We start from the raw sequence: 72,089 nt of genomic DNA, 5'->3' as shown, positions 1-72,089 counted from the left end.
AGACCAAGGTATTCACAGGATTCAATGGGGTCAGATTGGAATTGGTTGACCTTAATCTCGGACCGGTGAATGCACGCTATATCTCCCCCCACTTTCCTTGGTCTGTCTAACCTGACAATGTTATATTGAGGTGGTACTAGGAGATCAATGGTAGGAGATGATGATTCACTGAGCCATGTTTCCGTAAGGATGGCCAAGTCGATTTCCTTGTTGATGATGAGGGCGGCTATATCTGACGCATGTTTAGTTGCCGACCGACAGTTAAGAAGTAGGCATTTCAGGGCTTTCTGTGAGTTAACGGAGTTTTCAATTCCAGTGTCGATTGTAGTTACCTGAATATGTTGTAAGTTGTGGTGGATTGCTTTCCTGTCATTCTTTCTGGACGTTCTATTCGAATCAATAGGGATCAAGACACTTTTTGCCAACAAGTAACTGATTACGATCTAGCGTTTGTGTTTTGGATATAGCTTGTTCCACGGTTTTGGGAGAATAACCTCAGCTTAGGAAATGCTGCCTTCTCTCTTCTTGGGCCACTGCTAGTTCACTATTGGTGCTGCAGATGCACTTAAGCCACAGCATTTCGCCATATGGAATGCTATTTACCAAGTGGCATGGGTGGGACTCGTGGCATGTAATACAGAGTTGCCTGCCTTCTTTTTACGGTATAGTCTTGTTTCCAATTTGTTATTCTCTATGTAAAACCTGAGTTTACATGAAATTGACACTTGTATCGCTGATGGTAATTGTAAAGTGAAGGTTCAGGGAGTTTTGGTTAATTTGAATTATAAATTGTTCTGCGTCATCTTTAGTTCCTTGCCACACAATGAATAAATCATCTTTGATGCAGAGCCAAATTTTAACCTTATTTTTCATAGTTTCTGCATATTGCGCCTTGAGGACCAGCTCCTCCCGCCTGCCCATATGAAGGCAGGCATAGCTAGGGGAGAAGCTGGCCCCCATTGTAACTCCCTGAATATGTTGGAACAGCAAGTTATTAAACATAAATATGTTGTTGTGCAAACAAATATTAATCATTGCAATCAACATTTCACTATGCAATCGGTGTATTTTTGGTCTTTGGGCCGGATAAAACTGTATTGCTTTGATACCATCCTCGTGTAAAATACTTGCATAAAGTGATGATACGTCAAGTGCGATGAGTAACAAATCAGGACTCCATAATATTTCTTTGATTTTACCAATGAAGTCGCTTGTGTCGCGCACGTATGATGGCAAAGCTTTTACAAATCCCTATAAAAAGAAGTCAACATACACAGATGTATTTTCCAGAAGAATGTCATGGGCGGTGATGAAAGGACGACCTGGTGGTTTCTTAGGGTCTTTATGGATCTTGGGAATAAAATTAATTGATGGGATAGTTGGATTGTCTTTTCTCAGATATTTGTATTTCTCATCACTAATCAAATTCTTGTGACGCAACGTAGACAGTTTAGTATGGTAGGTCTGGTATGTTGCTTTCAACATTGTTATGTTTGTCCGTGTATAGCAGTTCCTGTCATTGAGCTGGTTAAATGTCTCTGTTTTGTAATCCTGCTGTGCCCACAAAACGATGTTGCCGCCTTTGTCACTGTTTCTTATTACAATGTCTTTATTAGTTTTCAATTTGGTCATCAATTGATGAAACTTCATATCTTGATTTCGGTAGTGTTTAATAGTCATGTTAGTGTTCTTATTACATTTTTTGATTCTGTTTGTTACCACATCATGGAATGTATCTATTGAATCGTGTATAGCAATGGGCGTGAATGTAGATTTAGGTTTGAAGTTCGTAAGCCCAACAGTTTTTAGATCCCCCTTGGTTGTCACTGCAGCGGGTGGTGGTGTTACACTCATGTGTAAGTCTGATGACCCATTGCACAAACCTTCTAATTCCATGAGGAGATTCAAGTCAGATATAACTTCAGATGACTGACTAGATTGTGCTGTCTCTTGTGTAGGGTTAATTTCGACATCCTGTTTTCTCCTTATTGTGTGGAATTTCATTAGTTTCAATTTACGCACCCCTTTGTAGATGTCCATCCGGACATTAGCATTGTCAAAATTGTGAGGTGGACAATATGAAAGGCCTAAATTAAGAGTTTTGGTGTCTTCTACAGTTAATTTGACCGGGGATAAGTTGACTACTGTTTGATTTACTTTTTCCTCCTGTAGCCACTTGTTTTCTTTTTGTAACTGCTTCCGTTGTTTTCGGTTTGCTTTACGTCTCTGGCCCCATTTGAAGTTTGCTCATATGCGGTTGTATTCCGTGGACCACGGGGTCTGAGAGTTGCCAATCTTTCTTCGCATAAAAAATTAACTTCCTCTCCAGGAGATGGTTTATTTTTAATTGCTCCTCCCCTGAGATCGCGCATTTCTGTTTCTGATTCACTGTTTGAAAAGCACTGGCCTGCTAAAGATGTATCACTGTTAACTTCATTTCTCTTCTGTGTACTAATTGTAGTGTTGGCTGATGCTGTTACTTTCTTTAGATGGGACTTGAGCATGGCGTCGAATTTCTTGGCGAACGTAAAGATTTGTCCAAGCTCATAATCATTCTTGTCTCTTTGACATTTTTGAGCCTTACATTCTCTTATTTTCTACTCCTGCTTTTTAAGCCGCCCCAACATGTCTTTACGGAGTTTAGTTATTTCGTCAGCTTGCCCTATTGCATCTAGCTCTTCATTAATTGCGTCAATCTCTATAGAGCGCGCCCTATCAATATCTGCATATTTTATCAATAGGAGCGGCAATTTTCGCAAAGAATCCAAAGTACATTCAGCCCACTCACGCATTAGGTCGGGATTCGGTTCCTCGTATGTGGGGGCTGTTAGTATTCTTAAGCCATGTGGAATGCGCCCTACTTCGATGTAACGCTGAAGTGAGTGAGATTCCCACCACTTGCTTATCTCCATTTTCATTTTCTTTTCAAATGTTTTCATTTTAAGCTGCAATGAGCTGATATTAGCATTGCTCCTAGGTTCTTTGTCCTTTGTGTTCTGTGTCGCCATAGGGGTATTGGAGAGCATCTCCCTAGCCGCCTCCTCCCTCTCTCGCAACAAGTTGGAGGACGTTTTTAGAGAAATTTTCACTAATAACGTCCGATCTCTGTACACGGCCCTTATCAAATATAGCCTGTTACTGCAGATCGGAGCACACTCCTCCACCCCAGAATACCGTAGTTTTCGTTACCTGGTCACCTTCGGATTCTCCACCTCGTCGGCCGACTCGGTAACAGTCCGCTGGCTACCAGGAGCTTTTTTTCAGGTTCTGGGGGGTTAGGCGTTTGATTCCGTCTTGGACAACAATGCTTCCAGGTTGCCCCGGAAGTACAGCTCCGCGATGAATGCCAACCAAGAAGGAGGAGGGGGTCTGTGTGTGACTGAACGGAGCTGCACAGTCATCAATATGAAAAAGATCCAAAATGCGCCTCACGCTGACAGGGTACTGAGCGCCACTCGCCGCAAACTGGACACAGACCAACAAGTTAGTGCTTCAGGATGATTTTATTTTCGGGTATGCCAAGACGCGTTTCGCAGCCAACAGCCACTTGCTCACTCAACAAATTTGAATTGCTCAGAGAGTGCTTTTAAAGTCACAGTGATTGGTAAAAAAAATAACCACGTGATCAGCTTTGTAATAGAGCTAAAAGACATACTAGGCAATGATTGTAATACTGGAAGGGATAATTGTAAAATACATAATCACATTTTAAAAGATAATGTTGAAGAACATGAAACAATCACAATAAAATAGTGGAATAATAAAGTTAAAAATAGTCTTCATGTTTTACAAACAATATCCTGGTGTAATCAGGTAGTACATGTACCATACAACAATCACTGGATTTTAACCGTTACAAAATGGGCACCATTGTAACCAGTTACACCATGGATGCCTCCAAGGTTGTCTGTTTTCTATTTCGCTTTGTATTATGATAAAGATGTGGTTGGAACTTTGACCAGTGTGTGAACAAGGAGACACGGTTCTCTGAAATGTAGTAATTAACTCTTTGCAGACAAACTATCCCCTGAGTGAACGTTTACTTCATTGCTGCAGTTAAAATGATGTCCGGTAGTCTTTGCCAGTATCACACTCCAACGGCCACAGGTGGGAGAAGGCGGTTGAAGCAAAACCTGGACTTTGATATATATATATATAGGTTTCAAGGATGTTATAGTTAGAAATTGATATCTAAAATACCATAGAAACTCACTGAAAAAATGTAGGTTTCAGGGATGTTATAGTTAGTTGAACATTTCACTCGTACAAAACCAGAAAAATTCGGCTGTTATAGTTAGTTGAGCTAACTATAACTCTCGCACCCGCAATGCACTGCTGATGACGTCATATATTACATTATTTGTGACATTGACAGTGACATCACTGATACATCTCAAATGACGTCACTAATGATATCACTGATGACATCATCCAGTGAATGCATGCTTCTGTAAAGTTTAAATATGTTTTATATATATATAGGAAGGTGTATTGAACAATGAGTGGGTGTTTAAGGGTCTGAATGGATGATTTAGTAGGTGCGTGACTGACTTTATAAGTGAGTGACTAATCATGTCTTACTGAATGCATGGGTTAGTGACTAAACTGTGTGAAGGTCTGTCTTAGTCTGTCAGTTGTTGTGTACTGTAAGTGGCTACATGGGAAGCAGAGTAACTACATGGGTGTCTATATGGGTTATTGATTGGTTGTCTGAGTATTTATATGGATGCCCAAATGTCTGTGTAGGTGGGGGGTATGTGACTCTGCATAGATGTGTGAATTGGTAATTCACTGGGTGTATAGGATCAAGAGTGTATCTGTGAAGGGCTGTAGTGGTAGGTGAGTGTGTGTATAGGTGTGTTGGTGAGTGAACGGTTGTCTCAGTAGTACACGTGTGAGTAACTATATATGTTAAAGGCAATATATGTGAGTTTTTGTGTTGGAGTATATACATGACTTTATGTGAGAGTGAGTGATTGTGAGAGTGACTATGGATGAGTGTGTGCTTCTATCAGTGATTGTATAAGAGAGTAAGTATGTGTTAGTATCTGTACAAATAAGTGAGTTGGTGTGTGTATAACTGTTTAGGTGAGTAAATGGGAGTGTGAATGATTCTTTGCACGATTGACTAGGTATGTGAGTAACTCTATAGATGAGTGCTGTATTGATAAGTGACTGCATGTATGAGTGACTGTATGGGTAAATGAGTGGATATGTGTGTAGACCTAGGATTCAGTGAGTGGGTATGTAATAATTGGTATTGGTGTGTCTATGGTTTCGAAAATTGGAGTTTGTCACTTAGAGTGGGTGTATCAAAGGTTATATTAGGGTGTGAGAAGGTGCATCAGATTATCACGTGGATGATGTCATCAGTGATGTCACCAGTGATGTCATTTGAGATGTCATCAGTGATGTCATCGGTGATGTCAATGACCATGTAATGAATGATGTAATATGTGATTTCATCAGCAGTGCATTGAGGGGGCACGAGTTATAGTTAGCTCAACTAACTATAACAGCCAAATGTTTCCGGTTCTGTACGAGTGAAATGTCCAACTAACTATAATGTCCCTAAAACCTATGTTTTTTTCAGTGAATTTCTATGTTTTTTAAATGGTAATTTCTAACTATAACATCCCTGAAACCTATGTTTTTTTCAGTGAATTTTAAAGGTTTTTTAATGCTAATTTCTAACTATTCCTACAGAGGCAGGACATGTGCAGAAAGAGTAAGAAATGCGCAGAAAGAAGCAAAAGAAATGCAGAAAGACGCAACAGAAGTCCAGAAAGAGGAAGAAAGGTGCCGAAAGAAGCAGAAGATATGCACAAAGAAACAACATAGGTGCAGAAAGCGGCCTTGTTGCAAAGTTATCCTGTTCCACAAAGTTCTGCTGACTGGGACTGGTGGTAACTGACTCTGACTGACCAGGCCCAGAGCCAGTGCTATGCTGAAAGACACTTACAATACAGCAAAAACAACTACATACACTAGGGTACACTATGGGTTGGGGTATCCCTGTTATTGGCATGACCACTCCTGTAAGGCCCTGTTACATAATAGCGGTACAAAAGGTACCGCTGTTACATAATAGGGCAGGGAGATTTAAACTACCTCTAAGTCAGAGGTGCAGAAAGAGGTAGGAGAAGTGCAGAAAGAAGCAACAGATGTGCTGAAAGAAGCAAGAGAGTTACATAAACAGGCAAGATTGGTACAGACAAAGGGTACAGGGGTTCTGAAAGAGGAAAGAGGGATACAGAAAGTTGCAACAGAGGTAGAGAAAGAAGGAAGAGCAGTGCAGAATGAAGCAAGAGACGTGCAGAAAGAAGCAAACGAGGTAGAGAAATAGGGAAGAAATTGCAGAAAGAGGCAAGAGGGATACAGAAATTTGCAAAAGAGGTGCAGAAACAAGCCTGGGAAGTGCAGATATAGGCAAGAGAATTTCTGAAAGAAGTAACAGAGGTATAGAAAGAAGCAAGAGAAGTGTAGAAAGTGGCAAGTGAGGTGCAGACAGAAGCAAGACCAGTGCAAAATAAACCAACAGAGGTGCAAAAAGAGGCAAGAAGGGTGCAAAAAGAAGGTAGAGAAGTGCTGAAAGAGGCAAGAGAATTGCTGAAAGAAGCAACAGAGGAGTAGAAAGAAGCAAAAGAAGTGCAGAAAGAGACAAGTGAGGTGCATAAAGAAGCAAGAGCAGTGCAGAAAGAACCAACAGATGTGCAAAGAGAGGCAAGAGATGTGCAGAAACAGACACGAAAGGGGTAGGAAGAGGGTACAGGGGTGCAGAAAGAGGCAAGACAATAGTTGAAAGAAGCAACAGAGTTGTAGAAAGAAGCAAGAGAAGTGCAGAAAGAGGCAAGTGAGGTGCGAAAAGAATAAAGAGCATTGCAGAAAGAACCAACAGATGTTCAAAAAGAGTCAAGAGAGGTGCAAAAAAGAAGCAAGATAAGTGCAGAAAGAGGCAAGAGAGTCGCTGAAAGAAGCAACAGAGGAGTAGATAGAAGCAAGAGAAGTGCGGAAAGAGACAAGTGAGGTGCCGAAAGAAGCAAGAGCAGTGCAGAAAGAACCAACAGAGTTACAAAAAGGTGCAGAAAGAGGCAAGATAATTGCTGAAAGAAGCAACAGAGGAGTAGAAAAAGAAGCTAGAGAAGTGAAGAAAGAGACAAGTGGGTGCAAAAAGAAGCAAGAGCAGTGCAGAAAAAACCAACAGAGGTGCAAAACGAGGCAAGAGGCGTGCTAAAAGAAGGAAGAGATGTGCACTAGAAGGAAGAGATGTGCTGAAAGAGGCAAGAGAATTGCTGGAAGAAGCAACAGAGGTGTAGGAAGAAACAAGAGAAGTGCAGAAAGAGGCAAGTGAGGTGCAGAAAGAGGCGACAGCAATGTAGAAGGAACCAACAGAGGTGCACGAAAGGTGCAACAAGAAGGAAGAGAAGTGCAGAAAGATGCAAGAGAATTGCAGAAAGAGGCAAGTGAGGAAAGAAGCAAGAGCAGTGTATAAAGAACTAACAGAGGTGTAAAAAGAGGCAAGATAGGTGCAATCGAAGGAACAGAGGTGCAGAAAGAGGCAATAAATTTGCTGAAAGAAGCAACAGAGGTGCAAGAAAGGTACACAAAGAAGGAAGAGAAGTGCAGAAAGAGGCAAGCGAATTGCAGAAAGAGGTAAGTGAGGAAAGAAGCAAGAGCAGTGCACCTAACAGAGGTGTAAAAAGAGGCAAGATAGGTGCCAAAAGAAGGAACAGAGGTGCAAAAATAAAAAAGAAATTTGCTGAAAGAAGCAACAGAGGAGCAGAAAGAAGCAAGAGAAGTGCAGAAAGAGTCAGGTGAGGTGCATAAAGAAGCATGAGCAGTGCAGACAGAACCAATAGAGGTGAAAAAGAGGCAAGAGTAGTGCAAAAAGAAGGAATAGAAGTGCAGAAAGAGGCAAGAGAATTGCTGAAAGAAGCAACAGAGGAGTAGAACGAAGCAAGAAAAGTTCAGAAAAGAGGCAAATGAGGTACAGAAATAAGCAAGAATAGCGTAGAAAGAACCAACTGAGATGCAAAAAGAGGCAAGAGCGGTGCAGAAACAGGCAAGAAAGGTGCAGAAAGAGGGTACAGGGTGCCAAAAAGAGGCAAGAGAATTGCTGAAAGAATCAACAGAGGTGTAGAAAGAAGCAAGAGAAGTGCATAAAGAAGCAAGTGAGGTGCAGAAAGAAGCTAGAGCAATGCAGAAGGAACCGACAGGTGCAAAAAGATGCAAGAGAGGTGCAAAAAGAAGGAAGAGAAGTGCAGAAAGAGGCAAGAGAATTGCAGAAAGAGGCAAGTGAGGAAAGAAGGAAGAGCAGTGCAGAAAGAACCAACATAGGTGCCAAAAGAGGCAAGATAGGTGCAAAAAGAAGGAACAGAAGTGCAGAAAGAAGCTAGAGAAATGCTGAAAAAAGCAGCTGAGGAGTAGAAAGGAGCAAGAGAAATGCAGAAAGAGACAAGTGTGGTGCATGAAGAAGCAAGAGCAGTGCAGAAAGAACCAACAGAGGTAATAAAAGAGGTAAGGGGGTGCAGAAACAGGAAAGAAAGGTGCAGAAAGAGGTTACAGGGGTGCCAAAAGAGGCAAGAAAATTGCTGATAGAAGCAACAGAGGTGTAGAAAGAAGCAAGAGAAGTGCATAAACACACAAGTGAGGTGCAGAAAGAAGCAAGCGTAGTGCAGAAAGAACCAACAGAGGTGCAAAAAGAGGCAAGAGGAGTGAAAAAAGAAGGAAGAGAAGTGCAGAAAGATGCAACAGAATTGCTGAAAGAAGCAACAGAGGAGTAGAAAGAAGCATGAGAAGTGCAGGAGACAAGTGAGCTGCAGAAAGAAGCAAGAGGAGTGTAGAAAGAATAAACAGAGGTGCAAAAAGAGGCAAGATATGTACATAGGCAGGCAAGAAAGGTGCAGAAAGAGGGTACATGGGTGCAGAACGAGGCAAGAGAATTGCTGAAAGAAGCAACAGAGGTATAGATAGAAGCAAGAGGAGTGCATAAAGACACAAGTGAGGTGTAGGAAGAAGCAAGAGCAGTGCAGAAAGAATGAACAAAAGTGCAAAAGAGGCAAGAGAGGTACAGAAACAGGCAAGAAAGGTTCAGAAAGTGGGTATAGGGGTGCAGGGAGAGGTGAGAGAATTGCTGAAACAAGCAACAGAGGTGTACAAAGAAACAAGAGAAGTGCAGAAAGATGCAAGTGAGGTGCAGAAAGAAGCAAGAGCAGTCCAGAAAGAACCAACAGAGGTGCAAAAAGAGGCAAAAGAGGTGCAAAGGAAAGGAAGAAAAGTACAGAAAGAGGCAAGAGAAATCCTGAAAGAAGCAACAGAGAAGTAGATAGAAGCAAGGGAAGTGCAGAAAGAGACAAGTGAGGTGCAGAAAGAAACAAGAGTAGTGCAAAAAGGACCAACAGTGGTGCAAAAAGAGGCAAGAGAGGTGCAGAAACAGGCAAGAAATGTATAGAAAGATGGTACAGGGCTACAGAAAGAGGCAGGAGAATTGCCGAAAGAAGCAACACAGGTCTAGAAAAAAGCAATAAAAGATCAGAAAGAGGCAAATGAGGTGCAGAAAGAAGCAAGAGCACTGCAGAAAGATCCAACAGTGGTGCAAAAAGAGGCAAGAGAGATACAAAAAGCTGAAAGAAGCAACACAGGTCTAGAAAAAAGCAAGAAAAGATCAGAAAGAGGCAACAGAGGAGTAGAAAGAAGCAAGAGAAGTGCAGAAAGAACCAACCGAGGTGCAGCAAGAGGCAAGTGGGGTGCAAAAAGATGGAAAGGAAGTGCAGAAAGAGGCAGGAGAACTGCTGAAAGAACCAACAGAGGAGTAGAAAGAAGCAAGAGAAGTGCAGAAACAGGCAAGAGAAGTACAGAAATAAGTGGGAGATGTGCAGAAACAGGCAAGAGAAATACAGAGAGAGTCAAGAGAATTGCTGAAACAAGCAACAGAGGTGTAGAAAGAAGCAAGAGAAGTGCAGAGAGAGGCTAGAGAGAGGCAGAAACAGGCAAGAAATGTACAGGAAGAGGGACGACAAATGCAGAAACAACAGGGGGGGCAGAAAAAGCAAGACAGGTGTAGAAAGAAGCATGGGAAGTGCAGAATGAAGCAACAGGGATGCAGAAAGAGGCAAGAGAACTGCTGAAAGAGATAAGAGAGTTGCGGAAACAGGCAACAGAGGAACAGAAAGATGTAACAGAGGTGCAGACAGAGGCAAGAGAGGTTCAAAACAAACAGGTAAAAGGAGTGTAGAAAGAGGTAAAAGGGGTGCAACAATTTGCAAGAGAGGTGCAGAAAGAAGCAAGAGCAGTGCAAAGGAATCAACAGTGGTGCAAAAAGTCAAGTGAGGTGCAGAAACAGGCAACATGGGTGCAGAAAGAGGAAACAGGTGGGCAGACTGAGGAAATATGGGTACAGAATGAGGCATGTTACGTACAGAAAGAAGCAGGATAAGTGCAGAAAAAAGCAGCAGAAGTGCAGAAAGAGGGGAGAGGGTGGAGAGAGAGGCAAGAGGGGTACGGAAAAAAGCAATTCAGGTGCAGAAAGAAAAGAAGTGCATAAAGAAGGGACAGAGATGCAGAAAGAGACATAAAAGGTACAGAAAGACATAGGAGGGGTACAGAAAAAGGCAAGAGAGGTGCAGAAACAGGGAAGAAATGTGCAGAAAGAGGCAAGAGGGTACAGAAACAAGCAAATGAGGTACAGAAAGAGGCAACAGATATGCAGAAAGAGGCAAAAGAGATGCTGAGAATAGAAGAGATTTGCAGAAAGAAGCAAGAGAAGTGCAGAAAAAGAAAGAAATGTGCAAAAACAAGCAAAATAAATGCAGAAAGAGGCAAGAGAGGGACAGAGAGAGGAGCAGATGGAAGCAACAGGTGATCATTCTATGCTTGCAAAGGGCCTTCCAACACGCTGTAACACTTGTCACTGCATTTTTTGTTACGTTTGAGCTGTTGGAGCTAGAAACAAGACTTTTTTTTGTTCAAATCTACAGATTAGGGAGCAGATGACGAATTATGTGGCTAGTGCGGAAGATATATATTTGTGTGAAGTTCATAGTTGAGCTTCTATAGAAACGAGGAAGACTAAACCTGGTATTACCACTCCACAACAGACTACTATACCACGTAATTACTGTCCATAACACATAATCGCTCTGTGCATAATTCCTATAAAACAAATACCATATACTTTCTATCCTCAGAATTTCACAGCAAACCTTACCACATAATTTCACTAAGCACAATGTACATCCAGTCCACTCCGAAAAACATTTAAAACCTTTTACATTTACATTGCCAATAGCTCTAACTCTCACAAATGTGAAACCTATAACATTGAAAACCCTTCTTTAACCAGTTGTTGTGATTGCAGAGTGGTGGAGAAAAGGTGCTGTGCCTCTCTCCAGCGCTCAGGAATTCTGCTGCGTAGGGCTTACAGGAGGTACCAGGAAGACTTCTTGGCCCCCAAAGTCCTTCAAATTGGACTGCATCCCCCATCTCGTAGTCTGCCAGGAGGCATGTTTGCAGAGTGGTGGAGGAAGGACGGCATAGCCTACTAAAGACGTCCTGGCAATCCTACTCTGCAGGACTTACTGGAGGTAACAAAAGGGGTAGTTGGACCCCAAGGACATCCTTGGGGGTTGACTACGTCTTCTGTAAACTCCAGTAAGTCCCACATAGCAGGATTGCTAAGTTCTCAGAGCAGGCCACGCCCCCTTTGCCCACCACTCTACAAACACACTCCCAGGTGCGCTCTTGGATGGGGATTGAAGTCCCCTTCACTGCTGGGGGTCCTTTAGGGGCAAACGAGCCTACCTCTTACCTCCAGTAAGCCTCACACAGTGGGATTGCTGAGAGGTAGAAAAAGGCCATGCCCCTTTTCTCCACCATTCTGCAAACGCGCCCCCTGGTGCATTCTGAGTTGGAGGATTAAGTCCCCTTCATTACTAAGGGTCCCTCGGGGCTAACTAACCCGCCAGTTACCTCCAGTAAGCTGAGAGTGGTCTGAGGCCATGCCCCCTTTTTACACCACTCTGCAAATCGGCTTCCGGTGCACTGCTGCTCCAGGGAGCTGCGTTGCAGAGAGGTGTTGAGAGGCCACGCCCCTATTTGCACCTTTCTGCAACGCAGCTCTGTGGAGCTTAATGGACGTAGCTGGTGGGCTACTTGGCCTCCAGGGACCCTCAGTACTCAGGGGGGATTTAATCCCCCAATGTACAACGCTCCAGGGGGTGCATTTGCACAGTAGTACAGGTAGGGGGCATGTCCTGATATGACAAGTGTGCAGGTGCATCCTGTGGCACGTTTAAAGTTGGGGGTTTAAGACCCCTTGAATACTGTTGTTCCCTGGGGACCAACTAGCCCACCAGGTACATCCAGAAAGTGCCACAGAGTTGCATTTCAGTGAGGTGTAAAAAGGGGCGTGGCCTCAGACCACCTCTCAGCAATCAGCTCTGTGGCGCGTACTGGAGGTACCTGGTGGGCTAGTTGGCACCCAGGGACCCTCAGGATTCAAGGGGAATTAATCCCCCAAATTAAAACCCACAAGGAGGCGTGTTTGCACAGTGGTGAAGAGAGGGGGTGGGACCTGATATGACATGTTTTTGCCTATGCCATCACTCCCCTAAAACCCAAACACTTATAAATTCACCATGCACTCTCTTTGCAGCACTCTAATCATCCAGTCACTACCCATGCACTCATGCAATGACTCATGCACTAAATCATGCACTGCTACAATACCCTGAGCAGTACCGATGCAGTCCAGCCACCACCCTGTCACTACCCATGCACTCCTCCAATCACCCAGCGAGCACCATGTACTTATCCAATCACTCTGCCAAAACCCAGGCACATATAAATTCACCATGCACTGTCCTTGCAGTACTCTTATCATCTAATCAGTACCCATGTAGTTATGCAATGACCCATGCTCTAGCACATGCACTGCTACAATCCTCTGAGCACTACCCATTCAGTCCAGCCATCGCCCTGTCAGTACCAATGCACTCTTTCAATCACCCAGCCAGCTCCAATCACTCCACCAAAACCCAAGCATTTATAAATTCACCATGCACTCTCCTTGCAGTACTCTAATCTTCCAGTCAGTACACATGTACTCAAGGAATGACCCAGGCACTAACCCATTCACTGCTACAATCCCCTGTGCACTACCCATGCAGACCTCTAACCACCTACACTGTAGTGATTCACTCCTCCAATTATCCAGATTGTACCCATGCACTCCAGAAATCCTCTGTCACTACCCATGCACTCCTCAAATCAGCCATCCAGCATCATGTACTTATCCAATTACTCCGCCAAAACCCAAGCAGTTATGAAATCTCCATGCACTGTCCTTGCAGCACTCTAATCATCCAGTCACTACCCATGTACTCATTCAATGACCCAGGCACTAACTCAGGGCAAATATAGAGGAGGTTATGCTAATTACAGGGATACCCCATTACATAGTGTTCCCTAGTGTTAGTAGGTGTTTTACTGTATTCTAAGTGTTTTTTAGCATAGCACTGTCTCCCGTCCTGGTTAGTCAGAGTCAGTTACCAGCAGTACCCGTCACTAAAAAGTAGGAGCACAGGAAGACTTTCTGCTCTTCTGTTGGTTCTTTCTGCACATCTCTTGCTTCTTACTGCAGTTTTCTTAGTCTGTCTGGCTTCTTTTGCCTCTTTCTGCTTTTGTCTTGCTTCTTTCTGGGCTTTTTTTCCTCTTTCTTCACATGTCCTAACTTTGTAGGTATAGTTAGAAATTAGCATTTAAAAAACCATTGAAAATCACAACAAAAAAAACATAGGTTTCGGGCACATTATAGTTAGAAATTAGCATTTAAAAAACCATTGAAATTCACTTAAAAAAAACATATGTTTCAGGCACGGTATAGTTAGTTGGACATTTCACTCACACGAAACCATAGAAATTCCCCCGTTATAGTTAGTTCAGCTAACTATAACTCACGCCCCCGCAATGCACTCCTGATGACGTCACATATTAAAATATTTTTATCTAATATTCTGCATGTCATTTTAATTGATATATATATATATTTGGTTACCTACATTTAGCTTCCACTATTTAACTTACATTTCCAAGTAGTTTTTATACGTTGATTTGGAAATTTCAGCGATAGGGCCATATTTTTTTGTTTGGCTTCTTTATAAAAGTTCTATCGATTTTTTGTGCTGGAGATTTAAAAAGGATAGAACAGCAATATTAAGTTCATTTTTATTTGGTAAATGGTTGCAAATGTTTAATTACTTAGCATTATTAGTTTTAAAAATACTTTAAAGTAGTCATACTTACTTTTTTTTAGTTGATTTGCTTTTATTTTTTACAATCTTTCAGGTAATTATCTTCTTTGATTAGAGTGTAGGCACAAAAATGGCTTGCATTTTTCTTGTATTTATGGTACTTTGCTATTTAATAGTTTGTTTTCACAGTTTTTACTTTATTTCTGATTGGATATCTCTTTATTTAGTTTATTTTGTTTTTCTTATATGTAAAATATAGGTGAATATATAATGTTGTTTTTCTTTTTATATACTCAATAATATTTTCTACAGATTAATAAAAAAAAAAATTATATTTATAGTGTCTTGTCCATATTTGTTTACTTGATGCCGGTGCCGCTCGTGAGAGGTTTTTCACTGCCATACCTTGGTTCCTGCTACTGGAGTAGCAAAAGAAGTCGCTCTTCCCTTTGGACTTGGGTGCAGGCTCCTGACACTTGGACGTGGCCGCAGAGGAGGTGCGAGGCGCGGCGAGCGGGACTGCGAGGACCTGCATTCCTGAAACACCCGCAGCTGGTTCCTCTTCCCGCCCGAGCCGCGCCCCCTCCCAGTGCCACGCCCCCTTCCAGCCAGCTATTTACCTCTCGCGGCCCCCGCTCCGCGGGAGCCGCTCGTGAGAGGTTTTTCACTGCCATACCTTGGTTCCTGCTACTGGAGTAGCAAAAGAAGTCGCTCTTCCCTTTGGACTTCGGTGCAGGCTCCTGACACTTGGACGTGGCCGCAGAGGAGGTGCGAGGTGCGGCGAGCGGGACTGCGAGTACCAGCATTCCTGAAACACCCGCAGCTGGTTCCTCTTCCCGCCCGAGCCGCGCCCCCTCCCAGTGCCACGCCCCCTTCCAGCCAGCTATTTACCTCTCGCGGCCCCCGCTCCACGGGAGCCGCTCGTGAGAGGTTTTTCACTGCCATACCTTGGTTCCTGCTACTGGAGTAGCAAAAGAAGTCGCTCTTCCCTTTGGACTTGGGTGCAGGCTCCTGACACTTGGACGTGGCCGCAGAGGAGGTGCGAGGCGCGGCGAGCAGGACTGCGAGGACCAGCATTCCTGAAACACCCGCAGCTGGTTCCTCTTCCCGCCCGAGATGCGCCCCCTCCCAGTGCCACGCCCCCTTCCAGCCAGCTATTTACCTCTCGCGGCCCCCGCTCCGCGGGAGCCGCTCGTGAGAGGTTTTTCACTGCCATACCTTGGTTCCTGCTACTGGAGTAGCAAAAGAAGTCGCTCTTCCCTTTGGACTTGGGTGCAGGCTCCTGACACTTGGACGTGGCCGCAGAGGAGGTGCGAGGCGCGGCGAGCGGGACTGCGAGGACCAGCATTCCTGAAACACCCGCAGCTGGTTCCTCTTCCCGCCCGAGCCGCGCCCCCTCCCAGTGCCACGCCTCCTTGCCAACCAAAAGTGGGCCTGCTAACGCGCATCGCGGGACGCGCGCGGGGCGGAGCTCGGGGCGAAGACCGGGCAAAGAGCGGGCCGTTTGAGGCCGTTTGAGTACGGGAGAGCCCGGTCCGGGCTATAAACCTTGGCCCCTCTTCCATCTTTTCTGCCTCACTTCACCCAGCGGCGCACGCAGCACCTAAAGTGCGATGTCTACACGCGAGCACAGACCCCGGGCAGCTAAGGGGAAACTGCAAAATGGAACACTTGATGACTTCATCACCAGAACCAATATTGCAATTGACAAAGAGATCAATAAGATGCAGCATAGGGTCTCCATTGAGCTAGATGCTGCAAGAAGGCTCTCCCAGGAGTTGGCCAATGCCAAGAAATCCTCTTTGGGTCACTTTGCTTTTGCCAAAACACCGGACCGTACAGTGGGTCCAGCACCAAACTTAACACAGGCACTTATCCACCATCAACCAGTCTCGCCTCCCGCAGTTCTCCTATTGGAGGCCGAATCTCACCAGGAAGCCCCGACATCACTACCCAGGGTGGGAGGGCCAGATGGGCCATCCATGGGTACCCTACCAAACACAGACCTAAAGAGCAGGTGCCCGAGTACCCCCCCTTTCACTAAAGGGCCCCAATCAAAAACGGAAGCGGAATACCACCACCGCCTATTCTAGGAAAAAGGCTAAGGTTGCAAAGGCCCAGCTGCCTTCCCAAGCATTAGCCCAGCCTTCCCATACATCCGCTCCCAAGGTAAATGGCTTTCCCCCAGCCCAAGATTCTAGTCCAGTGGGGTTGGTGGAGGAAAATAAGAATCTCGTAATTAAAAACGAAAATGGTGGGGTGCCACTTTGTATAATTGAAGGGAAGGATGTTGAATTCCTGACAATTGTGTAGGAAACGTTAAAAAAACTGCTGACCCCTCTAGAACTCAGACTTTCCCGTATAGAAACCCAGCTCCTCGAGACGGAAAAAAGCATCCTAATCCTCGCCTCCCTGACCATCCCTGCTAACAAACCATCTACCCAACCATCAGCGATCAATACTCTTCCAGTAGTGGCTGCCTACGGTAACCAAACCTGTTCCAAAGCCTCGGCACAAGGTTCTTGCAACCACCAATGGAAATAGGGCAGCGGGAAGGACAAATGAGGTGCCGCTTCCACCTGTATCAGCTACGGCAGCACCGGCTGCCCCCCGGAACAAAGATCACGATATGTATGCTCACAGACACAAATACTCGAAAAACCATCAAAGGGGTTATGTTGATCTTCCCCCAGAGGTTAGACCATACGTAGTAGTGCTCACAGGGGTGCCTGAAATTCAGTACCATCAACATGAGGATTTTGGATCCCTAAAAAACAAGGTCATCTACTGGCTCAATGTGAACAGACCACTTCCCAATCACCTGAGAAGTAAAATTCTCATGGTGCGGCGTGTTCCTTGGATAGGCCCATCGCACAAACCCATTACTGGTGATTGTGTCATGGTCTCATTTGAAGATCCTAAAACTGCATACTTCATACTCTCATGGAGTAACCAGGGAGCGAATTCTCCCATTGCAACCAGATCATTAACCTACTTCTACCCCCGCGTCCTCAAGCCCAGATGGGTGGAAACTGGAATTGGGACACGTTGCCGGCACGAAATGGTGCGCAGGGGGGGGTACCGAATTTTTGGCAAGGCGCTTCTGGAGGGTGGAATGGGGTCCCTACCTACAATAGATTTGGATGCCTCGAGGATGTGGGCTGACTTCCCTATAGAGCAAATGTCACCCTGCCAGCACTAGACACACATAGCTCTTTGTTTGATCCCCCTCCCTGTTTTGTTCCTGTATCACCATCAACATATAGGATTATTGAGAAATTGTCACCGGGACACCGTTCCTTGCCATGCTTAGCCACACCTTCAAATTCGTCCCTTTTAGGAGACCATAATCAAATCAAGGGTGACAATAAGTATAGGAAGGGGCAGCCCAATGATCATCGGGAGGGGGGCACATCCACTGAACTTAAGATGGATAAAGTCACTACCACTAACACATGCATAGCTGGCTATACTGAGAAGGACAAAGCCTCCTCTGAAGAGTGCAATGTAACTCCTCGCTCTGCACCAGAGGCTATGCCTTTCTCAAATCCTAGCCAGCCCAGGCTAAGTAGGTGCAGATACCCTCATAATCCTAGAGAGGAGCGGGGGGTACCGGGTACACTCTCGATACTTTCTTGGAATGTGGCTGGGTTGGCCAATAAGATGGATTCCGAGGAATGGGCAGAATTCATAGAGGGATATGATATCTGCCTGTTCCAGGAAACGTGGGCAAGAGAACAATACCCTCGCACAGGATATGCAACCTTCGAGTCTATGGCCAAATGGGGGGGGAAGGGCAGACCATCGGGTGGCCTAGCAACTTGGGTGGGTTCCCATCTTGGTTGCAGGGCAAGTAATATCGAAACTAACACACCGGACTTGCTGTGCGTTGTCCTAGAGTGGCCAGCTGGTGAAAGAGTAGCAATATTAAATGTTTACTCTAGACCAGTTGCCATCACTGCCACCTCCGGAACGATCGAGGACTTATCTGCATTTATTGACTCCACGACCCTTTGTCCATTACTCGTAATTGGGGGGATTTCAACATTCAGTTTGAGCCCCTCCCAGATCACATGGAAGTGGTAATTAATGACGAGGATGTTCTCTCGGAGATACCCACCGTGCCGGGTCCACCTGTAAAAGCATGGTCACCCTTAGTTACACAGATAATATCCTTTACCCTATCCCATTCGTTGAGGGCTTGCAACGGGCGGCTTAAGGGAGATATCCCACCCCAGAACACCTTCAACAGACCAGGATACGAATCACGGATAGATTACATCCTGGTGCCAATTAGGGATTGGGCTAAAGTGAGGGATTTCACAATACTTAGCAGGACCGACAGTGACCACAACGCATTGTCACTTAGACTAGCTATACAGGGTGTCCCGATAGTAAACACAGATTCAAATTCAACACCCACCGACAGTCTAGTTGCAGCTTGCAACAGACGCAGAATCAGATGGCCAACATTAGTGAAGTACCCCAAGACATCCAAAGGCTATATGAGGTAGTGGTGCCCGCACTTGAAAAGGTGAGGGACCTCCCTTTACAGCTTTCCACCACCGATAAGTATAGTGCACTGGAGGACATTCACGCCGAGCTCTGTACTAATTTGGCAAAAGTATTGAACCCGGAGGTCAGGGTGAAAAAGGCTAATGGGAAAAGAGCCTCTTGGTTCAATGCTGCTTGCAGAAGAGCAAAGGCTGCCCTTTTGGAGTCCCTTAAGACACGGGAAACTCCTTGTAAGATCAGGGATAAACGATTGGCCTACAAGTCCATCATTCGTCTAGCCAAAATAGAATGGGAACAGGATAATTGGGCGGAAATGACGGCTGCCCTAGCAGTCCATGACGCCCGTAAGTTTTGGTTGATCGTCAAACATGGATCAGCCGAACCACTAGCGGCAGTAAATGCAAACATATCTGCCGCAGTCTGGGAGGACCATTTTAAATCTTTGTATAGTTCCCCCGATCAGAGCCAAGTGGGAAACTTAGCTGAACCCGCTCTGGACGGAACCCCCGAAATCCTAGCCCAAATGGACGGGTTCACCCTAGATGAACTTAAAATGGCAATTCAGGGTCTCGCGCCTGAAAAGGCGCCAGGCCTGGACAAACTCCCAGGAGATCTTTACGAGCACGAAGTAATGATCTGGGCACCGTATTTAGGACATAGGCCTAGCGACACTCTGGTCTGATCCCTTGACTGTATCTCCATTAATTTCTAAGAAGAGGCTGGCAAAGGTCTATCGTGACAGTAAATTAGTGGCTTTCTGTCGCCAGCCAACATTGGGGACACTCACGGATGAATTTCTAAAGACTAAGGATCATTATACTTTTGAACCAGCTCTGGAAAAAATGTACCCTGTTTTACTCAGAAAACTCTACTTGCAGTGGAGGCATGGGACCCTCCCACTAAGAGCACTAACTAGCAAGTGGAGAGACCCAACTACCAGCATAAGTCCGGCCTGTAGAGTGGCCACTGAATCAGAGCTCCACATGATCTTTTTTTGTCCAGCTTACAAAGCTCCTAGAAAGACATGGATAGTCCCCATATGTAGGAACATGGGGTTCGCAGAGTGTTTGGCTGCGTTCAGAGTGTTAAAGACAGACATGACTGACCACATTGTTTATGCTGTAGCCAAATACTTAGGCGCAATGTGGACGCTGAGGATACAGAGTCTTAAGGCTGGTCACTAAGTGTACTCTGAGCTTGAACCTTTTAACTGTAAAATCTGACTAAAATGAACTGTGATGTTTTAAAGTTGTATTTGTTTTTATCAAATGATGAATGTATCTTGTATCTTTTATGGTAATAATATTACCGAGATAAAGATTTATGAAACTTACTTGATATTTAAAATTTTGACATTTATGTGTGTTTCTGTTATGTAGATAGAAGGCCGGTATTATGTTGGTCTATATTATGTAAGTGACTGTAATTTATATAGATCATATTCAAAGTCAATACAGCAGTATTTTTGAATAAATGTTGTTGATATTTTATAGTACAACTGGCTCTGCATATTGGTTCAAATTTATAAATGAATTGCAGTTAGATTTTCACCCCAATGAAAAAACTTCTCCTGTTAGAAGTAGATGTACGTGTTGTTCTGTGATTGGAAAGGGCAAACAAATTGTTTCTCTAGAAAGGAACGTGTGCACATCCTCATTTCTACATCATTTATGGCAGCTGTGAGGAATTCTGCACAAGTAAATGTTGTTCATTGGAGAAGACCAGAAATCTGTGATTTCCCCTATTGCTCTTGGAATTCTTTTTCATTCATATGAAAGCCATACATTGGTTTTGAATATGTCTTTTTTCTACATGCATTGATTTCCCACCTTGAAACCCTTGGTTTTGTGAATTGACCCTTTTTAAGGCCATCATAAATGCACTCTAGTTTTATTTCCATATGGTTTCTTCACTTTTTAGTACTCATCACCACTTTACTGCCATAGAATTGTTTGATTAAACATTGACTGCCACTGGATGTCTACTAATGGTTAAGCCAGCATAACACAATCTTAAACATTTCTGTGAGCTTACTCAACTATATAATTCATAGAGCAACAATATATGTACATTTAGGACTATAAGCCTGATTCATCATGCAGAATGGCACTCGCAAAGGGCCAGATTCTCAGAATCTGGCCCTTTGCGAGTGCGATTTTTGCATTTGGGATTCATCATCCCAAATGCAAAAATCGGTAATAGCGATGTCGCAATTTTGCGAAGAATTACATTTAAGGAATCTCTATTTGAGATTCCTTAAATGCAATTCATCATCCATTAAAAAATTGCGAATTCGCAATTTCGGCCCGCTATTTACCGCGAGGTCAAACCTCGTGGTAAATAGCGAAAACTTTGGACATGTGTGTGCGCAATACCTGTTTCAATTTTCATTTAAGGGGTGCTACAGGGTATCCTTTGGACACCCCTGGCACCCTTTAAATCGCTATCTTATTTGCTATTAGCTAATTGCTAATCGCAGATAAGGAATACTCCCCATTCATTCCTATGGGCCTTTTGGCCCATAGGAATGAATGGGGAGTTATTCCTTATTTGCGATTAACAATTTGCTAATCGCAAATAAGGATTGTGTAGGAATCGCAAATCTTTTTGCGATTCCTACATGAATCCCGTTTTACGAGTATGTAATAGCGATTCCTTATGAATCGCTATTAAAGACTCGCAAAACGGGTCTTTCATGAATCAGGCTGTATGACTATTCTTTTTCAATCCTTTTCAGAAAAAATATTTAACATCTACAAATATTACATTACAAGTACATTCTTCTGCTTCAAATTATTTCAAGCATTTATCAGGACTTTAAACTTGCCACAATGCGTAGACATATGATTACGCATGGTTAGGTGATACAAAATAAGAAAAGCAGGCACCAACACCTAAATGCAATTTAACAACTATTTGTGGATCTGTGAGATTGTATTGATTTGTGTTTTCCTTCTCATTCTCAATTATACTGACCATTAAATCTGGTTGCAAATTGTAGTGCAATGAATTTATGTAAAATGCCCTGGAATTTAATGTTGGATCATGATTTTTGTAAGTCAAAATAATATTTTTAAAAGTACCAGGAAATATAGTAATAGTTGACTAACTAAGTCTGCATCACCATATGTGATGTATAATTCTATATATCCAATGTTTAACATGGATTATCAAGGTTTTAGACAGAATGCAACATATGGCTGGAGATTAAAGCCTCTGGTGCTCTCCGATAAATCAATGATTTGGCAACTGCCCTTCTCTACCAAGATAATTTCTTATCTTTTTTTTTAATTGTTCTTGGCACAGCAAAAACTGCAAACAATATCTCAAATTAATATACAACAAGATCATCATCAATTAACAATGTCCACTGCACCCAGCACCCGGATAACCTGCTCGAGTGACGCCCTGAGATACGAGGAAACGCACCTGTCCGTGCAGCGGCCGGGCTTGGCTCTGCCATTCCGTTTGGACCGCCGACCGGCCGGGCTTGGCTCCGCCGGTTGGACTCCATCTCCCAGCAGCCTCCAGGGGGAGGCGGCGACGCCATCCACCAGCGCGCCAGGCGGCGCATAAAGCTCCGGCAGGGGCTGAGTCCCTTGTCTTCCACTGCACCCAGCACCCGGATAACCTGCTCAAGTGACGCCCTGAGATACGAGGAAACGCACCTGTCCGTGCAGCGGCCGGGCTTGGCTCCGCCATCCCATTTGGACAGCCGACCGGCCGGGCTTGGCTCCGCCGGTTGGACTCCATCTCCCAGCAGCCTCCAGGGGGAGGCGGCGACGACATCCACCAGCGCGCCAGGCGGCGCATAAAGCTCCGGCAGGGGCCGAGTCCCTTGTCTTCCACTGCACCCAGCACCCGGATACCCTGCTCGAGTGACGCCCTGAGATACGAGGAAACGCACCTGTCCGTGCAGCCGCCGGGCTTGGCTCCGCCATTCCGTTTGGACCGCCGACCGGCCGGGCTTGGCTCCGCCGGTTGGACTCCATCTCCCAGCAGCCTCCAGGGGGAGGCGGCGACGACATCCACCAGCGCGCCAGGCGGCGCATACAGCTCCTGCAGGGGCCGAGTCCCTTGTCTTCCACTGCACCCAGCACCCGGATAACCTGCTCGAGTGACGCCCTGAGATACGAGGAAACGCACCTGTCCGTGCAGCGGCCGGGCTTGGCTCCGCCATTCCGTTTGGACCGCCGACCGGCCGGGCTTGGCTCCGCCGTTTGGACTCCATCTCCCAGCAGCCTCCAGGGGGAGGCGGCGACGACATCCACCAGCGCGCCAGGCGGCGCATAAAGCTCCGGCAGGTCCCTCGTCCCGCGAGGACGTGCGCGTGTCGCGCCGGGCTAAGCCCGGGCAAAGGGCGGGCCCTCTGTGGCCCTCTGGGGCCTGAAGTGGCCGGGACGGGCCACCCCCTTAATTCTCTCTGTGAGGACACCCTGCAATAAGGTAATCCTTGTAATAAATATAAGGTGCATGGTTACACGTTCACTTTGAGGATGACTAAAGTACAGAAAACCCCGATGGCAACAAGATCAACAACGAGATTAAAAACTGTGAGTACACCACTACCCACTATAACTGCCATTGATATCATGCTACAAAAAACGATTAGCGTAGTGGCGGACGCCATCCAGGACACAGAGAGACGGCTCTCTCTGACCCCAGATATGTGTTTTCCAAATCTGTCCCTGTACACTACCAATAACACACATATTATGGACGATACAACTAACTCTCAGGAATCATTATTAATGCAATCATTTACTGATCTGCCAAGGTCGCATATTAAGGATAATACATCAAAACCCCTGTTCACATGCCCTACAGGGAACACAATGGAGAGTAGCCCTTTGGTTTTGACTAGTCATGGTAGCAACATAAACTGTCTGCACACATTACCATCAGATTCTGAGGTTCAATTAATCGAGAGCCACATATCTGCCACTCAATTGGCACAGATGATAACTCCTGAACAAATAAGTAAAACCCAGCGCCATAAGAAAAAACGAAAGACAAAACACCTCATGAAAAAAACCCACTGCCCATTAGGCAAACCGAAACGTTCAATTAAAGATATGTGGCAGAAACTTATACAGGGGAAACCCTCTGCAATCACTATAACAGGGCCCCTGTTGACACCCTCTCAAGACCCGGATACATCCCAAATCGAAAAGGACAACGTGGGGAGTACCTTGGTCAAAGAGCAGACAAGGCATACAGATCAGATATCTACAACAAAAACACCCTCCCTGAGTGAAATAGAAACTATGGTTAAATCTCTCTTACAGCCCATTAGTAAACGGATTGTCAATATTGAGAAGGCTTTAGGAAAATTTGAGAGAGCACAAAATGAAGTATCCTCTAGCATTCTTAAATTGCTAAAAATGCCTAATACAACTTCTACCTTTGTTCCAGCGAGTACAACCCTCAAAGTAAATAACTCAAAAACTGTAAAAAATATCAATGACCCAGCAAACAGTACTGCTAAACAGATAGCGTTACAGCAACAGGGATCTCCTGCCATAACTGACCCAGGATTAACTCCACAGGTAGCACCCAACCCAGTGAAGGTAATAGCAACACCCACAAACAACACACAAATTACACAGACACGTGAGGATACCGATGACAGTGAATGGGCCGCGGAGGGTCACTCCTTAGAAGCAGTCATAGCAAACGCTGAGACATTGAGACACCCTACCTTACCAACGATGAATATCCCCACTAAGTCAGCAGGGGCAAATCAGCTTAAATCTACGACGGTAAAAACACCTACCCATATAAATCTTCCACCTGAGTCTAATGCATATACAATAGTCATGATTGGGGTCCCTAAACTGACTGATAATAGGGGGGAAACCTATGTGGAACTAAAAAATAAGGTCATGCAATGGCTAACCACACACAGGCCACTTCCCTCCCATATAATAGGGACCATTTCTCACGTGAAGAGAGTAGATTGGGTGGGCTCAAGATTTAAATCAACAGAGGGAGACTGCATTGTAGTTAGCTTTAAAGATAGAGGAGCGGCGAAATTCATCGCAAATTGGAAGAGTTCCTCGACAAATAGCCTGATCCGCACAATGGGTTTAAGTTATTTTTACCCACATAACACCAACGGTCAAAGGAAAAATCTCAAACGCCATTATGGTCAAGAGGGGTCTTTGGTGCCTCAAGCCCATTTCCACCCATGGGCACCCCCTTCTGTTCCTAATCAGGGGATGTTCTTAGACCTAGAACTGCAAAGATATGTACATTCATGGGAAGGTAGAGCATACAATCACCCACCTCAAGCAATGTATGAGAGATTAGAACCTGTCCAACACACATATAAACGAGATTATATACATCCCTATCTGCTTCAAAACCATTATGAGATTCCAAAATCAAACAGATATGACGCCCTGTATACCTACGATTATTTGGATGAGGTGGATTGACTGTCATCTGTCCTGCCCCCTAGTATTTTATCTGATCGGTCAAACCTTCGAGAACAATTCAAACTAATAAGTACTGATACATCAGCAAGTACTTTCGACCTCCCAAGAGTGGTATCAGACATCAATATAACAGAGCCGGTAACACCTTGTCCTGAAAACCTCTCCTCACAAAGTGCACTTACCCTCCCCATTCTTGAAGCAGGCAGCTCTTCCTCTACTACAGTCCATAATCTGTTACACAGTATTAGAAATCAACCGGCAGTTATAACAAGTCACTCTAACCTAAACTTGCACTCACCACCTAACACGACCCAAGAGTTATTGAGTGATCGTAATGACCTTAACTCCATAAAAATCTTGTCGTGGAACATTGCAGGACTGGCCGCAAAAGTGAACGACCAGACGTGGGTAGCATTTGTTAGGAAATATACCATACTGTGCTTCCAGGAAACGTGGCTCACAGACAACAATGTTTTCATCGAGGGGTTCCAAAGTTTCTTTGTCCCAGCATCTCCATCGCCCAGTGGAAGATCAAAGGGGGGCCTGGCAACATTCATTAGCCTCTCTCTCATCTCCCAGATAAAAAACAAACAGCTGGACAACAGGAACATCCAGATCCTGGAGATTAGGAAGGGTAAAAAAGCACTAACCCTGGTTAATTTTTACAACTCTGTAACGTCATCAGGAGAGTGCAATATCATCAAGCTCCAAAATTACCTACGAGATAATTTGGCAAAATCACCACGGAATAAAATAATTGTTGGTGACTTTAACGCACATATCTGTGGAAACCCGACTACGACAACCTTGGACTCTCTGGGATGCGGAAACAGGTCAGGACTTAATTTTGCGCATTGTCCGCGAGGAACAAACATGAACAATTTAGTAGATGGCCTGAACCTGAGTGTTGCAATGTCTTTGAAAGTTGATTCCTATATTTTTGAAACACCAACCTACAAAGGCTCAGAGCACGGCTCTTTCATAGACCATATACTTCTCTCTGTTGATCTGGCAAATTCAGCTTTAAATTTCAAAATACATGAAAGCATCTTTAGCGACCACAACCCAATCTCAGTGGAATTAGAAGTGGGTCTTTTTGAACTACGGAAAAACCATAAAGACCCGGGCATTTTAAAACTGATCAGCAGAAACCGCCATCTGAAATGGACCATGATAAACAGTGATACTTTGCATGAGTCTGTTAAAACGAGCTGTGAACAGGAACTCAATCTTTGTGCCTCCGACTCCACACCACCTGAATCTATTTTATCTGCTTTTGCTGTGCTAACTCAAAGAATCGATCAACTGCTTTCTGTACCATCAAAAGGCCCAACTGACCATCAGCCAAGATGGTTTGATCACGCCTGCTCAGTAGCTAGTCGAAACCTGAAAACGGCTCTCAAGAATAAGCCAAGGGACTTTGCACATATTAAATTCTGCATTTTGAATATAAATCAGCCTTGGCATCCCGCAAAAAGGACATAAAAGCGAATATCTGGGAGTCTTTGCTCGACCCATCAACTCTGGGCAATAGCTCCAAGTTCTGGTGTATAGTCAACAAGCCGATGTTTGATGATCCTAACGCTGCCAGCCTTGGAACTATCATACCCGAGAATGAGTGGATTTCCCATTTTAGTTTAATTTTCAAGAGTGATGATCCTCAGATGATACAAGCAACCAAACTTCCTGAAGAAGCATCCTTGCTTTTCACAGTCAAAGAAGTCGAAAAGGGGATCCGTTGTCTAACCATTAACAAGGCCCCGGGCCCAGATGGCCTTCCCCCAGACTTATTTAAATCAAATATCCCACTCTGGGCCCCAATCCTCACGGCGGTTGTCAACGCTGGTGTTGTAATCGGGGTTCCAAAATCTTGAGGGGCCTCAACTATTGTACCTGTTTACAAGAAGGGTGACAGAAGCAACGCAGCATGTTACAGGCCAATCTCTTTGATAAACTCAGTCGCCAAAGTAGTGGGAGGGATTATTCTAAATAGGCTGACCACGTGGGCCAAAAACAACAATGTAATGTCACCCGTTCAATACGGCTTTAGACCAGGGCACTCAACAATAACTCAATGCCTGAACCTATATCTAATTAGTGGCAAGTACACTTTGGCTAGAAATGGAACCTTAAACATGGCCTTTATGGACCTTTCATCGGCCTTTGATTGCGTTGATAGAAATAAACTTTGGGATGTCCTATTAAAAATGGGGGTTGAAAAAAATCTGATTAACTTCTTAGCCGACCTCCATAGTGATACGCGAGCAAATGTTCGTTATACTAAAGATTTGAAAGTTACCAGAGACTTCAAAATAAATCGGGGGGTTAGGCAGGGCTGCATTTTAGCGCCATTTCTTTTTAATTTATATATAAACGGTCTTGAGGAGCATCTTTTAAAAACAAATACTGATTACCCATATATAGGGAGAAAGGGCGTACCTGTTCTGCTTTATGCAGACAATGCCGTCCTTATTTCCAGAACTGCACTTGGCCTTCAAATATTACTTGACTCTTTCTTCCAATTTATGAAATCACGGGGTCTGTGTATCAACAATACCAAGTCATTTGTTATGAAGGTAGGATCTGGTTCAAAAAAGTCCTACCCCTTCTCTGTTAACGGGGAAAAAATGCCAATAACAAATACTTTTTCATACCTTGGTGTATTGTTTGACCATAAACTCACATGGGGTCCCGCAATAAGAAAGAAGAAAGGAGAAATAACAAGGACCAACGCTGCAATAATTGATTTTGCGCGCAAAATGGGAAACACACCAGGTGTCGCTCTGATGAAAATATATCAAGCCAAAATCACCACTGTGGCCTGTTATGGGAGTGATCTTTGGGGCTTTGTCCCAGTGGGCGACCTTGTAATCACAGAAAACAATTTTTTAAAACAAGTTTTGTGTCTACCAAAGAGCACAGCTAATTTTTCCACTCATGACGAACTGGGCATGCCACACCTAGGGGACAAGATTGCTGTAAACCCCCTGTTGTGTTGTCTAAATTGCTGGCTGAACGATGAAATACCATTTACCCAAAACATCCTCCTCGAAGCACTCAACTGGGAAGGGAAATTCAAGATACCCTGGTTAAAATATATCAGAAACTGCCTTCAAGATCTGGGTCAGCTGGATCTTTTCTTGACACCACAGCAAGTATCCAAGCATGACGTAACATTTGTAAAGGACACTTTTCTGTTGACTCGACAGCTTGCTAGGGAAGAGTCAGAGCTGAAAAAGGGTAGTGTGATGAGACATGTTTTAACTAAATCATGTATACAAATTGAACCATACCTATCCTGGCCCATTTCCAGATATGAGCGCTTCCTGTTGACCAGATTTCGTTTTGATCTATTTCATTTGATGCTAGCTGTGCCCAGTGGGGCCCACAGGGGACAAGTGTTGCCAACTTGCGGCTGCGACAGTAAGTCTCCGCAAGATCTGGCACACTTTTTATTTGTATGCTCCTATTATACGATACCACGGAAAATGTTTTTAAAACCTCTTTTTAAACAACTGAACTTTGTGCAAATAAGGCCAGCACTACTTTATCTCCAAATGCTGCACTGTGAAAGCACTATGTTTATATGTAATTTTTTAAAAACAGCCCTGAAATTTAGAAAAAGCATGGAAGGTTAATCCCCATTTGAATCATCCTACCCCTGTAAATATGTTTTTGATAAATAGTATACTTATATTTGTCTGAGAAATTACATGCTATTTTGTGATCTCTTGCTCCTGATGAACTGTCTTTTTTAATTATTTGATCTGTATATACATGTATTTTATTGTACTTTTATGACTGTTTTGCACACAGTCGAATAAAGGAATTTTGAATTGAATAGTAATAGTTGACTAACTAAGTCTGCATCACCATATGTGATGTATAATTCTATATATCCAATTTTTAACATGGATTATCAAGGTTTTAGACAGAATGCAACATATGGCTGGAGATTAAAGCCTCTGGTGCTCTCCGATAAATCAATGATTTGGCAACTGCCCTTCTCTACCAAGATAATTTCTTATCTTTTTTTTATTGTTCTTGGCACAGCAAAAACTGCAAACAATATCTCAAATTAATATACAACAAGATCATCATCAATTAACAATGTCCAAATTATAATAGCTTTCAGAAGAAATAAGCTCATGATTCATAATAGTCTCGGAAGGCACTCCAAATTTTTATACCTAGTCTCTTTTTCCTTGCTCCTTTAATTGAAAACAGACTCCACTCCAAATTATATAGACTCAGCATGTTAGCACACCATTGATGGAAATCCGGTGGCTTTTCCTGTAGCCATTCCCTGGCGATACATAAGCGTGCTACTGTCATTGCAAAAAAAATAAAATGCCGGTGTTGAAAAAGTGAATCCGCAATATTGTCTTTTGGAATTTTTCCTAGCAGCATCATTGCTGGAGAGATAGCGACCGTTGTTTTAATCACTGAAGAAATACATTTTTCCAAATGTTCAATAAATCCCTTTAACTTAACACAGCTGTAAAAAAATATGTATCGCCCCAGCATCCTCCTCTCCACAACGAAAACATTTACCTTGATTTCCCGTTGCCCATTTTGCCATTCGCTTGGGCATGTAATATAGATCACATAATGACTTAAAAAACTGAGCTTTCAGGTTTGCCGACATGAGCCCTTCCTTTGACAAAATTAAAAGATCCGCTACGTCAATCTCCGGGTCTCCTAGAGATTCTCTCCATTTCAGCTGCATTTTTTCCAAATCATCTTTCTTAACTGAGATCAAGGATTGATAAATCACTCCAATTTTCACTGATCTACTGATTTCTTCAATGACTTGATGTCGATTTAAATTCCCACCCCTTCGATTTAAGTAATCCCGTATTTGTAAATATTTAAAAAAGTACCATCTGGGCAGTGAATATTCATCCTTGATCTCTTCAAAAGATTTACATGTCCCATTCTTATTAACGATATGTCCTAGTGTCTTGATACCTTTCTGCTGCCACTTATTAGACATAGCATCAGAAAAAATGCCTGGTAAAATCCTATATGCATTAAGCGGAGAATAATATGACACTGTTGGTAAATCCATATTTTTCATAAACCATTTCCAAACCTTAAAAGCCCCCATGGTTACCTTGAACCTTGTTCGCTTAAAATAACTCCCGTCAATTTCCTTGACCAAGATATGCTTTGCATTTGTCCCTAACTGTATATCAAATATATTTGAAATGGTTGGATCATCAGCTTCATTTACTCCTGTTATCAAAACTTTCATTTTCAACAAAAAGCAAGTAATATAATAGAGAAAAAAATCAGGTACCCCCATTCCTCCCCTTAGAATTGGCATTGTCATATATTTCATTGCCCTTCTAGGTCTCCCAGGGCTCCATATAAATTTCCCGCATTTCGATTGCAGGTCCTGTTTTTTATCTTTAGTTATTTCTAAAGGTATCAATCTAAACAAATACAAAACCTTTGGCAATATATTCATTTTTATCACATTTGATCTTCCAATGATGGTTAAATACAGCCTCTCCCATCTATCCAGAGACACCGTAATTTTTGCCATTAATGTATTCCAATTGACTTGCACTAGTTCCGTTATATTTGCCCTAATTAGAATTCCCAGATACGTCACTTCTTTAACCACCCTACTATCTTTCCAAACAATTGTTTCTGAGCAGAGGATTTGAGTTTTAGCCTCATTCAATTTATAGCCTGCTATACAACCAAATACCTGTGCTAATCGTTCAATTTCTTTGATTGCTGTTGCAGGATTGATTGTTGTCACTGCAATGTCGTCAGCGTAAGCAAAAACTGAAAAATAAAAATTCTGAGCCTTATAGGGAGGACTCAATATGTCTGACTCAGTAACTCAACAAAAGGGTTTATATAAAGAGCAAATAAAAGGGGGGAACAGGGGCAGCCTTGTCGCGTACCACGTGATATGATAACATTGTCAGAGAGTTGACCCATAACTGATATCTTTGCTACAGGCTCTAAATACAAAGATTGTATTGCTCTAATAAATTTCGCCCCAAATCCCATTTTCCTCATTAATTCCCAGAGATATTCCCAGTGTACACGGTCAAACGCTTTTTCCGCGTCCAATAAAATCAGCGCTAGATCATGCTTATGAACTGAAGCAGTGTCAAATAGAGAGATAACTTTATTGACATGTTCTACAGTCCCTCTTCTGGGAATAAAGCCATGTTGGTGCTGTGAAACTAAAGGGGTGGTACAGTCAGACAGCCGATTCGCTAAGATTTTAGAATAGATTTTATTATCAGAATTTAACAGCGAATTCGGTCTGTATGACCCAACGCAATCTGGTGGTTTGCCTTTTTTACAGAAGACTGCAATAGTAGCTTCTGCCCATGTTCTTGGGGGATTTCCCACCTGAGCTTCTCTCACTATCTTTAAAAGTTCTTTTTTAATGTCCTGATAAAACTGTATGTATATTTCGCTGGGTAGTCGATCGGGGCCAGCAGCCTTACCCTTGGCTAAACTTTTAACAGCCCTATCCAGCTCCTCCTCTGTAAATATGTCCTCTAGTCCCAAAGAATCAGTTGAGTCCACCATTTTTAATCCTTCTGCTAATGTTGTATTCCAGTTTGGTCCTGCAACAGATGGACCTTCATATAGCTCAGAATAAAATTGTTGGAAAATCTTAAGTATCTCCTGTGGTGTCGATTGCGTCACCCCTGTCGAGTCTCTCATTTGAACAATATTGCTAGCCGACTCTTTAATGAGTAATTGAATTGCTAATCTTCTCCCAATTGCTTCTCCATATTCATGTCTATCCATTTTTGAAGAAAGATATTTCCTAGCATTTTCCTCTGACCAGATACCTGATATTTTCGCCTTATCCCTAGCAACTTTATCCTCCAATGTAGTTATATCTGTCCTCTTGTAGATTATCCCCTGTGTTAACTGTATTTCAGAATGAATCAATTGCTCATATAATCTGTCTAACTCTTGTTTAGCTTTTTTTTAATCCTACACGAAAAACTTATACATTCTCCCTGGAATCCAGCTTGGGAGGCAAGATGGCGACCGCAACGGTCGCGTGAGCTAGCTGCTCTGCCGGACCTCGTGAACTTCGGCGTCTTCAGCTGGCAGCTGGGGCTCGAAAAAGCTGATGGAGGATTAAGGACAAAAACCCGCTATTGCTGCTGAATGGGGGTTCTATGTGGAGGCTGCTTCAGAGAACTCGGGAGCGGCAAAAGACAAGCGGACACTTTCTGATTTTGGCGTCGGCTTCGCTTGGAGCAGGACCAGAGCGATATTGATGAGACTGCAGCGGCTGTGCTGCGCGGATTGACAGGAGGGTGCGCCCAGTAAGACGGCACACCTGTGGTAGGAGCAGCGCGAGTGTCGGCGCTTGGAGAGCAGAACCGAGCTCGAGTTGGTGGAAAAAAACGGAGACACGGTTTCTGTTTTGAATTTAACAAATAATTGGCAGTCATAAAACTTAAGAGATGCCTCCTAAAGGGCGAAGGGGCCGGGGGCAGACTGCTCCCGGAGCAGAGATACAGGGAGAGTGCCTGAACTCCGGAGCGGATAATGCTGCATCAACACCCAGGAGGAACACCCTGAGCAAAGGCAACAACCGAGTGGAGGTACCGGCCAAGGAACTCGAAAGGGCTGGAAAGGGTAATCCACGGCAGCATGAGAAGGAGCTGGAGAGCACACTGCATGAGCCATCTAAGACTGTTAAAGTGACTAAAGGTATTCCTGAACTTTTTTATTCTATGAAAAATAAGGTGCTCTTGAAGGGGGCTAAGCATATACCATGTCAGAACTCTGATAAAGATACTGCACCTGTAGAATCTGTTGAGGCTTTGATACAGCGTATTGAGATCAGTCAGGGGCTACAAGGAGGCTCTGATAAGTTGCTGATTCAAGAGGCAGAGTTAAATGATGATGACGGTGAGGGCGCAGGTTTGCCCGAAGAGAATGTTCTGGTTCAAGAGGCTATAGAGTTAGCAGATAATGATGGTCTCCCTACTGGTAATACTTCCGTCAAGCACATTGAGAGTACAGACTCAGCAGATTTCTACTCCCCCTCAGAGCACTCCATATCATCCACGGAGGATCTTGCTCAACAGTATGCAGTACAGATGAGCATGGTTGAAGGAAGCCTTAATAGCAGTTTTGAGGTAGAAGATGGGGGCTGTGAGCAAATGAATGGACAGTCTGGACAGACTACGCTGATTGCGGCTATCACAGAACGGACATTATGAACATACAGGAGCTGCCTCACAGTCTGGAGAGGAACAAGATGAAGAGATATCACTTTAGTTAATTTATAAAACCATGATGTTACACAGAGAGGAGCATAGACAAGATAGTCTAAGAGTCCAGACCTCATGTAAAAAATTACAAAACTCTGTCAGGAGTTTGGCTAAATCTCATGCAGAGTTCTTGGGCAGAGTTACTGAGGCTGAGACGCGCATATCGACCTTAGAGGAAGCCTAATTGTGATTAAGTGCTGGTACGGAGTACTATGCTTTTTGTTCTATGTGACTGCTTAGAAATTACTTGGATCTCGAAAAGAATTGGGAAAAGTAGACCAAAAGGTCATCTACCTAGATTTTTTCAATGGCAATTAAAGGTTTAAAAATCTGTTCTCTAAATGTAGCAGGACTTAATAATGTGAATAAAAGACAGAAAGTTGCTGCTGAATTGAGGTATATCGGACCACATATTGTATGTATACAGGAGACTCACTTACATTGGTCTAAAAGAATGCTTTTAAGAGAATTGGGATATACATCTGCAGTTGCCACAGGTCAAACTAGTTTGATTAGGGGGGGTAGCTATTATGTATAAAGGCAACATGATTGTAGTAGGTAAAACTTTAGCGGACAAGAAGGGAAGATGAGCAATTGTGGAAATAAGTGTAGAAGGTAAGAAACTAATGCTTTGTAATATTTATGGTTCAAACTTAGATGACCCAGAGGTTTTGGTGGAAATGAATATTGAGTTAACTTCTTGGGCCCAACCTATAATTATTTGTGGAGACATGAATATAAATTTGACTAATACTGCTTTAAAGGGAGAGCTTGTTACGTATAAAGGCCGCAAACCAAAAGTATACAAGGCGTTGGTAAGCTTACTGCAGGACCACGGGTTGGTCGATGTGTGGGGGCAATTAAGATCACAAGAAAATGGGTATACGTTTTATTCTTACCCTCACAAAAAGTTAGTTAGACTCGATTATTTTTTTTCTCCTGTCTCAATTACCTCAGGTGCAACTATATCTGTATATCCTAGGATATCATCTGATCATTCTCCGTTATTATTAGAGATTGATATGTCACTAAATAAACCTAGACAAACTAGTTTCACATTTGATAGGAAATGAATTTTTAATGAGGAGTTTAGAGAACATATAAGGAAATGGATGAAACTATATTTTGAAGAGAACGAGGGATCTAGCTCACAGGGTATAATTTAAGATAATTTCTTATCAATGTGCCCCATGTTATTTCTTGCAATACATATTTGTATTTCATTTAGGGTACATTTGGGTCAGTCTTATAATGTGTATTTTCCCCTGAAGTAAATAATTGATGAAACAGGCCTTCTGGAGGTGCACATTAAAATAATAATTTAGATGAGCAATAAAACATGAGCACTAATACTGATTATTTGAATGCATAACATGATAGGTCATTGGTAACTGTTTTAATCTATTATAAAGGCAGATTTGTGGCTAATGACTTTTAAAAGATAGAGGAGTGTTGGAAAATCTATTCCTATTTTAATAATTAGACTGTAACACCCAGGAGAAAAGCCAGAGTCACAAACTCTGGGATTCAAAACATAACATGTATATTTGTAAAGCACACATTCACCCTGAACGAGGTATCTTGGTGCTGAATAACAGATGTTTATTTTTACCCAACTCAATGGTCCTCATTTTATCGACCTCAGATGGATGAAAGGCTGAGTGTAACTGCTGGGATTTGCACCTGTGACCATGAGATTGATCGCAGGCCCCTGCAGTGGATGCATTAGTCCACTGAGACACCAGACCCGGCCACCAAAAGAATCTCTTTGAGACAGCTGCTCTCATCCGCCTTAGCCACTCTGCAGCATTTTACAACATCTCACACCATATGTTTTCTGCCATACTCCACCACATCAGAATCCATAGAGAAGCACTCAAGTGGATCACCTCCTCCCTCACAGGAAGAACCCAAAGGGTACGCCTTCCGCCCTTCAACTCTTAACCAAGAGAAATCGCCTGTAGAGTCCCACAAGACTGTTCTCTTCACCCCAACATTTTTAATACTTACAGGATACCACTTGCCAACATCATCAGATCCCATGGATTACAGCATCTCTTATGCTAACGATATGCAATGTATCCTCTCCGTCTCAGGGCCAATTTACAACATCAGGATAGAAATAAGGTGTTGGTGCATGCTCCCTCATACTTCGCACAAAATGGTGACCAGCAGGTTCTGAAAAGGTATCAACAGCAGCTACTGGCGTGGAGGATGTCCCTCAATAATAAGGACAAGTACAAGTAGACCTAGGAACAACAGAGAGGATGCCCCACTACTACAATGATTTCAAAGTGCTGGCACTGAAGTGTAAGCAGCTCATGCAGAGAGTCGATCGGACCAGATCCCCTGCCTACAACACACCAATTGAAGTGGGGAAATTGAATGGCTGGAGATCAAGTCTATGTTCCTTTTACAACTCCTGCCCTAATATGGGTGCAGCAGAGGGAGATGGACTAAATCATTTTACTCTGTAAGAGGCAAATTCCAACAGAATAAGCAAGTGGAAAAGAGAGGAGCTCTCACAGTACACAATCAATGAAGTCTACCACCAGTGACTGAGCGCGGGTCACATATCGGACTGCCGGAGAAATAAGCAAATGCTACTGTGCATAATAAAATTAGACCTGGCAATGAACTTTGTGTGCGATACTGCCCATCATAATGGGGGTCACCAGATGAAAATTCCCAGGAGAATACACTCATTCCTAGCCACTGTCTTGCCATGAATAAAAAGTTTACCACTGAGCACAGAGTGCTTGAAGACAATGTGACACAGCTTAAGAGCTCTTGTAATTGGTAGGGTGTTTAAATATCGATTACAAAAATATAGTTGGCAAAAATATAGTTGTATAAATATTGTTTACAAAAATATCGACACCCTATACCTAAACAGGTAAGTACATGAATATCTACTAAAAAATATCGTTGTAATAAATATCGATGTAAAAAATATTTACTTTTTAAATTAATTAAAATTACATTTAATAATTATAAAATATAAGTACTATTAACAAAATACATTACATTACTTTTATATTTTAACTATTTATAACAAATTAACTAAACCTTTTCATTATAAACTTAATAAAAGTGTACATATACATATATTTAACACATAAAATTAAATAACAACAATAATACATACATTTATTTAATATATAAAAAATATTATTACTTAAAACATTTGATAGCGAAGGGGTGAAAATTACTATTCCCTCTCCTTAGGGTGAAACAGTAGGGAAAGCGTTGGACAGCGTAGGGGTAAAAATTACTATTCCCGCTCCAGAGGGTGCAACAGTAGGGAAAGCGTTGGATAGCATAGGGGTAAAAATTACTATTCCCACTCCAGAGGGTGCAACAGTAGGGAAAGCGCTGGATAGCATAGGGGTAAAAACTACTATTCCCACTCCAAAGGGTGCAACAGTAGGGAAAGCGCTGGATAGCGTAGGGGTAAAAATTACTATTCCAACTCCAGAGGGTGCAACAGTAGGGAAAGCATTGGATAGCGTAGGGGTAAAAATTACTATTCCCACTCCAAAGGGTGCAACAGTAGGGAAAGCGTTGGATAGCGTAGGGATAAAAATTACTATTCCCACTCCAGAGGGTGCAACGGTAGGGAAAGCGTTGGATAGTGTAGGGGTAAAAATTACTATTCCCACTCCAGAGGGTGCAACAGTAGGGAAAGCGTTGGATAGCGTAGGGGTAAAAATTACTATTCCCACTCCAAAGGGTGCAACAGTAGGGAAAGCGTTGGATAGCGTAGGAGTAAAAATTACTATTCCCACTCCAAAGGGTGCAACAGTAGGGAAAGAGCTGGATAGCGTAGGGGTAAAAATTACTATTCCCACTCCAGAGGGTGCAACAGTAGGGAAAGCATTGGATAGCGTAGGGGTAAACATTACTATTCCCACTCCAAAGGGTGCAACAGTAGGGAAAGTGTTGGATAGCGTAGGGGTAAAAATTGCTATTTCCACTCCAGCGGGTGCAACAGTAGGGAAAGCGCTGGATAGTGTAGGGGTAAAAAATACTATTCCCACTCCAGAGGGTGCAACAGTAGGGAAAGCGTTGGATAGCGTAGTGGTTAAAATTACTATTCCCACTCCAGTAAGTACAACAGTAGGGAAAGCGCAGAAACTCAAATAAAATAAACTATCTGTCAAATTTAGTATTAAATTTAATGTAGATTATAAATTTATTTAATATATACATTAAAATATATTATTATTAACAAACACCTACACACCTTAAATTGATTACTCAATTACATTTAATATTTACTAATTAATTATTGATTAGTATTGTATTTTCAAATTATTTACATAATTAATTAATTGACAGCTTTCACACCATATACACTTATAAACACCACAACACAAACTAAAATGTATTTACTCGCTTAAAAAAAATATTATTTAATTATAATTAATTAATCATTAATTATGTAATTATTCAATTAAAATGTAATTACTTCACTACTTTTTCACTTAAAAAATTCAGTACACACACCTACAATTAATTAAACAATTAACAATATTAATTAACATATTTAATTATCAATTAACTAATTGAAATTAATTAACTAATAATTATTAAACTATTTATATTAAATTAACACATTAATTAACAATTATTTATTATATTTAAATTACTTCCCACCCTATTCCCCTATAAACCCACAACCCGCTACGGAACTATTAACACTAAATTCAACATAAAACACATTATTAACAAATAATATGCTGCAAAATATATTATTTTCATAAACAATACTCATTAAAAACACTAAATTACTTATAATTATTAAAAAAACAATATTTTTGTAAACTATGTTTTTGTAAACAATATTTATTACAACTATATTACTGTTATCGATATTACTTACCTGTCTGTCGATATTCTGGTCAAACTATATTTTATTATTATTTTTTTTTTTAATATTTTTTATTTGCATCAAATGAGCACAAAGAAAAAAAGTCATAATAAACAAAAAGCACATTTAAGCAATACATTGATCACAAACAATAATGAGGTCATATAGAAATAAAAGGTAGAAAAGAAAAAGAAAAGATGCCGATATTAAGACATAAATGTTCCCCAGATTTGGTCAGTTTTTCGTTTAGCCCGAAGGCCCTTTGAGGTAGCAAGGGTGGTCTCCATAGCATAAATTTCTTTAACAAGGATCCACCATTCCATAACAGTTGGCGAGTTTTTCTGGATCCAAGCCATAGCAATAATAAGTCTTGCACATGTAATTAAAATGTTCAACAAGTCATTAAATGCATTAGGACCGCCACATGTACCAATCAATACATCAGTTGAAGAAAAAGAAATAGGTTGAGTAAGTCTATCCGAGACCACCTTAAGTATACCATTCCAGTAATCATTAAGCATAGGACAAGATAGAAACATGTGAGCAATATCAGCCCCGCTTAGGTCGCATTTAGGGCATTTCGTGCGTTCACTAAAGTTATTATTCCTTGCCCATTTGAGAATTCTCTCTGGGGTGTGATATAGTTGGCATATAGTTTTAAACATTTGCAATTTAAGGCTAGAAGAATGAACTGACATATTTAAGCTCTTAAAAGATAAGGAAATTAAATCAGGTGGTACATTTGCGGTTAACCTTCTATTCCATTTCTCAGTTAGTTTTATGATATCACTAGTATTGAAGTCCGAAAATAGTTTATATCCTATACTAATCAGAGCTTGGTCCAAATGTCCGAATCTATTACCAAATTAAGTTCTAATTTCTTCACTAAATAATCCTTAATCTGATAATATTTAAACCTAGCCAGTTCTGATAAATTATAGCATTGCTTTATTTTTTCAAATGTCATAAATCCTTTATGGTCATACAAGTCTCCCAGGAGTTTAATACCAGGTTCTAAATATATTCGACATGTTGACTCCTGAAAGATTGGAGGAAATCCTGGGTTACCCCAGAGAGGTGTTTTATAATGAAGATGAGAAACATTACATTTCATCATGATGGATCGGCAGATATTAACAGTATCTCGTATTGTCTTGAATGTAACCCTTTTAAAATAATTAGGGTCATTTAATCTGTAAATAAACATATTAGCATCTTGTCCGAGCAGAAATTTATGAAAATACAAACATTTATCAAGAATTGTTAGGCTACGAAAACGGGTTAGAAAAGCCGACCAATAATAAAGTTTGAAATCCGGAAGAGCCAGGCCTCCTTGACTAAAAGGAAGTTTAAGTGAGGAGACTGCGCGTCGGGCTTTTTTATATCCCCATATAAAGCTGCTAATGATACCTTCTAGTCTGACAAAATAAGAATTATTAACACGTAGAGGAATTGCACGAAATAAATATAAATATTTAGGCAGGATTTTTATTTTAATTACATTTATACGCCCAATGATATTAAGGGGAAGTTTGTGCCATTTTTTTAAATTGCATTGCAGTCTCTTTTAATAAAATTTCATAATTTATAGCCAAAACGGAGTCAATATCAGAAGAAATTTTAACACCTAGATATGTTGCGACCCCACAAATGCCTGGAATAGAAGCAGGAAGATGGTGATTCGCAATGATTTGAGTTTTAGTGGTATTAAGTTTGTATCCAGAGACTGAACCATATATACCTGCTTCAATTAAGGTACCTTTCAAAGCTTGGGGCACATCCGAGGAAAACACTGCTACGTCATCCGCATATACAGTGATGTCCAGCTTATTTAAGCCATTAAAAAAAGGATTGATTAAGGCCTGACGTTGGAGTGCAATTAAAAAAGGTTCCATACCCAAAGCAAAAAGCAGGGGTGATAGAGGACACCCCTGTCTTGTCCCCCTCTTAATTGGAAACATAGAAGAGTATTTCCCCATATAAGATACTTTACCCATTGGATTATCATAAAGTGATTGAATCCATCTCAAAAATTGACCATTAATGCCAAATGCCTGTAAAGCTGCCCATAAAAAGCCCCACCCCACTCGGTCAAATGCTTTTTCTGCATCTAGTAAAATCATACCGAGTGGGGCGGACTGAATCCGTGCAGCGTCGAAAGCAGAGATGGCCATATTAATATGCGCGGTTGTATCGCGTTTTGGTATGAATCCGTGTTGCTGGAAAGATACGAGCTGAGACATAACTGGCGCAAGCCTGATAGCCAATATTTTAGCAAAGATTTTGGCATCGCTGTTAATAAGTGAGATTGGTCTATATGATCCCCTCTCTTGAGGTACTTTACCCTTTTTTAAGAAAAAGATGATTTGAGTTAAATTCCAAGATTTAGGAGCTTGTTGTCCATTGCCAATAGCCCGGATCACTTCCATTAATAAAGGTATCAGATCCTCGGCGCAGCATTTATATAGTTCCAAAGGAATAGAATCCTCCCCTACTGCTTTCCCTGTTGCTAAGGAGTTAATAGCATCCCTAATTTCCATTGCTGTAATGTCTTCCTCTAGTTGTACTGTTTGTTCTGATTTTAAAACATTCACTATGTTAAGTTCTATATAGTTTTTAATGCTATCTTCCAAAGTTGCAGTTTCTGGTGTATATAAAGCTTGATAATAAGAAGCAAATTGTAGCAGTATGGATTTAGAGTCGCTAACCAGTTGATTATTGTCTCCTTTGATTTCCTTAATTATATTCTATGCTAGATCCTCAGAAACTCCATAAGCCAAAAGTTTACCAATTTTATCTGCGTTTTCATATTGATAATTTCAATAACTTTTGAGATTACAACCGAAGAATTTTCTCCACGTCTTTTCTCATTTCCAAGATATTTTCTTACTGACTCTGCGTTTGTGAGTCAACTTAAAGAACATTTAAAACAATTCATTGATATAAATATTCAGTCTAGTCAACCCCTGATAGTATGGGATGCCTGTAAAGCTAGCATACGTGGATTTACACAGCAATATATATGGCGTCAAAATAAAGAACATCAAGTTTTAAATGAGAAAAGGCTTGGTGAAATACGAGACATCGAGCTCCAGCTATCAGAGGCTTTGTCTGATAAGGCACCGATCTCAGATATACTTAATTTTAAACTAATCGAACTTAAAGCTGCATTAAAAGACCTTCTTAGAGTTAAAAGCATTAATAAATTAAAAAAATATCAACTTGATCAATATGAAAACGCAGATAAAATTGGTCAAACTATATTTTTGACATCGATATTTCTTCTTGTAGATATTTCTGCGGCGATATTAAGGTAAGTCAATATTTTCCCGGCGATATTCCCGCTCTACACTCCTTGTAATTCCAAGTCTGTAAAATGTTCAGAGGCTCCTGCCACATTGAACAGAAGTAACATTGTTCTGCAATGAATGAGAGGATAAGGATAAGCTGCAGAATCTTTTTTGAAAGGATAGGTGGTCAGTGATTACACATCAAAACCACAGCCAATATAATGTAATCAATCCTGACCTGAAACTTGACTAATTATAGTTAATGGGTAAACCAGAAGGAAGACTTGAAACATGAACATAGGGAAAATATCCAAAACAAAATAAGATCCATTAGCAAAGAACTTCTATATAGCAGATAGAGTAAGGAGTCTACCTCAAAATCCACACACACATAAATGACTATCAAAGAACAGAGGGGAAAATTAGATGTCATCTTGGCAGGCATCACTTCGACAAGAGTGAACCTACCTACAAACCAAAACTGTTTCAGTGGTGGTAAATATGAATCTTCCCCGGAAGAGCTGAAAGCAATCACCACAGACCTTCAGAAAGAGGAGAAAATTGTAATAAAAATGGTTCAAAAGAAAGAAAGAACTTAAAAAAGTAATTGTATATTGACTGGAATTAATAGAACAAAATTAAAGAAAGTAACAATATGAAAAGTTTGAAAGAAATCATTTTCTACTCTGTAGTCTGACAAAGAGGGATACCTCAAAACTGTTGGTGTATACATGTATAGCTGTCACTGATATTGTACTTTATGAATTTGATGAAGCAGACTTAATAATAAAGGAATATTCATAACCCTGAAAATACATTGTGGCATGGTAATTTTTTATATTTAGACATATTCTGAATATACTAATGAGACCTGCTGTAGGGCATAATTCATATTACAAATCCACCTTGGGGTAGGCATTGGAGGCAAGGGAGATGGGCAGAGTTTCATGAATCCCAGAAGCTGGAGTTGTGCAAGTGATGAACATGTGTACATCACATAAAAGGGTGACCAAACTGTATTTCTGCAAAAAACACACCAGACAAAATTGGAAGGGGGTGACGTATTTAAACGCTGGAGGGGACGATGGGGACTATTATACTTCACTCCCTATTATGCAAGAGGTTCTGATCCTTGTTCAACCCGGGAAGGTCAACCATGGATCCGAATCTAAATGACAATAAAAATAAAAGATAAAGAAAGGAGGTGCTTAATACCTGGAGGCTGTAGCCTTACATGTGACTCAGAGGAGCTGCTTTAAAACCCTGAAAAGTTAGGACTTAAAATCTTTTTTGACTTCCATGAACTCTATTGCCATCTGGGGGACCTTGCAGCAAAGGTGTCTGATTTTGATGTACCTTCCTCGGATGTAGCTTCAGGCTTGCCCTTCTGGAGGATTTTCAATTCATAAAAAGTCTAAGATATTGGTAGGACTGCAACAGAGTTGTCTTTATTGGGGGTCTTCCCGTCCGCCAGCCTGATGGTCCGCCAACCCAAATTAGATGCTAGCTGTCAATGGGAGAATAGACCGACATGGTCCCGGTAACTCCACCAGGATTTGCTCCTCGCTCTTATGGCAGGATTGTCTGCAGCAGCTTGTGGAGGAACTATAGCAAGTATTCCCACTGTTGATATTTGTATTTGCCTTATTTCCAAGGGAATTCTAGCAGAATCCCTCCTACATCGAGTCAGCGGAATGGGATGAAAAGGGATGAAAAGGGATCATCCTCTAATCCTTTGACCAAGGCCTCCCTGTCCTGCTGCACCTTGACCGTGACAGACTGGTACCAAGTTTTGATGGACCCGAAGGTAGGTGCTTGTGGTGTGTGTTTGGGTATACATTTCGCGGTTTGGGTGTATGTTGGCAGGGTGCAATGCAGAATTATTACGATATGTTCACAAAACCTCACCTACATACACATACACAACACATATGTGTTTTCTTTATGTACAAAATGTAACTTACCAATCTCCCCACCACCACGGGCACCCTCCTTCAGTCCTACGCCAACAGGACACTACTAGCCCAAAGGGAACATCCAAGTAGGCTCTGCGGGACCCTGCTGTTGAGACGGCGATGATGAGAGGTTCGCCAGCAAAGAAGACCTCTGCTGAGGTGAGCCTGCCAAGACCTAAATCAGGCCCTAAATCAAAAGGTTAAATCTCAGACCAGGAAATACCCAGGTGGTGTATCATACCCATAAACCTCTGCTGAAATTGCACCTAGGTCAAAATCTACAACTTCCATATGAGGGTCATTGGCCCTTAGGGCTTTTTAGATCCATTCTTACTTAAAACTAAAGTTTACAAATTCATATATCATGTTCCACTAATAGGATTCTCAATGTTTTGGTTCATTTTGTTTATTAAATGTTACTCTATTTTTCTAATTTATTTTGCTTGGTGTTTTCACTTTATTACTGTTTTGGTACTTCATAAATTCTTTGCACATTTCTCTAAGCTTAGCCGGTCTGCTCTGTGCAATAGCTACCAGAAGGTGATCTGAGGTTAATTTAGTGGATTTGAGGTGCACCCTGACAAGTTAGCATCATTATTTACAGAGGTTGATAGCCACCCCCACAATAATAGTCCACCTTTTAATATCTGCTTTATATTCAAGTATTAAGACCAATAAAGTAATGAGAAGAGATTTGCACTTAGCATAGATTCTAGATGTGATGGAATCTACTACAGCTCCTAACCTATAATCCTGGCTCAAAGAGGTAAAGAAATGGGCAGAGTGTGAGAGGACCTGTGTGTCTGTTACCTTTCTACTGATAAAGCATATCCAATGCACTACCCTATTTCTAATCCCGTGCCTCTATCAATATATTTAATCTAAATATACTTACCTCCTTTATGTATCTATATACTTTCAATGTACTTATGGATCTATATATTTATCACTTTTTTCTATTTTAGCATTTCCAATGAACTAGCCTATTTCTCAGCCTATACTTTGCTCAATATATCTTCTAGCCCAACCTTCTGACTCATCTCAAACTTCTTTCTACTACTCCTTCCAATGCACTACCCTATCTCTCATCCTATACATCTATCAATATATCCTCTACATCCACTCTCTCATTTATCCCAAACCCCATACCACTACTATGATCACCTAAAAAGCACTTTCTAAACTCTCTCCTGCTCTACCCTTCCTTGCATCATTTGACACCTCTTTTTACTACACCGATCCCCTAAAACAAACCTTTCTAATCTCTTCCCTCTGACTCCTCCCCTCCAAAACTAATTTTTACTCATTCAAAAGCCTCTTCCTACTGCTAAGAACTAAAAAACAAAACAAATCCTTCGCTCTTTATCCCTTCACTATCCTTTACAATCAAAGTTAATAGACTAACATGTTCAATTCTCAAATTCCATATCCAACTATACTAATTTACTGGCCAAATAACTGAATAACATATCTACTAATCAAATTACATCATATTTACTCTATACTAATTTTCAACACTAATCCTTTATGGGTTCCAGAGTGGCGTGTTACTCGCCAGAAAAGCACTTGAACACCCATCAGGGGTAACAAGTGCTATATGAATGCAAATCTTTCTTCCGCTTTTATCCCTCCGCTATCCTTCTCACTCCAAGTAACAGACTAATATCCACCACAGAAATTACCTCATATTTTACCATATTAATTCACCACTAATCCTTTATAGGCTTCCTGAATAGCGTGCGTCAACTAGCGATAAATACAAACCTTTGTCTTCCTATATCCTTTTGCTATCATTCCAAATCCAAATAACTGACTAACCTATCCACCACTTAAAATGTACTTGCATGTTTAACTATACTAATTCAACAGTAAGGGATAATTAACTGACTGGTCCACCCCATTCCCCTACACCCCCTTTCCCTCCCTGATTTCCCACTCCTCTTGGTGCCTCCCTTTCTGGCCTCTTCCCACAGTAGGTACTTACTCCCATACTATGAGTCAAGTAATAGAGTCACATAAATCTTTAGGCTAATAAAAACAATATCATTGGTTGATACCCCCGCAAAAATCTCTTTTTAGGACCACTTATGTTGATTGTTTGAAATGTTGACCACACTGATGCAAAGCTCATTATAATCTGAAAAATCTATGTTCTGACATATGCTGAACCAGAGGATTGTAAAATGGTGAGTGGATAGTATATCAATGTAAAGTACATATCTTAAGTTGTTATTAAACAATAAAATATGTTTAAAGAGATATTTCCAAGGAAATTGTCAAAGATGATTGGAGGTATAGTGTAGCCCACATTGAGGCTGTAACAGTACAATTTGTTAGGTTTTTAGAATATGGAGGATTAATATAAAAAGGAAAATATACAAATTATCAATTTTATCAGAAATGATTTTCATGTTTGCTGATCACTTTAGCTGTGCTGTTTGGCAAATTCACCCTTATGTGGGCTAAGGTAGGATCTATGAAAAATGCTGAAAGCAAATTAAACTTGCTCTTTTGTTTCATAATGCAAAAAAATAGATTACTATTTGGGGTGGTTGACTTGTCACCTCAAGTAGTAATAATACTTTCTGTCATGGTGAACCCTCAAAAACTCTAAATATAACCTAAGCTCAACCTCCTGATAGCTATGGCACAAAGCAAAGAGACTTATTTCAGGCAATATGTACAGTATGTATGCAGTACCAAAAAAGTAATGAAGTCAAAGCATCAAGCAATAAAAATCCCAGATTAGATAAAAGTACCTAATAAAATTACAAAGTGCTAATGATAGTAAATGGTCAAGGTAAACCATGACCCAGGCACAATTTGATGCTTACTGCGATGGAGACCTGTTTGAGGGCACCACGTGGATTTGTCCAGCTAAAAGCCTGGAAGTTGAAAAGTTTAGAGATGTTTCTAAGGCCCTCTTCAGGAAGGGGCTTCGTCACTTTCTTGAACAAAAATGGAGAAATTTCTTCAAAGTCCAATTCAGTATAGAAATGTACCTTTTTGAGAAGAACAATCCTACATGCGCAGGACATTGTAGAAATTGGAGCTGGCACCGTGGCACCAAAGGCCAGATACCTTAAGCAGGTTAGTCACAGGTGCGATGGAGCTTTAGAAAAAAATAGCTGAAAGTTTTTATGTCCCAATGCAGAAAAGGAGTTTGTCATTTTTTCTAAAGATGCACAGGTGTAACACACCTGAAATTTAATCCCACTCTGTGAAACTGCCTGTCAGATTATTTTACAGGCGGGTCCTGTTGAAGCTCTGGAGCATAGGAGGACAATTCTGAAACGTTCCATACCTTCTTCTGGTGCCAAAACCACACACAGACACTTCTAAGGTCCCTATGACCTCAGGGAAAGGCACTTAGAGACTCTCAGGGTGTCAGGCAGAGCCCAACAGCAAAGTACAGTCCAGGTCCAATTGCTACTGGTCAGATGGGTGCTTCAGTCAAAGGCCTCTTGCAGCTTGATGTGTCTCTGTAGTCACACAGTAGGGCAGCACTCGGCCATTGGTATGCCTACTTAATGCCTGCTGCAAGAGGGAGCAGGTTCAATCCTTCAGGGCTCCTCTCAGGTTCAGTCCTCTTCGGATCTTCTGCAGATACATGTAGTGTTGGGTATGTTTGATCCCTTTCATTGCCACAAACGTTTTACATTTGCCTCAGACATTGCAGGCATGATTTGACACTTTGGTCAACAGGAGGGGCAGAAGCACCCACCCTAAGTGTCTATTTGAGCTTGGAGATGTCATCCCTTCCCCAGTCAGGTCGACCTGTTCATCAAATTATTTATTGTGTAGCTCTTGAAAGGAATTTCATACCTCTTTAGAGGCCAAGGACAGGCTGGGCAGCTTCTCCTTCAGCTAATGCAAATAAGTCTACAGGAGCTTCAGACAGCATTACGGTAACATTCTAAAAGTTAACTTTTGTTAATTCTTTGAATTTTATTTTTAGCTTCCACACCCCCACCCGCAACCTCGGGACCCTCATGGGTATGTAGCCCGCTTTACAAGTGCATTGATTGATTGAATTATTAAATGCTGTTTTTATGTTTGTATGCCCTTTTGGTGTTATGTTTTTTTTTCCCCATCTTCGGTTGGGAGTCTTCGTCAAAGCGCCGGGATACTCCAGTGGAGTGGCCGTGCGCTATAGAAGTGTACAAATAACATAACATAACATAACAAAACTGTGGTTTCATTATTTTTTAGATAGTTGCAAACCTGACATATCAGTTTTAATATTTTAATTTGTACTTCTGTTTAAATATGTTGGACAGCTAGGCTTGCCACATTGAAAATAGCATTTGAGGCCTCATCACTTTAGGTACATGGTAACACTCATTTGATTCATGTACCACTTAAAAATACCAATCCCCCTATCTTAAGGGCTACTAGGACTGCAAGGGGTTACTTTGACAGTCCACACTGCAGTTTTACACTGCATCAATCAGGTTACAATGTTAAGCTTTAAACCATGTTTTTTTTAGGTCCACTCTGTGGATGATACAATAGGTACTGCAGTCTATAGGTGACATTTTATTTCCTTGCCCTGGGTACATTTTTCACACCATATATACCAGGGACTTATGGTCAAGATAAATATGTCAGTTAGTAAGTAGCCAATGTAATCATTCTTAAAAGGGGAGTACAAACACCTTTTTCCTGGTTAGCAGAGAAAAAGCACATAGGGGTCCTGATTCACAAAGGTAAACTTACACTTTTTATGTAAGTTTGTAAGTTTAAGCTTTTTCCTATTCACAAAGGTATTTTGCAAGTAGTATATTTTCTTACAGCTGTGAGACCTACATATTCATGGCACATAAAAAGAAAGGGCAGTCCTATCTTTTTATGTGCAGAGTCTCCACCATGAGTGCAGAGACACCACAGTCATGAAGATACTACTCCTAAAATACCTTTTTGAATAGGAAAAAATTGTAGGCTTACAAAAAAGTGTAAGTTTATCATTGTGAATCTGGCCCAGGGTTTTTAAGCCAGCAAAAATAGGGACCACAGAGGTGAAAAATCCAGGATGTCCATGTATAAAAATCAGATTTCCTATATAGGCCAGCCCCCTGCTAAAAGCTAAGGTGGACTAATCACCCCCTTGATGCAATTTTGTGCTCAAGTGCTAGAACAAGGGAAACACTGCCTTTGCAATGGAATTTACCTGCTCTATGCCCCTGTGAATCTACTTGTTCTATTCTGTCAACATTTGCCGTAGCCGCTAGCTCTTAACCTTGTTCATGAGGACCCCTTTCCCTTATTTCCAGACCCCACCTGTGATACAACTAACCCTAGCTCCCTCAGAGTTGTATTCCAGTAGATAGACAGTACATCCATAGCCAACAATGTTATGGATCCTCAACTCAGGGCAAGCTTTGCCCAGAATGTTAATAACTAATAGAGGCAATCCAGAGATATCAGTGTAAGAAGCAAGGACACTTGCCATCCACTGACCAGTGGATTCTCCATTCCTCTTCATGGCAGGGGCGTAACGCAGGCCCCCGCAGCACATGCGGTGCGGGGGGACCCGAAGCTCCAGGGGGCCCCCTCGGCACTGCAATCTGTCCGGAGAGCTCCAAATTAAGCCCAGGGGGGGCCCCTCTAAATACCTTGCAGGGAGGACCCCTCAATTTTCGTTACACTAGTGCTTCATGGGATAGTGCTCTCTTCTAGCTGTTAAGCGGACAAGTATTCTCCCACTTGCTTCAGAGGTTTCTCAGAGTAGGGCACTATAACCGCAGTTTGAGAGGTTGCAGACAGTCTCCTTCCACTCTTCCTTCCACCGCCTCAGGGGTCTTATCTTCCTCAGTTCAAGATCTGTACTGTAATGTAGTTCCTATATTACCAATAGGCTCTGCACATTGGAATAATATACACAATAGATTTGACATAAGACTGGGGTCAGTATGTCCTTATCGAGTACATTAAACTTAATTGTGTGTGTGCCAGCTAACTCAGAGGCCACTAGAAACTTTCTCGAATAAACAAGCAGGGATTAGTCTCTGACAGCCGCATGAACATGACAACTTTGTTTCCCCTAGAACCGGAACAATATCTTCAGAGTCGTGGAAACAATAGATGAATATTTCACTCAGTCAATCGTGCATGCTTTGTTTCTACAGAGTTTTGAACAGAAATAGAGAGACGGGCGTTTACATAAAAAGGAATTATTGAGCAGTCTTCTTTCTCATGCAAGAGAGGTGAACTGCTACAATGGTTGGACAGAATGCGAAGTATAATGCGTACAGCGTAAACAGTACTTTAAAATAATACTGTAATAGGATTGTCTGTTGCTATGACATATATAAAAATACATACATAAAAAACACAGGCTAAAATACTCCACTGGTGCTTCTAAAACACACCTACCCCAGTGTACCTCACCTAGGTCCAGTACCAGGGAAGAAGTAGGTGCTGTCTTTAGCTATAGTTTAGTTTTGCCAAGAATTGCCAACGTTTTCTCTAGGTTCATCAGCTCCATACCTTAAAATGAGAGAGGTTGGTATCTCTTTCCTGGGACTCGATTTCCCAACACCCCACAAGGGGAGTCAGAAACACCGGAGCTGGATTCTCGGCAGGAGGATGACAGCTTCTGGTCAGTGCATCAGCTGGGGAGTTGGCTTCCTTCGGCACTTGCTGTAGAGAGCTGCATCGTGCAAGTAGGTAGTCGAACTGCACCGAACCACACCATGCTTTGCCATAGCAAGTGTAGGTATATTTATACCTTGAAGGTGTTTAGAAATGCCAGTATTGACGTAAAAGTCGGGCATATGAATGGCATGAATGAACCCTTAAGGAATAGATGTTCATTCATAATAAATGAGTTCTTGGAGAAATCAATATCCAGGCAAGAGGAAGTCCCTACAGCTTAAGAGTCCGGTTTTCCAAGAAGTCGTTGTGACGTAGATGAACGGATGTAAGTAACCATGCCTGTATTTGGGTAGCATGGGCTATGCCTAAATAAGGACAGGATTTCTATGCCTATATAAGGGCAATGTGAATTATACCTATATAAGGTCATGAAACTGGAAATGCATACGGAATCTAAATCGACATACAACACCCACTCCACTTTCGTATGTACGACGTTACTAAACATGTTTACACATATCTAAAACATATCTACACATGAAGTGCTAAAACCGCTCCAAAATACATAAAAAATGCAGAACTGGTTGTAAGCATAAAAAAGGCATTGGTGCTGTACACATTAACCCTTTGGGTGCTGGTGACGGAACCACTCTGTCAACAGCCACGGACGGGCTGTGCTAATGACGGAGTGGTTCCGTCTCGGCCCGGCCGCCACACCTGCGTGGCAGGGATTTGGCGCCTGCGCTGAGAGTTCTATTGAGTGGGCAGGACCGTGACGGAGCCACTCCGTCACAAGCACAGCGCGCCCGAGGCTAGTGACGGAGTGGTTCCGTCACGAGCATGGCGGCGCCATGTGGCCCCCCTCCCCGTATCGCTGCAGCGGAATTAACGCCGCAGCCAAGGGGTTAAAGCAATGTTTTATTCTAAGCACATACTTACATTTGAATGCTAAATGAATGAATCACGAAAATATACATTTATGAAATGGCTCGTACATACAGAAGAAAAAAGGCCGAAACCATTTCATGTCAGATTACATAAAACTGTTTGTTTGTGGACAAGGTCACAAATTGTCGCTTGGAAGTATTCAAAGAATTCTTGTTCTCTATGAATAGTTCTACTATAAGCAGATTACATGAGCCAAAAAATGAAAAAAATATAAATTTGGAGAAAAAAATTAATCATAGGAAAAAGTTCTTTGTTTTCAAAAAAATGAAGTTTAAATGTAAAGTCTCTCAGAACACTGTGTGCCAAAATCTAAAGTCAGTGTTAGGGCTTGGAGAAAACATGAAATCTTCTATATCTGTCAACAAAAAATTGTCTATCATTGTAGGTGAAAGTTGGATTACCTCGTTTAGAAGATTAACCGCACATAGATGTGAAGCATCGCCTTCAGCATTGGTCGCATCAGCAATGTTCGAATCGGATGTTACCTGCGCGTGTGAAGTTTCCTCTTGTGCCTCCGCATCAGCAAATTTGCGTCAGTGAGATCTCAATGAATGCCGTCATCAGAATTGGTAGCCGCTAGGGACAACACAGAGCATGGGCCGTTACCGGTTCAAGCAAAGTATCAACATCCATTGGCATGACTTATGGGAGTGTTAGACTGATGTCTAGCATGCATTCTTCTCCGCATAGCAGGCAGCGTAGAACAGGTAAGAAGCAATCTTGCCAGATTGGTCTGAATGATAGAAACCATGTGGTATTTAATTCTTGTAGATGTGGAGGTTTCACTGCCCACTGACGCGGAGACAGTGAGCGCAGCTCTTCAGTCCCGGTATTGCACAGCTACACCTATTCGAAACCCAATTTCTACAGGGACTATCGCAAAGGGGGTTTAACCTAGGTCCGGCGCTGTTCAGGGTATGCTGCAGTGAGCTATGAAGATGGGCCAAGGCGAAGGACCGGAGCGGCAAGCAGGCACATCCTACTCAGCTGCCACCTTGACCACGCCCTCATCAATCAACAGTTTTGAGATATTCGTCTCATTCTAATAGCTTTAATCTAATATTCCACCTCCTCCTGAATTTCATCAGTACCTCTACTAGTTACACAATTTACAGTAATTGCGATACTTTCTTTAGTGCCCTTATGCATTCCAGCACAGTGTCCTGTCTTTTTGCACGTCTTACTTGTTACTTTTCATGAAAGTCAATCTGCATCATCGGACCCTATAGTTAGCAAAAACACATCTGAAACATACCCCTTTAAAAATATTCTTGTACTGCTTAATGCTTGTTTTATTTCTCACCATGGTACTTTTGACTTTGACTGCATTTACTGAATCCACCTGATCTACCTTCACCACATGTACCACTTTATAGTCATCCAACGTTTCCTCATTAATTATTGTCTACATTTCGCAGTCTGCTCTTCACTGTTTGCCATTTTAGGACTTTCACATGTCAGATTATGTGCATTCAATACATTTTATTGTATGCACTTTCTTGGTGTATGGACCATTAGCTTCTCTCTGATATATTCATTGTGGTGTCCTGTGAAATCATAATCAACCAGTAACACTCAAAGACTGGTCACAAAATTAACTATGGCTCCTTATTAACTGGATTAATCCCTTGCAAAATTATTGATACCTTTCAAATGTGTTAGTTCTGTTACCAAAATATAATTTATTTGCTTGACAGTTTGCATATATAGCTATTCTTTTCACTTCTTTCTGCAGCAGTTAATGACTGTGGTATTAGGTAAACATTCAAACTATGCAACGCAATACATTAGCTTGTTTTCTGTTCTCTAACAAAGCCCCTCTATAGCAGCTAACATGTATATTTTTAATGCATCTTCCCATTCTCCCCAGGAGGTTTCTGACTTGCCTGGGATGGTAGAAATGTTATAGGTGGTAACCTTTAAAAAGTTTATGCTATTCAGTTTGTAACACTAACAGTTGCATCAAAATAAGTAATTCATTTTCACCGTTGTCTAGGAAAGTGGACACCTGTAACGTGCAAATAAAATAACAAGAAAAAATAAAGAAAGTGGTCGCTGTTTTCCTTGTAAGAGGGTTTTGTAACTTTCATGACTGATTTTTGTTTTATTACCGTGTCCTATCCCTTCCTTTCGTTTATTCGTTTGAAAATGCGTTTGCAAATAATCTCTGATAATTCTGCAACGTTGAAATGCTTCCACGCCAATGCACGAGGAATGCTTTCAGGTGCAGCGCCAGGAGCTTTGTAATGATGACCTTTGACTTAAATGGCACTTTTGATACTTTGAAGTATTTACACTTGTTTCATGGACATATGACATACGAAATAAGTAAAATAAGCAAATAGAGCGAAGAAATGCTGTTTGTTATGGTCTGCACCAGTAGAAAAATATGACATAATCCAACTGTTGCTCGGTTTTGTATGCCGCACTGTGTAAATATACGTCTAGATTTGAGACACGTTATTTTTAATTAATGTTTTTGAACGCTTAACTGCTATAAATTAGCATAAGAGACGTAAATGTTACTGTAATGCTATTAAACAAATCTTGCAGCAAAGGATTATGCATGCAGGTTGAAAATTCTGACTCATCTGAATATGTATACGTATGTTGTTATTTCTGGATCTTACTTGGTGCTGTGACTTGATTAATTCGATGAAGTAGGAATATCAGTCAAACCATCTCATTTGCGTATAGATGAACTCTGCATAGCGTTGTAATCGACAGCATGTTGAAAGCCTGTATTCTCCAAACTGAGTGTGAAACTGTGGATATAATCCAAACTAGTTTATTCAGTAAACTCCCCAGTGTCCTCAGGCCTCCCATGCAGCTGCACTGGTACAACCAATAGTATTCTGCACACACATATGCATACTGAAGGTTCTAGCAAATGGCATAACATGCTGAGCATTCCTCTTGCGTGGCAGTGGTAGGATCCTGTAGGATGTAGAATAGGGCATTATCAGGAAAGGCATCGTGTCTTCACTTTACTACTGTTTAAGTGCTGCATAAATAATTTACACATTGCCTTTAAGTTAAGCTTGACTGCTGTTGTACCAAGCTACCAGAAGGTAAGGCAAACGTTAATTTTAGGGATTTTTATGGTTCACTCTGACATGGATTGTGCCCCCCCTCACACAACAACTTAATTCTAGGGTTGGGTGTAATATTCTGTCCCCCCCACAGAATTGGACATTCGGCCAAATTCTGCCAATTTACGTGAAGGGCTGCGGAGTGAGATGTTATTGAGTGTGAGCGAGAATTGGCTTCTCCCAGTGCGATATCTGATAACTAGAAAGACATCCGATGAGTTTTTACAAAGCGGACAGTCTGGTGTACATGAGATCATTCAAGGTCAGAAAGCTGCCACTCAAGCAGAAAATCAACTCGACCAGTAGGAATTTCAACTTGAGCAGCTAAGCCCTCTGATGACCGCATGGTACCACTTACGCTGAATTTTCATTGTGGAATGAGCTACCTCCTCTAAATCACAGTACAAGCAGCGCAATGTGCCTATTTCCACTTATCCCTGGACTGGACCCTGCTGTTGGCCTCTGCAGAAAGAACGTTCTCACCCCTAAGTGCTGTCAATGAGGTCCTGGGACCTTTATCTGTGTGTAACTGGACTTGTCCAAAAACCTCTGAAAAAGAGGAATTTGTAAAAATTGAGAACTTCCGGACCTTTGCAGGTCCGGGACCAACCACCCAAGTAGATCCGCCCGAAGCACAACCTTGCTGGACAAGAAAAGTTAGACCCACTCAAAGATTTTACCACTCAAATAGCTGGTTCAGCGGACCCGCGTGGTAAGCCTATCTGTCTTTAGCATGACTAACCCTGGGCAGCCAACGACGCTACGCTCGCAAAGTTTGAGTAGTTTGTGCTACGCAAATTGCACGTAGCACAGTGCGAAATCGCGTAGCGTAGCGTAGTTGGCATTTTTTGCTCGCTCGCGGTCCTCAACGTCTAGTAGGTGACCGCGAGCGAGCAAAATGACATCCCGGCGAGACTTTTTTCCTCGTTTGCGATCAGCAACATCAAGTTGGCGATCATGAACAAGGAAAATAAACCTCCCAGCGAGATTCTCAACGCGGGAAGGTCAGGTTTCTCATTGCGAGTGGTCACGTATGCTCGAGACCATCATCACAATGAGAAACTACCTGTCCGCGTTGAGAAAGCTGCTGCTAGAATAAAATCTACTCGAGCGGCAGAAAAGGACAGCTTGCACTGTGCGAGATGCCGTTTTCAATGATTGCATAGTGCGGACAAGCATCCGGCACTAGTCAAGTCAAGTCAAGTCAAGTCATAAAATTTGTATAGCGCACTACATACCCAGAGGGTTTCAAGGCGCTTAGGAAGGGGAGGAGGATTATTTGTCAAATATCCACGTTTTAAGCTGCTTTCTGAACGCTAGGTGGTTCTGGGTGAGGCGAAGGTAAGCGGGGAGTGAGTTCCATGTTTTAGCAGCCAGGTAAGAAAAGGATCTGCCTCCCATGGTGGTCTTGTTGATGCGAGGTACAGTGGCGAAGGCTTGGCTGGAAGAACGTAGTTGGCGGGAGGGGGTGTAGAAGGACAGTCGAGAGTTGAGGCAATCTGGTCCGATGTCGTAGAGTGATTTGTGTGCGTGGGTAAGCAGTCGCACTAGGCAGTTCGCGTAGCACTACGCGTATCTGGCATAGTGCGAAGTGCACTGCGCGTAGCTATGCGTAGCGCAACTATGTGAACTACGCCCAGGGTTAGGCATGACCTTTCTGGTTACAGTCTGCAGCCTAGATCTGAGGGAGGATCCTGAGCTTAAATAAATAGACTATGGCCCTGATTTAGAGTCTGGCAGGGTACTGTGTTGCATTGGTGACGGAGTACTCTCTCCAGAGAACTGAGTATCCACCCATCTCTTTTAGAGTTGCGAGGAACTTCAGTATGTCAGCGATGGAGACCTCTTCTGCTGACATACACATCTGATGGCCAGAGGTTGGTGGCTAGGCCATTTGGCAGCCTCCCGATTTAGAGTGGGTGGTCAAATGGCCAGTTTTCACTGTCCGTCAATGCCTGGTAAAACCTTTAGTAAGGTGTATTGAAAACTACAAATTGACCCTCACGCCATGGTAGACAACTTCAATGGTTCAGGGGGTCTTCAGTGTTTATTTTTTTTTTCAAAAACAAAATCCTGATTTTGTTTTCAAAAGTAAAATCAGGTCAAAAGTTTGATGAACTGTACTGTTATGTTGACGTAGCCATCTATCTTTTAATATATTGCCAGGCACCAAAGTGACAGTGATTCTTTCCAATAAAAAACATACATATATATTTTTTTACTTTATTTATCGGTATTTTCTAATAGTCAGTGCATCTTAAATCATAACTGGTGTACCATGTGATAACATTATATACAAAGTTACTTCACAGTCTGTGCATTACATCTTACATTCAGAGCATGTTAGAGTTACGTTACATTTTCATCATGAGGGAAAGGAGTACACGAGAGAGAAAAATAATGTATTGTCAGCAACCTTGTTCATTAAACATATCCTGGTTATCTTAAATAAAGGTCAACACTTTGTACAGTTGACGTAGGTGCATAATATCCTTGAGAAGCTACCTATAGCGTGATCAAACAGTACCCCACGTTCTCTCTGTCTACTCTTACTAAGTCTAGATGGGACTTAACTTCTACATCGGTCCCACAGAATATTGATCTGCCTGTACCTTGTGTTGTATCCCCTACTGTCTCTCCACCTCCTGCATCTCTGAAGTGTCTGGTATGGTTTATGGAATGGAGAGAAGATAGATTTTAAGGGGGTGCCATATGTCTTCGTGTTTTGATGAGAGTGGAAGCAATTCTACATATATAAGGGCTTGTTCCTGCCATGTTGTCATGTCTAAAAGCCACTCTTTGAATGTAGGCTCTCTGCCCCTGCCCCATTTGCAGGCAACTTTGCGTTTCACAGCCAGTAGACCTAGTGCTAAAAGCTTCTTGGGTGAGTGTCAGCCCCATCTGAGTATCCCAGTATGGCCGTGATCTGAGAAGCCTTTAGGGGAGAGCCCACCATTTGTTCCAGGGCCCCAAACACCTGTTGCCAATATTCTTTGATGGGTGGGCATTCCCAGGCCATGTGAAGAAATACCGCCCCCTTCCTGCCTCCAGCGCGAGCACCTATCATTTTCCCTCAAATGGAGCCCGTACAACCTAGCGGGCGTGTAATATAATCAGTGTAGAAACTTATAATGTATCAGTGTTAGCCTACTATTCGCTGAGAAATGTCCTGTTTGTTTACAACCAAAATCCCACTGCTTGTCTGGTATTGGTGTGCCTAAATCTGCTTCCCAGGCCTGTCCGGACGATATCTGAGGCTTTTTGGTAGTGTTTTGTACATTGTGATATGTGCATGACGTCACATGGCGAGGTGGTTCTCCCTAAGGTATAATTGTTAAAGGGTGGATGTGTGCACTCCTATTTTTTCTACTATACTTACATTTTTATCTAAACTCTAGTTATTATTGTGTGCTACGCTAGCCTTTGCCTGCCTAGCATGTACTCTAATGTGAAAATGGTTAGGCCCCAATCAGGCCACCTGATCTCTAACAAGCACAGTTTAAATGGTTAAATACTGACTTTAGTTTCTAGTTGTCCAATAAGTAATTCATCTTTAACCACTTTGTTTTTTCATATGAATTTGAACAATTTATTAATCATTGCAAAATATATATCTATTCATCAATGTTTCTATGAATGCAATTCTCAATACATTCGTAGATTCAATGATACCTGTACAATATTATTTGATCAATATGATTTTTCATTGCAATTCCTGATTGTAAATGTATGTATATGTATATGTATAAATCGTTTTATAACGCGCTCTGTTACTTGGGAGTATCCTGGCGCGATGGGAAAGAGCAGAGGAGAAACAAACAAGAGTCAGCTTATGTCACACTCCTAAAAAGATGGGTTTTCAAATTTCTCTTGAACTGGGATACACACAGTGAAGAGCGCAAGTGAAGGGGAAGGGCATTCCAGGCTCGGGCTGCCACTACTACAATGGACTGGCCTCCTAGTCTGGTTCGCCTAAAGCAAGGGAGGGTCATTTTAAACAAAGAGGCCGATCTAAGAGTTCTTGTGGGAGCATAGAGAATAAATCTCTTCTTCAGGTAGGCAGGTCCTTGATCATGGGTGGCTCTAAATGAAAGCACTAAGGATTTGAAAAGGATACGCTGTAGCACAGGCAGCCAGTGAAGGCTAGACATATGAGAGCGAACACTCTTCCATCTCGGAACATTAAATAGGAGACGGACGGCGGCATTTTGAATAACCAACAGGCGCTTAACCAGGTAAGCGGGAATGCTGCTAAAAAGGGCGTTCGCGTAGTCCAGCCTTGCTAGAATGAGTGCTCGAGCGACAGTCTCCCTAGCTTCTCTAGAAAGCAATGGAAAAAATTTTCGAAGCATAAATGAAGCCCAATGCATTCCGGGACTGAGCGTCCCTTCGTCATGGGAAAACCTATGAGTGAATAAATGAATTAATTACATTTGTGACTTGCTTTTCGAGGTACATATACAAAACCATCTGTCGTTCAAAATACAATCAAAGTTAAGCATGATTTTCATACCATGTGTACATTGGTACATATATTCAGACATCTTTCATAACGTAAAATCAAAGCATATATCAGTGTTATGTATACATCAAGTGCATGCTTATATTATTTTTTTAAGAGCTATTGTTCAGCTGCTAAGAGCAAGCTTAGGGATAAGCAAAAGATATACTATGCCGCTATTAAGCTGGCTAAAGGGCAATTCTATTCAGCCAACATCGAAGCTGCCAATAATAACTCCATAGAAAAGTATGCGATTATCCAGAGTTTATGTCCCCTGCGGTCCAAGCTAGTGTGATGCCATCTTAGCCCTCCTGGTGTAATACGCTTTCCGGATTTTTCAGAGATAAGATCTTGGCCATTCAATCCACCTTTACACCTTGTTTGTGGCTGATGGGGGACATTCACTGTCGAAATTTAAGACTGTTGATTCTTTGGATTGCCTGAAACTGCTGAAGAGTTTAAAATCAGGCTCACCTGCAGACCCTTGCCCTGCGAGGATATTAGCATCTTCAGCTGAGGTTGTTATCGAGGAAGTGAATAACATTATCAATTTTCCCCTCCAGACAGCGGTGGTCCCTGAGGCTTGGAAGAAGGCAAAAATCTTGCCTGTTTTGAAAAATCAGTCTCTTAACCCTCGCTGCCCAGGGAATTATCGGCCTATTTCTCTTCTCCCTGCTCTGGCTAAGGTTTGCAGGAAGGCCGTTAATAAAAATCTTACTGATTATGTGGAAAAGGAGTGACTGCTTCTCCTAGCACAATCTGGGATCCGGCAGTCACACAGCACGGAAACAGTACTGGTCGAGGTGGCAGAGGCCATACGGGACTGTTTGGACACAGGCAGGAGGGCGGCAGTCATTTTGCTTGACCTCTCAGACATGTTTGATACAGTCACACACTCTCTGCTCATGTCACGCATGGCCAGGATAGGGTTATTGGGTGCTGTGTGGGACTGGCTCCGCTCTTTTTTGAGGGGGCGGTCAGAGCAGGTATGGATTCCTCCTTGTTCCTCCACTTCTCAGTCAGTTACAACGGGTGTCCCGCAGGGGTCTTTCCTTAGTCCCCTTTTATTTAATATACATATATGACTCCCCTGCTATATTTAGCAGAAACAATGGGGGCTAAGGTGCTGGCCTATGCGGGTGACACACAGTTGCTTTTCACCTGGGCAAAGGGGGAAAATGTTGTGCTCCGGGCCCAACATTCCCTGTCATCTATTTTTAAGTGGATGGCAGAGGCACAGCTTAAATGTAATGAGGGGAAATCAGAGATCTTACTGTTTGGTTTATTCCCTGCAAATTTCAGAGAACAGCTCTGGCCCCCTGAGTTTCCATGTCCTACCTCCACTGGGCAGCCAGCAAAAAATCATGGCGTTTCGTTCGACCAAGATCTCTCTTTTACAGACCATATCAAGAAGCTGGCCTTGGCTGTTTCGCTTTATTGAAATCTTTCAGATGCTTTTTTCCCCTCCTGCCTCTGGTAGCAAGGCAAACAGTTATTTGCGCATTGATCTTGTTGCGGCTGGATTACGCGAATGCCCTTTTTGCCAGTATTCCTGTCTACAGGCTGAAAAAGCATCAGGTGGTACCGAATACCCCAGGAAGACTATTATCAGGTCTATCAACTAGGGACAGTGTTCATCTCCAGCTGCGATTGCATCATGGGCTGCCCCTGGCTGCTGGGGTGAAATTTAAGACATTGGACATGTCACACCGTGTGCTCCATGGGCATGGCCCTCTCTATCTGCAGAAGCTTGTTTCTTTTTATGCTCCTACACTTTCTCTGCGCTCCTCGTCCCTATTTTTGGCCCAGGTCCAGCGTTTTAAGCATCAGAGGATAGGAGGTAGTTTCTTCTCAGCCAAAGCTGCAGCTGCTTGGAATGCCCTTCCTCTGGTCAAGGGCACCATCCAGGACCTAGGTGTATTCAAGAAAAAACTGAAGACGCATCTGTTTATGTGAAGCCCTCGGCCATTCCCTATGGTTCCGCGCCGAGACACTCACGAGTAGATTAATTTAACATAACATAACATAACCACACTATACATAAAAGCCACCCTATAAGATCCGCTTTATTAAAGTAACGTACCACTGAGTATAAACACCGGCATCTGCTAATATATTCTGTCTATATCCTGTCATGACTTGCCCTAGCTGTTAGTGAAAGTTTACCTTTATACCTTGAAGTATACAAGCTATCTAATTGCAATAGTGAGGAAACTAAGCCAAACTGCAAGATATAATAGTCTATAATATCAAGGGCTGCATCTTACCGCTATGCTATGAGAAGTCTGTTCCCTTGAGGATATTTTCATATGACATGTGTAAACATGTGTGATATTATTACCTAGCCTTTATTGCAATAAAGAGTATGGTTAGACTCTACCTATTAAATAGATCCTTGCCCAATAGCGTATGGAGGTTCTTCCTAAAACCACGGGGTGTCACTCGACTCAGGGGTATAGAGCTTCTTTCTATCACTTCTTCCTTGTGAGTTTCTGTGCTTATGTGACAAAACTATTCCTTCACTCTGTCGTATTGACACAGCCATTGCCGCAACTGAGCAAAAATACCCAGGCAACGCTCGGGCAACAAGATCAAGAACTGCTGAAAAATAAGCACAGGGACGTTGCTTATCGCCATGTAACTGAACTAAAACTGGCAATGCGCATCCATCTTTCTCATGCATATAGAGTGTAAAAGGCTTCGTATAATCTGGTGTCCCTAACACTGGTGCTGAACAAAGGGCTTGTCTCAACTGTTGAAAAGCAGTTTCACATTCATCTGTCCATGGAAGGGGTATTGGAGTATCTTTTGTCAAAAGTGCTAACAAAGGCTTAACAATGTACGAAAACCCCAAAATCCATTGCCTGCAAAAAGAAGTAAGACCAAGAAATTCACGCACTTCTTTCTGTGTAGAGGGTACTGGAGTATCAAAAATTTCTTGTATGCGATCTGATGTCAATGCACGCCCCTCCTTAGACAAAAGGTGACCTAAATAGGTTACCTTTGGTCTACAATATTGCAATTTCTTTCGTGATACTTTATGATGATGTGAATCACGAAAAGAAAGCAAAGTCAGAGTGCATGGTTCACCTTGTTCAGGGGTATCGGCGCCAACAAGATGTCATCGACATATTGTATGAGAGCCACACCTTCAGGCAAAACAAAGGAATCAAGTTGTCTTTTCAATGTTTGACTGTAAATACTCGGACTCTCGGTATAGCCTTGAGGAACTCTGCAAAATCTATACGATCGGTTATTCAAAGTGAAACCGAACAAATGTCGGCTATCAGGATGAATAGGGATTAAAAAGAAAGTGTGCTTCAAGTCTACAATAGAGAACGTGGTTGCTGTCGAAGGAACCAAAGTAAGAAGTGTCGTTATATCAGAAACCACGGGGTATTGTGGTACTACAATCTTGTTCACCTCTCTGGGGTCTATAATGAACCTGTAAACTCTAGTGTCAGTGTTTTTTTTCAAAATCGGAAGAATCGGGCTGTTACAGACATTAAATGGAACTTCCTCAACAACTCCAACTTGAATGAGATCATGTACAATTCGTATGAGTGCTTCTTCACTCTCCTGTGAAATTCTGTATTGAGGCAAACGTGGTAACACAGCTCCCTACTTGACGCTAATGTGTACCGGTGGGATAACCATTTGACCCACATCAGTGTCTGAGGTAGCCCACAAAGTTGTAGGGAGTGTAGCCAATGCAATATCCTCTTTAACAAGACAGGTTCTTTCAGGTACAGAGTGATTATCATTCAAAATGACACGCACTCCTTCAGGAGAACATCGTATTGTGGCTCTGAAATGCTTTAGCATATCGAGATCCACAATATTGTCTGGTGTGTTTGGAGGAAGCAAAAACAGACATGGAGCACCAAAATGATCAACATGGAGTGCAAGTGGTTGTGACAGTGGGCTATGGGAAGGTGTTCCATCGAAGTAATAATTACGCCAGACAGGGGAGCCCTTGGAACCAATTGTTTAGACAAAGCACTACGAGTAGCTCCTGTATCAACCAGAAACCGATCTGTAGAACCCAAAACATGTGCTGTAACATAGGGACCCATTTGATCTACTTGAACTTCAACTGATTCCTTACCCCATCCTAGGCAATCCTATGCATGAACAGAATCATAAAGGTCAGGCTGCTCATAATCGGACATTTGATACTGATTTTGTCTATCAAAAGTATTAAACCCATCCTGTGTTCGCACATTAGTATCAAATCGAGCACGAATATTCACATTTCCCCTGGGCCCTGAATAACCTGAACGATTTCTCATTTGTCCCCGGCCTCACGAATTCTGTTGGGCACGCAACACTGGACAATCGGCCATCCAACGGCCTCATTTCTTACAATATGCACATTGGTTAATAGATTCGAACGAGTATAGGGGGGATTAATAGATCCACGTTTGCCTCTATCATAGCCTCTAGAGGGTGGGCCATAAACTTGAGCTAACATAACCATTGTTTTCAATTCTTTAGATTTCTTTTCTTCGCTACCTTTCGCTTCTAATTCTTGATGCTCATAATATTGATACATATCACCTTTTGTTTCGCTTTGTTCGCCCTAAGTTGGCAGGGTATGCTCAGACGTGAGTCCCTTGCTCACTTGGCCACTGGATTCAAGATAGCCCGGCTGATGAGGATTATGAATCCGAAACCGATCCCAGGATGCTTGTTTCCAGTCCAGGGAAGACATGGCTTGGCAGTTCGGGCTGGACTGTTCCCATGAGGCACAGGGTCAGACTGATTTGTATATGGCCATGTCTGAACTGGGGTGGCTGAGTGAGCTAAATAATAGTGATAGACTAAACCCAGATCAGTTGACTGGGGGTGAGTGTTTGATTTGCTCAATCGCTCCGTCCATCATCCCCTTTTGTTTCACTTTGTTCGCCCTAAGTTGGCAGGGTATGCTCAGACGTGAGTCCCTTCCTCACTTGGCCCCTGGATTCAAGATAGCCTGGCTGATGAGGATTATGAATCCAAAACCGGTCCCAGGATGCTTGTTTCCGGTCCAAGGAAGACATGGCTTGGCAGTTCGGGCTGGACTGTTCCCATGAGGCACAGGGTCAGACTGATTTGCATATGGCCATGTCTAAACTGGGGTGGCTGAGTGAGCTAAAGAATGGTGATGGATTAAACCCAGATCAGTTGACTGGGGGTGAGTGTTTGATTTGCTCAAATGCTCCGTCCATCATTCCCTTTTGTTTCGCTCATAATATTGAGCCATCGTTGAAACAGATGCTGGAGAAGACGTAGTCCAAGAGCTTTCACTGGCTTTTAAACGACTAGCTTTCCCTGGTAACAAATTCGTAACATATTTGTCGACAAAAATATGTCTGACTGTATCATCCGTCAAAGACTGACCGCTAAAATCATGAAATGCTTCCTCAAAACGCGTTAAGAAATCAGAAACTGATACATCTACCTTTTGTTTACACAATGCTAAAACAGTCCAATCTATCTTTTTAGGGGGAATAACAGTTTTAAGCTTAGTTAATATAGCTGCAGGAAGATATAATATTAACTTATGTGGCTTTTGAGCGGGTTTCCTTTCCACATCCAATTGTTCTATATCCTTCCATTCTGTGCCAAATGTAGTACGATCTGATTTTACGGATGGTCCTCCACGTATCCGGTGGTAATATTAATCCGAAAAATAAATCAATATCACACAGAGTCATGGTACAAGAATTTATAGCGCCTTCAACTTCCTCATAGAAAGCAGCTGGATTTTTACGTGGATCGGTAATGCTGCTTTAAGCGCCATTACATCTGCCCTATTCCAAGGAGTATACACCCAATTATAAATAAAATAACCTTTAGCATCAGCAGAATATTTATCATCACTGTCACTCGCTCCTTTAGGGGGAACATACAAGGATGCGGCTTCCCGCATGGTCTTTATATGGACATTATCTTATCTATTCCAAAGATAGAAGACTGCGACCCTCCGGTCTGAGATTTCTGCGCAGCTTCATCTGCAGTCTTTTTCTTCTCCTTCAAGTGAACCGCATCAGTTCGTAATTTGACCAAACGTCTAATCGTATCAGCCACCTGAGAGAAAACAAAAAGACCATCACGGATGTTCTTACAATCAGCTGCTACATCATGAGGTTCTAGATCTGGAGAGAATTTCCGAAATAATTCAACAACTTCTGAGGCAAACGTCTCAGTGAAATATTTCTGCTCTTTCTCCGGCCACCCCTGTATACAAGCTAAAAGTTCAGAAGCAGGATCAGTGCTACGTAATGCTTTACAAGCAACTTGTCTGATATCAGCCGCACGTTGAGCAGGCAGCATAGAACGGGTGTCCCAAGCCTTTCGTTGATCTGCATCAGATTCCTCGTCGCCTTTGGACGGAGCGGACGGAACGGCATATGGAGGTGGAGGTCGATCTAATAACAAAAAATCATCTTGCGGTTTATTAAGGACAGGATAGAGAGGTTGTCGAACAGGGTATTGGCCAGATACCTGCAATCTGTATTCTTTCTCCTCTCTCTGTTTCAATTCTTCACTTCTTTCTTTCTCAACTCCAACGCTTTCTCATACACATTCTTCCGTTGCTCTTTTTCAATCAATGCTTGCTCACACTTCGCTCGTTCACGCACTTCTTTCTCCCACATAGGCATGCATTCATATCACGTCTAGACTTCTGCTCAAACATACATTGCTCCACATATTCAATCTTTCGTATATCGAATGACCCATGCATAGGCCAACGTAATTCAGGATACTTACGAGTGTATTTATGCCATAACGTGCTGTACATTATGGAAGAAAGACCACATTTTACATACATATCCCTATTAAACGTCCCTTCTGGGGGAGCCGGTTGCGATTCTTAGAGTCCCAATCTGGTACCATTACAAAAGCAACACATCCTTCGAAGTGCCCTAAAAAACAGGCATGCCAAAAATAATGCAAAATATGCAGTATTATACACAAAGTAGCAATTAAAGTACTTTTAGTACATTGTGGCATTCAAATTCGAAAAAAGGGGGGTCCCAAAACATGTTTTCCCAATGCAATTTTCCATAAGGACCTTTAGCCACGGCTACAGCCCAAACGAATGAACAGAATTACACCAGATTGTCCTTTTTGTTCAATGGTGTAAATCCGTTAAGTAGTTCCTGGGAAAATCATAGCGATATCTAGAGACGGAGTACTGCTCGCGTACGGAAATCCGTACAATTACGAGCACAAGCTGCAACTGTCTGTCAACATTCGAAACCAGGAAGTGTTGGCAGCCATCTTGTGCCTCGGTAGAACTGAGGCATAAGAAAGCAGTGAAACAAACGTGCAAAACATGCAAAGGGGGGAATGTAGAAACCCCCTTACCCCGTAGGCCTGCTCAGGGGGTCCCACAAGGACCCCCAAGGCCCCAAAAAAATTACTATTTTGTTTTTAAAAATCGCGCGGTAAGTTTATGTTACGTGTACCCTGCCGACCCCCCCTCCCCCCCCCAAAGTGGTGCCTTAATGGTTTTTTGGGAATCGGAAGGGTACACATACCCTACGCGTATCCTGGGTACTTATGTTGAACTAGTCCAAGATGGCGCGATGTGACTCAGTCCGCTTTCTATGATCATGTATTGACGCTGTGATCTTTTTAAGCATGAACTTTTCACTGTGTTTGTTGTGTGAACAAGTGCTCTGTGCTCTGTGGAGCGCGAAACGTGCCACGACAAGGTTTATGACTGAAATAAACCTCAAGGTTTTGGCATAAAGACCTTGACCCTCTGTGTTTTTTATGCCCTTTTAAATCAAACAAAGATGCAACACTTAACTAGCGCTCGTCTGGCAGGATATGAACTGACATTGCTAGCTCCTCACATTACATTGAAGAGATGTGCAAGCTCAAACCCTTTGTTGCCGTATCCGGCGACTCAGCCTCAGTCACAAGAAACACATGATTGTATATTCCTGACCGAGGAACAGACAAAGTGTCGCATTGATTTACAGGATACGTCTCTTCCAGATGTGGATGGTGAATTGTGGGTTGATGAGTCTTGTTTGAAACTACCAGATGGCACGACATCATCCGCATATGCAATCACCACGCTTGAGACAATGGTGGAGACAGCTCGCATACCACAGAAATCGGATCAAGCAGCTGAATTGATAGCCTTGACACGAGCATGTGAGCTTAGTACTGGTTTATGTGTGAATATTTATACAGATAGCCGCTATGCTTTTGGAGTGGCGCATGATTTTGGCCTACTCTCGAAAGAAAGAGGCTTTCTTACATCTCAAGGGATGCAAATAATGCACAGAGACTTAGTACATAACCTTCTGACTGCATTGACATACCCGGATAAAATAGCTATTGTGAAGTGTAGTGCACACAAGAAAGTGACAGATAAGATTGGACAAGGTAAAGCCTTTGCAGATGACGTGGCACGTGAGACTGCGACGCAAAGAAGCACTACTTCTATGTACGTAGTGAAGTCACAAGCTGAGCGTTGGCATCATGCTAGGCAAGAAATATTAGAGTTACAGAAATCTGCTTCTGTGAAAAAACGTGAACAATGGTCTGAAGATGGAGAGTTGGATGAAGAAGGTTGTTGGTGGAATAAGCAGATGGATAGATGGAAGCTGCATACAGCATTTGTACAACCTATGGTTCAGATGGCACATGGGCTAGCACATGTTGGAGCTTGTACGACATGTATATTCTAGTATCAGTATATTTCTTCAAAATAGGAAGGATAGGACTATTAAAAATGTTGTAAGGGACTTCTTCCACAACTCCTAGTGCAATCAAATCTTGAACAATAGGTATCAGTGCCTCCTCCCTTCTAGAAATATTTTATATTGAGGCAGTTGAGGAAATGAAGCGCACTCCTTCACTTGTATATGACCTGGGGAATAACCATTCGTCCCACATCAGTATCTGATGTAGTGAAGCCAAAGCAATATCTTCTTTAAGAAGTCAAGACCTCTCAACCATAGGATAGTTGTCATTTAAAATAACATGCACACTTTCTGGGCAACATCGTATTGTGGCATGAAAATTTTTGAGCATATCAAGACCCACAATATTATCCGGTGTGTTAGGAGAAAGCAAAAATGGACATGCAGCAGAAAACTTATCAACATCAAATGCACGTGAATGTGACAGTGGGCTAAGGGAAGGTGTCCCATTGAATCAGGCAGGGGAGCCCTAGGAACCCATTGTTTAGACAGGGCACTACGAGTAGCTCCAAAATCAACCAAAAACCGATCAGTAGAACCTAAAACATTAACCCTACGTGAACTGCGTAGGTCACTGTGCAAAATGCTGTTCGCACTGATTGCACAGTGCCAGATGCTTGTCCTCACTGTGCAATCAGAGCAAACCGCATCTTGCACAGTGCAAGCAGTCGTTTTCTGCCACACGAGTAGATTTGTACTCAAGCCGCAGCTTTCTCAACAAGGACTGGTAGTTTTTGAGCATACGCAAACACTCGCAATGAGAAACCAGGCCTCCCCGCATTGAAAATCTCGCTGGGAGATTTATTTTCCACACTCGTGATCGGCAATTTGATGTTGCTGATCACGAACGAGGAAAAAGTCTCGCCGGGATGTTATTTTGCTCGCTCGCAGTGGCCAACTTGACGTTGAGGACCGCGAGCAAGCAAAAAATGCCTGCCACGTGTTTTTGCACTGTGCTACGTGCAATTTGCGTAGCACGTAGTTGCGCAAACTATGCGAGCGTAACATAGTCTTATGCCCAGGCCTAATTAACATAGGGACCCTTCTGATCTACTTTGATTTCAACTGTTTCCTTACCCCATCCTAGGCATTTCTATGCATAATTAGAATCCTTCGAATCATCAGCAAATAGTCAGCCATCTGATACTGATTTTGTTTGTCAAAAGTACTATAAGAATTTTTAGTATGTTCTACTGCCTCAAACCTAGTACGATTATCCATACCTCCCCTATGTCCTGAGTTCCCCGGGCAGCTTCTCATTTGTCCTCTACCACGCTGATCCTGCTGACTACGCAAAAGTGGACAGTCAACACACCAATGTCCAATCTCCTTACAATAAGCACATTGATCAGAAGACAAAGTAGCTCGAGGGAAAGAGGGTGCACCAGGATGAAACATTGCACGTCCGCCTCTTCCACCACCTCTAGAAGATGGACCATAAACCTGAGCTAACATAACCTTTGTTTTTTAATCCTTAGTATTTTTATCCTCCTTGCCCTTTTCTTCCAATTCCTGACGTTCATCGTACTGAGCCATAGTCAAATAGTGCATGTTTTTAGAGTAGGTTACCACTCTTCCACCATTCTTTTTCCATTTACAGAGAGACATATTTTATGATTTGAGACTCAACTGAGTTTCTCAATTTGCTCTTTATGGCAAGTTCTGCTTTGATATTTTTTAAATTTTTCAGATGATTTAAACGTTGAAGCTTTTTGATTTTTCTCACTCCCTCTTGAAATACAACTCTTTATTGGTTCTGACTAACTCCATTTTCAACCTGTTTCTTAAAATAGGGATTCATTCCTTAATGGAATGTGCTTGAGACATATCATATAATTGACTAACCAATATTGATTTCATATTTCTGTCATTATCCACTATTAAGATAAATTCCATTTAACTTGAGATTTGAAATACAGATGACCTACTAAAAGACTTGATAAATAAATTCCTTACACCTCTACTGCTGGTAAACTGTGTCATTTGAACCTGTCTACTACTTTAACACAGCCAAAGGGCAGCCCATGGACGGCTCCTGAGCAACGATGGAAGAGCGTTGACCCAATGCAGAGCCAGAAGCTAAAAAATAAAACAATATTTGATTATTGTTTTATTTATAAGCATCTGACTTAGCCAGGGAGTGCAGGGAGGGGTAGGAAATGGGAGGGGAGTAGAAGGAGTGCTATGTGCACTCTCTAAGGGTGTTGCACCGTTACATCGCAACCTTTACAACGGACTTCTATTACAACGCAACTTTTACAACGCTGGTTCCATTACATCGCATGCCTTTACAACGCATGACATTACATAGTAGATGCTATTACAACGCATGTCATTACAACGTAAGTATAGGTAAGTATTTAATTTTTTTAATTTTATTTAATATTATTTAATTAATTTAATTATTATTAATTATAAAAATATATATATATATATATATTTAATATTATAAATTAAATATATTAATTTAAGTAATTTTAAAAATAAGTATGAGTATAGGAGTATATGTTTTGGGGTACTGAGGTATATGTTTTGGGCTGTTTGGGTATTTTTAGGTTTTAGGGTTGGGTTTGGGTTTTGGGGTACAGGGGTATTTTTAGGTATTAGGGATGTGTTTGGGTTTTGGGGTGCAGGGGTATTTTTAGGTTGTAGGGTTGGGTTTGTGTTTTGGGGTACAGGGGTATTTTTAGGTTTTAGGGCTGGGTTTGGGTTTTGGGGTACAGGGGTATTTTTAGGTTTTAGGGCTGGGTTTGAGTTTTGGGGTACAGGGGTATTTTTAGGTTTTAGGGCTGGGTTTGTGTTTTGGGGTACAGGGGTATTTTTAGGTTTTAGGGCTGTGTTTGGGTTTTGGGGTACAGGGGTATTTTTAGGTTTTAGGGTTGGGTTTGGGTTTTGGGGTACAGGGGTATTTTTAGGTTTTAGGGCTGGGTTTGTGTTCTGGGGTACAGGGGTATTTTTAGGTTTTAGGGCTGGGTTTGGGTTTTGGGGTACAGGGGTATTTTTAGGTTTTAGGGTTGGGTTTGGGTTTTGGGGTACAGGGGTATTTTTAGGTTTTAGGGTTGGGTTTGGGTTTTGGGGTACAGGGGTATTTTTAGGTTTTAGGGCTGGGTTTGGGTTTTGGGGTACAGGGGTATTTTTAGGGTTCCGTTTTTTTTTAAAAACGACTTTAAATAAATTAAATAAATTAAATTAAATAAATTAAATTAAATTAATTAAATTATATTATATACCACTTATAAATTAATTAAATTACATTAATTAAATTAAATTAAATTAATTAAATTACAATAATTCAATTTTTTTTATTTAATTAAATTAAATTAATTAAATTAATTTAATTAATTTAATTACTTTAATTTAATTACAATTTTAAAATTAATTACATTAAATTAAATTAAATTATTTACAATTTTTAAATTAATTAAATTAAATTAATAGAATTAAATTTATTAAATTAAATTAATTACTATTTTAAAATTAATTAAATTAAATTAATTAAATTAAATTAATTAAATTAACTTAATTATTTTTTTTTTTAAAAGATATACTTACCTATACTTACGTTGTAATGGCATGCGTTGTAATAGTATCTGCTATGTAATGAAATGCGTTGTAAAGGCATGCATTGTAATGGATCCTGCGTTGTAAAAATTGCGATGTAACGGTCTGCGTTGTAAAATAACGCGTTGTAACGTCATAGATCCCTCTCTAAGTGCACTTGTGTATTTGGCCGGCAATCTCAGGCTGACTAAAACACATATGTGCACTTAGGTTTCTCCAGCATGGCTGCACTGAGCAGTCAGGCTGGATAAACCCCCACAGACTCCATGATCTGAGCAGGGCGTCTTTCTAGCCTTCTCAGGCGAATCCCAGCTCTGATCTGCAACGCGGAGATTTGACAGGGTGTCTGATGCAGCCCCAGTGCCTGCTGGACATGGAAAAAGAAGCACTTGGCGGGACGCGGCCGTCAACTTAAGATAAGGTTTTTTATTTGCCCTCCTACCACCCGTCCCCCCTTCCTTGTGGGGAATGCCAGAATGAACATAGAAAGATTCTGTTATATTTAATCTATGTCTCTTTTCTCTGCATGGGATTTCCCCTGTGACTGTCACCACTAGTATGCTTGGTGTGCTTGGTGACATCATGGAATGTTGGGGGCTTGGCCTGTGACCTGATAATACACCTGGCTCAAAGACGTCTCTTTACAACATTTTTGGCTACGTTTGGACAACCTGGAAAGAATCTACAGCATTCAGAGAAAAGGAGTAAGGATTAAAGAACCTACAGCGTGCAGGAAACAGAAGGTAATACTGTGTATTTTAAGAACTTGAAGATTAATTATGAAACTACAGCAACAAAGATAAAAGAGAGTAAAGTAGTGCCCTGGTAAGCCCCACCAGTGTCCTTTGTAATCCGGACGGCCTGCAAACCCAGGGTGTTGGAGTCTATGGTATTAATATTATGGCAAAGTTGGCGGAGTTTATTGTGCACTAGGGTCAAAGAGGACACGTCTAGAGAAGTGATGGATGTGAAAGAATTGTGTCAATCTTTGTGGGAAAGAACAGTTGTGCACAACCAGTTTGGATTTGTTGGATATCTGCATGAGAATTACGCTGCAGTAAAGGAAGGGCTTACTGGA

Source organism: Lissotriton vulgaris, chromosome 3_1, assembly GCF_964263255.1.
Source record: "Lissotriton vulgaris chromosome 3_1, aLisVul1.2, whole genome shotgun sequence".
NCBI classification, from domain to species: Eukaryota; Metazoa; Chordata; class Amphibia; order Caudata; family Salamandridae; genus Lissotriton; species Lissotriton vulgaris.
This window is presented reverse-complemented; position numbering follows the sequence as displayed.